This window comes from Salmo trutta, chromosome 2, assembly GCF_901001165.1.
Source record: "Salmo trutta chromosome 2, fSalTru1.1, whole genome shotgun sequence".
Lineage (NCBI taxonomy): Eukaryota > Metazoa > Chordata > Actinopteri > Salmoniformes > Salmonidae > Salmo > Salmo trutta.
Genome location: NC_042958.1, coordinates 53,554,489 through 53,626,577, shown reverse-complemented (window position 1 = coordinate 53,626,577; position 72,089 = coordinate 53,554,489). Strand labels below are relative to the sequence as shown.

At 42.1% G+C, this 72,089-nt stretch overlaps 1 protein-coding gene across 5 annotated transcripts; it reads right to left on the bottom strand.

Annotated features, from left to right (window-relative positions):
- Positions 1-18,055: 18,055 nt before the first annotated feature.
- On the bottom strand, positions 18,056-48,820 carry LOC115157277 (probable E3 ubiquitin-protein ligase HECTD2). Of its 5 annotated transcripts, XR_003868410.1 has the most exons (22): positions 48,182-48,820; positions 47,389-47,521; positions 45,458-45,608; positions 45,269-45,371; positions 42,095-42,184; positions 41,936-42,000; positions 41,725-41,773; positions 40,036-40,145; positions 39,616-39,764; positions 38,712-38,835; positions 38,307-38,403; positions 37,768-37,875; positions 35,792-35,924; positions 35,302-35,390; positions 32,250-32,408; positions 26,495-26,569; positions 26,282-26,369; positions 26,032-26,138; positions 20,003-20,118; positions 19,650-19,793; positions 19,304-19,480; positions 18,056-18,814 (listed from the first exon to the last, which is right to left on the bottom strand). XR_003868410.1 is itself a non-coding variant. In XM_029705398.1 (21 exons), the coding sequence occupies exons 1-21, from the start codon at positions 48,275-48,277 to the stop codon at positions 19,360-19,362; spliced, it is 2,307 nt and encodes a 768-aa protein (XP_029561258.1). In that variant the 5' UTR covers positions 48,278-48,820; the 3' UTR covers positions 18,056-19,359. The 5 variants fall into 5 exon arrangements, 4 of the variants coding, with proteins under 4 accessions (XP_029561258.1, XP_029561271.1, XP_029561279.1 ...); XM_029705398.1 differs by having other exon boundaries at positions 18,056-19,480; XM_029705411.1 differs by having other exon boundaries at positions 18,056-19,480; positions 41,725-41,770.
- Positions 48,821-72,089: the final 23,269 nt, after the last annotated feature.

Here is a 72,089-nt window from a genome sequence, read left to right as displayed (position 1 = left end):
GATGATATGGCATGTCATCCCTAAGTTTGCTTATCTTGCCAATGAAAAAGTAATTAAAGTAGTTTGCAATATCAGTGGGCTTTGTGAGGAATGAGACATCTGATTCAATGAATGAAGGAGCCAAGTTGGCATTTTTCCCCCCAAAATGTCATTTGAGGTGCCCCAAAGCTTTTTACTATCATTCTTTATATAATTTATCTTTGTTTCATAGTGTAGTTTATTTTTATTTTTATTTAGTTTAGTCACATGATTTCTTAATTTGCAGTACTTTTTCCAATCAGTTGGGGTGCCAGACTTAATTGCCATACCTTTTGCCTCATCCCTCTCAACCATACACTTTTTCAATTCCTCTGTCACATCCTGACCAGTATAAGAGTTATTTGTTATTGTAGTATGGTCAGGACGTGGCAGAGGGTATTTGTTTTATGTGGTTCGGGGTGGTGGTTTATTTAGTAGGGCGTTTGATTTATTATTTCCGGGTTTTGGTTTATGTTCTATGTTTTGTACTTCTATGTTCTTTCTGGGTTGGTGTATTTCTATGTGTAGGTTAATGGGGGTTGGACTCTCAATTGGAGGCAGGTGCTTTCTCGTTGACTCTGATTGAGAGTCCTATATATGGGTAATTGTTTGGTTTAGTGTTTGTGGGAGATTGTTTCTTGTTTTGCGTATGTGAGCCTGACAAGACTGTTTTGTTGTTTGTGAGTTCTTCTTTTGTTATTTTGGTGTTTTCTTGGTTTAAAATAAATACAAGATGAGCATCCACATTCCTGCTGCGTTTTGGTCCTCTATTCCCGACGCCAACCGTGACATCCTCATCAATCCAATGGGATTTAACAGTTTTTACAGTAATTTTCTTAATGGGTGCGTGCTTATTAGTAACTGGAATAAGTAGTTTCATAAATGCATCAAGTGCAGTGTCTGGTTGCTCCTCATTACACACCACAGACCAGCAAATATTCTTTACATCATCAACATATGAATCACTACAAAACTTATTGTATGACCTCTTATTCACTATATTAGGCCCAGCCTTTGGAACTTTGGTTTTCCTAGATATGGCTATTATATTGTGATCACTACATCCTATGGATTTGGATACTGCTTTAAAGCAAATATCTGCAGCGTTAGTAAAGATGTGATCAATACATGTTGATTTAATTCCTGTGCTGTTTTTAACTACCCTGGTAGGTTGACTGAAAACCTGATCCAGGTTGCAGGAACTGGTTACAGTTTGAAGTTTTTCCTGAGTGGGCAGCTTGATGATAGCCAGTCAATATTTAAATCACCCAGAAAATATACTTCTCTGTTGATATCACATACATTATCAAGCATTTCACACATATTATCCAGATACTGACTGTTAGTGTAACAGTGTAGGTTCCGTCCCTCTCTTCGCCCCAACCTGGGCTCGAACCAGGGACCCTTGCACACATCAACTGACACCCACCGAAGCATCGTTACCCATCGCGCCACAAAAGCCGCAGCCCTTGCAACGCAAGGGGAACAACCACTTCAGGTCTCAGAGCGAGTGACGTCACTGATAGAAACGCTATTAGCGCGTACCACCGCTAACTAACTAGCCATTTCACATCAGTTACATTAGCACTTGGTGGTCTATATCAGCTTCCCACAAGAATGGGCTTTAGATGAGGCAGATGAACCTGTAGCCATACTACTTCAACAGTACTTAACATTAGATCCTCTCTAAGCTTTACAGGAATGTGGTTCTGAATATTGACAGCAACACCGCCTCCGTTGGCGTTTCTGTGTTTTCGGTAGATGTTATAACCATGTATTGCTACCACTGTATAATCAAAGGTATTATCTAAGTGAGTTTCAGAGATAGTCAGAATATGAATGTCATCTGTTACAAGCAAGTTATTGACTCATGGACCTTGTTTCTTAGGCTACATATGCTAATAGGGGCTATTTTTAGCACTTTTCTGGGTTGCTTGATTGTGTTTAATTCTTTACTGGGAAGCTTATCAGAGGTAGACTCACTGATGTTATTTACATTGGAGCTGATAGTGCAGGGTGAGCTGCATAAAGTGGTCTTCCTACTATTGCACACCGCCTCAGTGCTAACAGTGTAACCCGTGTTTATAAGCTCATGATTACTGCTTACAATAGCTGTAGGATAAACAGATGTATTCGGTGCAATTAGGGGTACATAAATTAAATTACTTGCATTGTGTTTGCCAATGTCCATAAGATCATGTACATTTGATGCAGTATTATGATGACTCATTGTCACAATGGTAGGGATTAACTGCGCTGGTCTTGGATCATTTACCAGTCATTGTTTCAACGCAGCCTTGAAATGCGTGGACAGGGTTCAGGAGCCAAGATGATTTGGATGGAGTCCGTCATTCCTGTAGAGTATCTTCTGTTTCCAGAAGGTGTCAAAGTTATCAATAAAAGTGACTCCAGCAGAGCTACAGTAGCCCTTTAGCCAGATGTGTAATGCCAGCAGTCTGCTGAATCTTTCACACCCGCGGCCTAATGATGGTATTGGACCTGAAATTTTTGGATGTTTTTTGGAGTCTTTTAATGCTAAAATTAGTTATTTAAAATCAATTTTCAAATGTTCCGAGCTATCCCTCCTGATGTCATTTGACCCCATATGGACTACGACAGTGTCAGCTCCCGGCACCTGTGGTAGAACAGTCAGAAGCAGCCTTTTTATATCCTGTACTCGTGCTCCTGGGTAGCACAGGGTTTTTGCCTTGGGGACTGAGATGTTTCTCAACTGAGCGCTCTGGAGCAGGTCTCAATTAAGGATCTCTGTACTTTGCTCTGTTCATCATTCCCTCGATCCTGACTAGTCTACCAGTCCCTGCCCCTGAAAAACATCCACTCAGCATGATGCTACCACCACGCTTCACCATATATATATTTTTTTTACTAGGCAAGTCAGTTAAGAACAATTTCTTATTTACAATGACAGCCTACCTCAGCCAAACCCAGATGACGCTGGGCCAATTGTGCACCACCTTATGGGACTCCCAATCACTGCCAGTTGTGATTCAGCCTGGATTCAAACCAGGGACTGTAGTGACACTTCTTACACTGAGATGCAGTGCCTTAGACCGCTGCGCCACTCAGGAGCCCACCATAGTGATGGTACTGGTCAGGTGATGAATGGTGCCTGGTTTCATCCAAACGTGATGCTTGCCATTCAGTCCAAAGAGTTCAATATTGGCTTCATCAGACCAGAGAATCTTGTTCTCATGGTCTGAGAGTACTTTAGGTGCCTTTTGGAAAACTCCAAGTGGGCTGTCATGTGCATTTTCCCCAGGAGTGGCTTCCATCTGGCCACTCTACCATGAAGGCCTGATTGGTGGAGTGCTGCAGAGATGGTTGTCGTTCTGGAAGGTTCTTCTATCTCCACAGAGGAACTATGGAGCTCTGTCAGAGAGACCATCGGATTCTTGGTCACCTCCCTGACCAATTCCCTTCTCCCCTGATTGCTCAGTTTGGCCGGGTAGCCAGCTCCAGGAAGAGTCATGGTGATTCAAACTTCTTCCATTTAAGAATGATGGAGGTCACTGTGTTCTTGGGGACCTTAAATACTGCAGACATTTTTTGGTATCCTTCCTCAGATCTGTGCCTCGACACAATCCTGTCTCGGAGCGCTACGGACAATTCCTTCGACCTCATGGCTTTGTTTTTGCTCTGACATGTACTGTCAACTGTGGGACCTTATAACAGGTGTGTCTTTCCAATCATGTCCAATCATTTGAATTTACCACAGTTGGACTCCAATCAAGTTGTAGAAACATCTCAAGGATGATCCATGGAAATAGGATGCACCTGCGCTCAATTTCCAGTCTCATAGTAAATAAGGTATTTCTTATTTTTGTATTCTTTGCAAAAATGTGTAAAAAACTGTTTTCACTTTGGCATTATTGTGTATTGTGTGTAGATTCATGAGGAAAATTTTTTATTTAATACGTTTTAGAAGAAGACTGTAACGTAACAAAATTTGGAAAAAGTGAAGGGGTCTGAATACTTTCCGGATGCAATGTAAATATTTTGTCTTGCACATTCACCATCTGAATGGCACACATACACATTCCATGTCTAAATTGTCTCAAGGCTTAAAAATCCTTCTTTAACCTGTCTCCTCCTCTTCATCTACACTGATTGAAGAGGATTTAACAAGTTGCAACAATAAGGGCTCATAGCTTTTACCTGGATTCACCTGGTCAGTCTATGTCATGGAAAGAGCAGGTGTTGCTAATGTTTTGTACACTCAGTGTCCATCCCAACAATGGGATTTGCATAGACTTTTAGGGAACTCAAACACTTCTGTAAGTGTAGAGGATATGAGTCGGGCACGGTTGTCATGGTAATGTGATGAGGTAGCCCCACCTGCAAACTTCAAAACCAGTGTCTGCCCTCGGACTAAAACGTTGGTTGTTCCTGTGGGAGACTGGGTCATATCCCATGTCAGTGGAGGCTCCTCAGGGGAGGACCATCCTCCTCAGTGAATAGATAAAACTATACTAAATATATTAATGTCACTGTTTTGCAATGAAGGTCTACAGTAGCCTCAACAGCACTCTGTAGGGTAGCACCATGGTGTAGCCGGAGGACAGATCGTTTCTGTCCGTTCAATGCAAAAGTTAGAAGACTAGTGATTTTCACCCCCTTCCAGAGACTTACACAGTAATTATGACAACTTCCAGGTGACGTCCCCCAACCTATCAGAGCTCTTGCAGCATGAACTGACATGTTGTCCACCCAATCAAAGAATCAGAGAATGACTCTAGTACTGAAAGCATAAGATACAGCTAGCTAGCACTGCAGTACATAAAATGTGGTGAGAGAGCTATATTTTGTATTTTTTTTCACTTTCACTTTCTTAGCTAGCGAATACAGTAAGCTAATTTAGTCTCCTCAAACACCCGGCTCAAACAGAGTGGGACGCTATGTTAGCTAGCTGGCTATGGCTATCAAACACTGGTACTCTTCCAAGTCAAGGTGAGCTTTTGGTTTTATTAATTTATTGCCACCGGAGCTGGCCAGTGTAACTGCTAAACTCCTTGCTGACTGTAGCGGATTTACTAGCTCGTTAGTTCTAGTAGCTATGTTGACTATGACGTCATAATAGGGTGACAATGATGTAGGCTGTATGTAGCGGTTAGCGGTTATGATATGAAGGTTTGGCTAGTTTTTTTTTTTTTGCCTGGTCACAGACAGCTGATGTGTTGTGCACTGAAGTCCACAAGCGAAGGGGAAAGATGAGAGGTGGAGAGCGCATAGATGCGAGAAGAAATTATACAATGATCAAAGGGATCATTCTGTTCACTGCTATGAAAGTGAACTGTGTTTGTGTGTGATCAGGGAGTATTCATTGTTTCTTAAATGGAAGCAAATGGAATGAAACAATGATAAACATACCTGAATTTGCTTGTTTGCAACTGCTGGACTAATAATTACACCCTAAATCAGCTAGATGCAGGCCAGAGTGTGCAAGTCGGTATTGAATTTGTCAATGTCTGTCACCTTGATTACTCAAATTTCTCTCGACCTGTGCATCTAGTGTACATTGTAATCTTTCATTCATAGGCTAGGTTGTAGCAACCTCATGATTGGTATAGGGAAAATATGAGTATCGTGTAGTAGTCTAAACCTATCGATGTTAAATTGAGCTGAGTGAATGGAATATGAATGACAGTCATCCAAAAATACCGTCCGCCCTCATCTTAAATGGCACCGACAGCCACTGTCCCACGTGTTACATAAGGTGTATTGAAGTTACAAAAATGTCAATGTGCAACGTTAACATGTCATAACTATACAACAGAACTGATGAACAGGAATAACATTTACTCTCACAGGTGGACAAAAATAAATATCTAAAAGCCTAATAAGATATGCCTCCAGTCTTCTGATCTGACCCGCTGGGTCATATCTCAATAACCCAGCACCAATAACCCAGCATCAACAACCCAACCGTGCTCTTTTTAAAGAAAACAACCTAACTAAGTTACCCAACGCCTGCAACCAAACAACCCAGCATGTTGTAGTGTATTCACATCTAAAAGGCTTTGAGTAGGTGTTGGATATTGCTTATTTTTTTATTTAACCTTTATTTAACCAGGTAGGCTAGTTGAGAACAAGTTCTCATTTGCAACTGCGGCCAAGCCAACATAAAGCAAAGCAGTTCGACACATACAAAAACACAGAGTTACACATGGAATAAACAAACATACAATCAAAAATACAGTAGAAAAATCTATATACAGCATGTGCAAATGAGGTAGGATAAGAGAGATAAGGCAATAAATAGGCCATGGTGGCGAAGTAATTACAATATAGCAATTAAACACTGGAATGGTAGGATGTGCAGAAGATGAATGTGCAAGTAGAGATACTGGGGTGCAAAGGAGCAAGATAAATAAATAAATACAGTATGGGGATGCGATAGATTGGATTGGCTAATTACAGATGAGCTATATACAGGTGCAGTGATCTGTGAGCTGCTCTGACAGCTGGTGCTTAAAGATAGTGAGCGAGGTAAGAGTCTCCAGCTTCAGAGATCTTTGCAGTTCGTTCCAGTCATTGGCAGCAGAGAACTGGAAGGAGAGGCGGACAAAGGTGGAATTGGTTAAGTTTAAGGGCAGAGAAAGCTTGTTGGATACTAAGAAAGCTTTGTTGAAGAGAGTTTAACACAAAATCCGTGGAGGGGCCAGCTGAGTATAAGACTGTATCATCTGCATATAAATGGATGAGAGAGATTCCTACTGCCTGAGCTGTGTTGTTGATGTAAATTGAGAAGAGCGTGGGGCCTAGGATCGAGCCTTGGGGTACCCCCTTGGTGACAAGCAGTGGCTGAGACAGCAGATTGTCTGACTTTATACATAGCACTCTTTGAGAGAGGTAGTTAGCAAACCAGGCTAAAGACCCCTCAGAGAGACCAATACTCCTTAGCCGGCCCACAAGAATGGAATGGTCTACCGTATCAAAAGCTTTGGCCAAGTCAATAAAAATAGCAGCACAGCATTGCTTATAATCAAGGGCAATGGTGACATCATTGAGGTCCTTTAAGGTTGCAGTGACACATTCATAACCTGAGCAGAAACCAGATTGCATACCAGAGAGAATACTATAGACATCAAGAAAGTCAGTCAGTTGAATATTGACAAATATTGACACTTTTGATAAACAGGGCAAAATAGAAATAGGCCTATAACAGTTAGGATAATCTTGATCTCCCCTTTAAATAAAGGATACTCCGTGGCTGCCTTCCAAGCAATGGGAAGGTCAGAGATAGGCTTGGCGATGATAGGAGCAGCCACCTTAAAGAAGAAAGGGTCTAACCCATCTGACCCAGATGTTTTTTTGGGGTCAAGTTTAAACTTTGGGGTCAAGTTTAAACTTCCTGTCTGAATGACGTGCCCAAAGTAAACTGCCTGTAGCTCAGGCCCTGAAGCCAGAATATGCATATAATTGGTACCATTGGAAAGAAAACACTTTGACGTTTGTAGAAATGTTAAAATAATGTAGGAAAATATGACACAATAGATATGGTAGGAGAAAATTCAAAGAAAAAACAACCAGCATTTCTTTTGAGAGACCATCCTCTTAGAAATGCAAGAGAAAGGTCATATTGGAAATTAGCTCCCTGGATGCAATTCCTATGGCTTCCACAGGGTGTCAGCAGTCTATGTTCAAGGTTTCAGGCTTGTAACTCTAAAAAATAATAAGAAATATCAGTTTTAGTAGAAGGACACAGTCTTGGAAATCCGTGATTGGGCGCGCCATGAAGATATTACCCACCTGCTAAAATCGGTTTCATATTGAACTTAATTCTTTCCGAAAGAAATATTATAGTTTGATTACATTTTAGGGTATCTGAGGAGTAAATAGAAACGTATTTTGACTTGTTGAAACAAAGTTTAGGGGTAGATTTTCGGATTCTTTTCTCTGCAAGTTGAACGAGTGGATTACTCAAATCAACGGCACCAACTAAACTGACTTTTTGCGATATAATGAAGGATTTTATTAACAAAATGACACTACATGTTATAGCTGGGACCCTTTGGATGACAAATCAGAGGAAGATTTTCAAAAAGTAAGTGAATATTTAATCGTTATATGTGAATGTATGTGTCACGACTTCTGCCGAAGTTGATGCCCCTCCTTGCACGGGTGGTGCTCGGCGGTCGACGTCACCGGTCTTCTAGCCATCATTGATCAGTTTTTCATTTTCTATTGGTTTTGTCTTGTCTTCCATCACACCTGTTTCCAATCCCATTAATTACTTGTGTATTTAACCCTCTGTTTCCCCTCATGTCCTTGTCGGTGATTGTTTGTATGTTATGTTACGTGGGTTTGTGTATCGGTGTGCGACGGGTATCCTTTACCCATTTTATTTTGTACTTTGGTTTTGGAGTTTGTTTTTCATTTAATACTCCATATTAACCAACTTGGTTTCTCCTGCGCCTGACTTCCCTGCCACCTACATACACGAATATGACAGTATGAAACTGTGCCGGTGTAAAAATATTTTGATGTGGGGCACTGTCCTCAAACAATCGCATGACATATTTTCGCTGTAATAGCTACTGTAAATCGGACAGTGCAGTTAAATTAACAAGAATTTAATCTTTCAGCCGATATAAGACACTTATATGTACCTAAATGTTTAAAATCCATAAAATGTATGATTATTTATTTGAATTGCGCGCTGTCACATTCTGACCTGTAAAGGTGTTATTTGTTAGTGTTTAGTTTGGTCAGGACGTGGCAGGGGGTATTTGTTTTATGTGGTTCAGGGTGGTTGTGTGTATGTGTCCATGTAGAGGGGGGTATTTGATTTATTACTCCAGGGTTTTGGTTATTGTTCTATGTTAGTTTATTTCTATGTTCTGTCTAGTCATTTGTATTTCTATGTTTAGTTAATTGGTGTTGGGGCCTTCAGTTGGAGGCAGCTGTCTATCGTTGCCTCTGATTGAAGGTCCTATAATTAGGGGTGTGTTTGTATTGTGGTTTGTGGGTAGTTGTATTCTGTTTTGTGCTTGTCACCTGACAGAACTGTTAGTGTCGTTTCTGTTAATTGTATATGCGTTTATTTTGTTTCTCCTTCTTATATATTAAAAAAAGAGAAGATGAGTATACACTTCCCTGTTGCGTCTTGGTCCTCCACACACGACACTCGTTACACGCGCCCTCCAGTTTCACCTGATGTTGTCCCGCTAGCGGGACACCGAGCCTTAAGAAGTTTTTAAGGAGCTCCTTTAGCACCTCGGACTCACTGACCGCCTGCAGGGAGAAACTTTGTAGTGACACAGGGGAAAAAGAGGGAGGCGCATCGGGGGGCTACTTGCATTAGAAGGGGTGGAAGATGAGGAAATGTTGGACGGCAAGGAGGCATGGCTGAGTCAAATAAGAATCCTGACTTAATGAAGTGGTGATTAAAGAGCTCAGCCATGTGCTTCTTGTCAGTAACAACCACATCATCAACATTAAGGGACATAGGCAGCTGTGAGGAGGAGGGTTTATTCTCCAGGTCTTTAACCGTTTTCCAGAACTTCTTGGGGTTAGACCCACAGAGAGAGAACTGCTCCTTAAAGTAACTAACTTTGGCCTTCAGGATAGCCTGAGTGCACTTATTTCTCATTTGCCTGAACGAGAGCCAGTCAGCCTGAGTATGCGTGTGCTGAGCCTTTCGCCAAATCCAATTCTTGAGGTGGAGTAACTCTGCAAGATCATGGTGGAACCAGGGGCTGAACCTGTTTTTAATTCTCATTTTCTTTATGGGGGCGTGTTTGTTAACAATACCACTGAAAATATCAACAACAAAAAAAGGGCCAAGCGTCTTCAACAGAAGGGATAAAGCTGGTTCTATACCATTTTACAGAGGCCAATTCATGAAGGAAGGCTTGCTCATTAAAGTTTTTTAGAAAGCGTCTATGACAAATCAGGTCAGGTTGTTTCACTGAACAGCCAATTTGAACACAGGCTGTAAAACAGTGAACACGAAGGTCATTACAGAAACACCAGACTGATACCTATCAGGATTATTTGTGAGGATAACATTGAGGAGAGTAGCCTTTTCTGGGTGTTTGGGGTCATACCTTGTGGGATTGGTAATAATCTGAGAAAGATTTAGGGAGTCCCATTACTATAGGACTTGCTCAGGTGGTTTAAGCATGTCCCAGTTTAGGTTACCTAGCAGGACAAATTCAGACTTAGTGTAAGGGGCCAGGAGAGAGCTTAGGGCAGGTAGGGTACAGGCCCGTGCTGTTGGAGGACAATAGCACCCAGCAACAGTCAACAAAGAGCTATTTGAAAGTTGAATGCTTAGAACCAGCAAATCAAATTGTTTGGAGACAGACTTGATAGAGACAACCGAGCACTGAAGGTGATCCTTGGTAAAGATTGCCATTCCCCCACCTTTGGAAGATCTGTCTTTGTCACGTCCTGACCAGTATAAGGGGTTATTTGTTATTGTAGTTTGGTCAGGGCGTGGCAGGGGTGTGTTTGGTTTGTGTTGTTGGGATTTTGGGGGTTAGCTGTATGGTCCTTATTTGTATATTTCTACATTCCCTTCTAGCTGTTGTATTTCTTTGTTTTGGCCTGGTGTGGCTCTCAATCAGGGACAGCTGTACATCGTTGTCACTGATTGGGAGTCATACTTAGGTAGCCCTTTTTTCCACTGTGTTTGTGGGAAGATGATTTTGCATAGCTGTGTGTAGCCTGCAATACTGGTTCGTTTGTTGTGTTTTGTTTATTGTTTTGCTGGTTCACAATTAAATTATATGATGAACCCAACCCATGCTGCGCCTTGGTCTAATTCAGACGACGGACATTACAGTCTTGCAGAAAAAGGTTATAACCAGAAAGGTTAACATCAGTATTCAAAACACTCTTCCTTAACCACTTCTCAGTAATGACCAACACATCTAGATTGGAGCTGTGAACCCACACTTTCAATTGATCCATTTTAGATAATAATCTTAACATGCAGAAAACCAGGGCTTTTACAAGAGCAGATATCAGTGAAGCAGATATCAGAGCACAAGTCAGAATTGGTGATAGCAACAGTAGATGGGCCAGGGTGTACATGCACATTTCCAGATATCATCAGCAGTAATAGAATCAAGGCACGGCAGAGGACTGGGAGAGCTCTGCTGTATTGGCTTATGACATTTAAATGTGTATTAGATGGCAACAATATCATATTGTACAGCAATTTCATCAGGTAACATGAATACAACGATGGCGAGTGTCACGCTGGTATAAAGGATTTTGGAGACAGGCGCAGGAATGCGTAATGTTTTTTTTTGATTGCACCCAAATTACGGCGTGCTGTGTAAAGGCACGGGGAAGAAGACCAAACAAACACTATACAAAAACACAGGGTTGAAACCCAAACAAAAGAGCGAGGAGAACCTCGAATAAATAACACAGGCGCACAACGATTAACACACAGACAAGACCCGTAATCATCTGCGCAATCCACAATGGAACGAAAGCCAAAACACACAGCACAGGTACTCACAACCAATGGACATTGTAACAATAATCGACAAGACTATGGTGAACAAAGGGCACATATATACAAATACAATCAGTGGGATTAGGGGCCAGGTATGCGTAATGAAAGTTCCGGAGGGATCCGCGAGAGCGAGAGGTGGTTATAATAGGATGGGAGGCCAAAAGTGTTGTGTAGCCAAGAGAGAGTCAGAGTCTGAGTCAGAGTCTGTCCCACGGTTCGGTAAACAAGAAAGTTCATAGTCAACAAAGCATGCAGGAGTAAGGAGGCAAATAGCAAAAGAGCAAAATGCACAAGAAAAAAATATATATAACAGGTTAATGGATTGAGAAAAGAAGCTGCACAGTTTAAGTACTTAAATACATTAAATAATATATTATCATGTTTATTCATTTTACTTTTGATCTGTTTTACCATAATAAACTGATTTGTGCCCTATCATGCCCAGGATGCACGACTCAGCTACCTGTGAATCCACCACATGAAAACCCCTGATCACTCAGACATCACAATTCTAAATTAACGTCACTGTCCTTCAAAGGCGCATCAAAAGCGGGCAATGTCAAATACAATATATTACCAATATGTTTTAACGTTTCCATTACCTATTGATTCATATTACACAAATATGTGGACTGAATTCCACTTTTAAGTTAAGTATTTTCATCAAAATCCTTAGAATGACTGTGATGATGTAGTGAAAAAATAGAGTGAACAAATGTGAACGATGATGAAGGCCAGTGATGAAGATGAGTCTAGCAACTTTCAGACGCTGAGGTCCAGGGTGAGGACTCAATCCCGATTTATGGCATTGTCTGGATGGCAGACCATATGATGGATATCATAAAAGTTAAACACAACCTTATCCGTAGCTGTCTCAGAGGCGGGAGGTTCCCATAGAACCCTGGGAGCACGGACACCGCCGGGGGTGTGAAGACACATTAAAACTTGAGTCGACAAAATTAATGTTGCTGTGTGAATTAAATTGTCGTTTTTGGAATGTGTCAAGAGTTCATAAAGATTCGCACATTTTCTTAGGTCTGTGTTTTATTGTTTTTAAGTGCTATGGATGTATTTTTTAAGATTTACTGTGTTAATTAGTTCAAAGAGGGTGCACTCCTATCATTTAGATTAGAAAAGGTTCAAGAATGCATATGGTGTTTTTATGCCCTTTGTTTGTTTTGGCCAAGCAAAGTGATGAGAGATACTGATATTTGGCGCTCTGGGGAAAATAAAAGATGTGTGGAAACTTTTTTCATGGAGTTATTCTAAACCAATCTCCACGTGTAGCGTTACTAATGGTAAAAGTTATTCACACTACACCTAGCATATTTGCTCGGCCTCTAACTGGGCAGATCTGAGCTGAGGTTAACTCAATCATTTAATGCTGGGACATTGATCGCAAGATATTTAGCTCTTTGTCTCTCAGCCTGTTAATATTAGGGTTATCTTGGACACATGTAACTTATAGTATTCCGAGTGGTGACGCAAGTCTCTCTACCTTGACTTGAACCATCGGATTCGCTTATGGGCCTATAGCATTCACATGATAATGGAGTCAGATATTCAGTTTAATATTCATTGCAGTCTTATTACGGGTTCGAGTGTGAGGTACTGTATATAATATAGCCTATATGACAAATATCACTACACTACAATGGAATCTGTGAACGCCATGTACGCCATGAAACAACATTCAGAACCTTTTTTATTTAGATTATGGTTAACTGACAATACTAGAGCATCTAAAAGGTTCTGAATGTTGTTTCATGGCGTACAAGGCCATGAAGCAAAATAAGCAAAATTAACATGAGTGTCACCAATACTCTGTATAACCTTGACATTGACCCTGAAATGTTAACCTTGCACTACATTTTTTTAAATGTATTTTATTTAACCTTTATGTACAGTTGAAGTCGGAAATGTACATACACCTTAGCCAAATACATTTAAACTCAGTTTTTCACAATTCCTGACATTTAATCCAAGTAAAAATTCGCTGTCTTTGGTCAGTTAGGATCACCACTTTATTTTAAGAATGTGACATGTCAGAATAATAGTAGAGAAAATGATTTATTTCAGCTTTTATTTCTTTCATCAAATTCCCAGTTGGTCAGAAGTTTACATACACTCAATTAGTATTTGGTAACATTACCTTTAAATTGTTAACTTGGGTCAAACGTTTTGGGAAGCCTTCCACAAGCTTCCCACAATAAGTTGGGTGCATTTTGGCCCATTCCTCCTGACAGAGCTGGTGTAACTGAGTCAGGTTTGTAGGCCTCCTTGCTCGCACACACTTTTTCAGTTCTGCCCACAAATTTTCTATAGGATTTAGGTCAGGGCTTTGTGATGGCCACTCCAATACCTTGACTTTGTTGTCCTTAAGCCATTTTTCCACAACTTTGGAAGTATGCTTGGGGTCATTGTCCATTTGGAAGACCCATTTGTGACCAAGCTTTAACTTCCTGACTGATGTCTTGAGATGTTGCTTCCATATATCCACATACTTTTCCTTCCTCATGATGACATCTATTTTGTGAAGTGCACCAGTCCCTCCTGCAGCAAAGCACCCTCACAACATGATGCTGCCACCCCGTGCTTCACGGTTGGGATGGTGTTCTTCGCTTGCAAGCCTCCCCCTTTTCCCTCCAAACATAACGATGGTCATTATGGCCAAACAGTTCTATTTTTGTTTCATCAGACCAGAGGACATGTCTCCAAAAAGTACGATCTTTGTCCCCATATGTAGTTACAAACCGTAGTCTGGCTTTTTTTATGCCGGTTTTGGAGCAGTGGCTTCTTCCTTGCTGAGCAGCCTTTCAGGTTATGTCGATATAGGACTCATTTTACTGTGGATATAGATACTTTTGTACCTGTTTCCTCCAACATCTTCACAAGGTCCTTTGCTGTTGTTCTGGGATTGATTTGCACTTTTCACACCGAAGTACGTTCATTTCTAGGAGGCAGAACACGTCTCCTTCCTGAGCGGTATGACGGCTGCATGGTCCCATGGTGTTTATACTTGCGTACTATTGTTTGTACAGATGAACGTAGTACCTTCAGGCATTTGGAAATTGCTCCCAAGGAAGAACCAGACTTGTGGAGGTCTAAAATGTTTTTCTGAGGTCTTGGATGATTTCTTTTGATTTTCCCATGATGTCAAGCAAAGAGGCACTGAGTTTGAAGGTAGACCTTGAAATACATCCACAGGTACACCTCCAATTGACTCAAATTATGTCAATTAGCCTATCAGAAGCTAATAAAGCCATGACATAATTTTCTGGAGTTTTCCAAGCGATTTAAAGGCACAGTCAACTTAGTGTATGTAAACTTCTGACCCACTGGAATTGTGATACAGTGAATTATAAGTGAAATAATCTGTCTGTAAACAATTGTTGGAAAAATTACTTGTGTCATGCACAAATTAGATGTCCTAACCGACTTGCCAAAACTATAGTTTGTTAACAGGAAATTTGTGGAGTGGTTGAAAAACAAGTTTTAGTGCATGTAAACTTCCGACTGTATCTAGGTAAGTCAGTTAAGGACAAATTCTTATTTTCCAATGACAGGCTACCCCAGCCAAACCCTCTCCTAACCCGGTCAGCACTGGGCCAATTGTGCGCCGCCCTATGGGACTCCCGATCACGGCCGGTTGTGATACAGCCCGGGATCGAACCAGGGTCTGTAGTGACGCCTCTTCCACTGAGATGCAGTGCCTTAGTCCGCTGCACCACTTTGGAGGCAATAACCTTTGAATGAAAATTGAAAACATTCATAATTTCCCTCCAATTATGCTGGTAATAGGCTGGGGGAGTGTGACAACACGTTCACAGCCATGTTGTTAAATCAATAAAATGTAAAAGGGAAGAAGTTGGTATTGTCAAGAGCAGGCAATAAGGAATTAAAACAGACACTTGTGGATATGACTTAGAGTTATGAACTTGGTTTCATGATAAGTACATTTTTTGCATGATGTGGAGTGGTTTCAGTGAACTTCAGACATAAGGTTCTTATACTCTTCTCTACCTGAGAGCAATTAGTTAATCTACAATTCGTGGAACTTAACAACAGTGTAATGCTGTAGGTTTGTCAACCTGTGCTAGTCTCGTAAATCCCAGACCTGGAACATTGGTACATTGTGGGAGGTAACCCGTCTGTCTAGAGAGACTAAACCTGTGCCAGTAAAAAGTGGGTTATGACAGTGGTTTTTCGGTTACCTTTTTCGGTTAATGTACCACCAACTGAATTTTGCTCTGCCCGGAGTACCCCTGAAGTACCCCCTCATGTGCATTTTACCAGTAAGCCTATGATCTCATGAGTTTTCTGAAGTGGATAGGCCAAATACCTCCAGGGGTCCTAGTACCCCTGGTTGGGAACCACTGGGTAATGAGAGCCAAGGAGTCACAGCTGAGGTATTCGGACAGCTGTCATGAGTGGACATACCTAGGCCCTATTGTGACCTCGCTTGCAAGTACTGGTACTCTACAGATGTAGGATCTTAATTAGATCACTCTTTTGTTGCTATGAATTTCCCTGCACCGCAGGAAATGCTGATGAGCTTCATCAGTTACATAAATTCACCGAAAACACGCACTAGCACACAATTATATTAACAGTATTCCGCTTTTCATGTAGCCTCATTTTGACCAGATATCCAGCCTAACCACAGCTCAAGCAACATTATGGACAAAAAGTTTGGAATAATTTTGCTGCGACACTACAGGTGAAATTAAAATCCTATGCCTGTATGTGTTTTCAACCAGTCCACACTCAGGTACATTGGGGTTATATCAATATTACATTCAGTTCTCAGAGTACAGCAAAGGCACACAAAAATGGGAGCACCTTTTTACTCTGCTTGTCGACACCCTACCGTTCTAAGTCGAACCCCCTGCTGTGGCAACCCAACCTGTCCAACCCTGTTCGTCAATCAGCACTGGTCTGGCATGCCTCTAAGGCATTCTGAATGCGATAACTGGCTTTTTTCCAGTTGCAATCCAAACTATGAATGTACACATTGTCACTTCAGAAACCGGGCGGTTGGTGATCTGATGAATGGCGGTGACCTTTATAAAGTGTTTTTAACACGCCTCCGATGACATGTGGTGAGGTGTTATATGGCCTTGATCAGACAGATATGAAGGTGGCCCCTGGCTATTGAGTTCTCTGGTCTACGTTTGGCCTGATTCTTGACCTGGACCCACCTTGAGGTGTGAGACAGAGGAGGGCTGTCAGTCACTCGGGGCCAAACTGGACGCACATAGCTGTCTGATTGTAGGAAGGTCAAATAGATTACTGAGAGACTCAACCTTCTGATCAGCCATGTGATGTGATTGCGTCATCTACAGTCTCTATGGTTTATCATGTGAGTATGGTTGCTGACTGACTGGCTCTCTGATAACCTTTATGATAGGAGTCCATTCTCAGCTGGCTACAGTACAACATTGTACATAGACTAGAGAAAGACTACAGAGACTGTCTATACATAGATGCTTTTAGAGGTTCCTAGCAGCAGCTGGGTCCATTTAGACTACAAGAGAGCAACCCAGATTTAAATGGAAGGCTAGTAGTCATTTTATTTCTGCTGGGGGACCCCTCCTGTGATTGGGGGACTGGTCTATATTTTCACAAGCTTGGCTACTGCTTAACACTTTGCCCATTTAAAGCATTAGCTCATCACGTCAACTATGCTAAAAGGCTTCTCCGGAAGAACATAGTGCACATGTTTAAAATCAGCAACAGGCCACATGATTAGTAGGTTTTCTAGAATGCAGGATAACTTACAGTGCATTCAGAAAGTATTCAGACCCCTTGACTTTTTCCAGTTTGTTACGTTACAGCCTTATTCTGAAATGGATAAAATAATTCAATCTACACTCAATACCCCATAATGACAAAGCAAAAACAGTTTTTTGTACATTTTTGCAAATGTATTTCAAAAAATATAAAATAATATCACATTTACATAAGTATTCAGACCCTTTCGTATGTTTTCTAGAGTGCAGGATAACTTAACCACAGGAGGTTGATGGCACCTTAATTGGGGAGGATGGGCTCCTGGTAATGGCTGGAGAGGAATAAGTGGAATGGTATCAAATACATCAAACACATGGTTTCCATGTGTTTGATGCCATTCCATGCGCTCCATTCCAGCCATTATTGTGAGCCATCCTCCCCTCAGCAGCCTCTACTGAACTTAACTGTGACTAAATCCCCATGTCCAACATATACATTCAATGATGAGATGTAAATAGTTATCTATGCAGTATACTTTAAATAACTTCCATTACATCAGTTGGTGGTATGCATTGCAACTTCACTTCCTCACTGTTGGGGCGAACTATAAACAGTTGACCTGGGCTCATAAATCAAAACAACCGATTGCTCCTGTAAGAGAAGCACAGGCAGTCGTTCTTTAGTGTAAGTGTCCATTACCTGAGGAGACAGAGTGATGAGGGAGGACTCAATGTAAGGCAAGATCGTCTAAGCCTGGTAACCTTTGGTTAATTGGACACCACATGCAACAGGAGCGACACATACAACGGATCTGTTTCAACAAAGACCTTATTTTTATTATCAAGATCATTTTAGAAGAATCATACAGTCCATGAAATGTGGACATCCTGAGCGAGCTAACTACCACACAAGTGTCAGCACTTTACAAAAAATATCCCTATACAACAGCATTAAATCACATGACATAGTTCCCGATACTGTACATTTCATGAATCCGTCTCATCGTTTTAACCTGCAGGTGTGTGAGGTCCACCAAACTCATACTTGCCTTGATATCAATTGTGATCTCATTGGTGTTTTGTAACTATTTCATACCTCTCCATACAATATGCCCATTGTACCAAGAGATGTAATCTGTACCGAGAGGCATCACCGACAATGTGGGAGTAAGCAAACAAGGTACACAGTAAGTCCCCACATCAATAAAAGCCATATACCAGCACAATTACTGTATTTATTTATGTATTATTTATTTAACTAGACAAGTCAGTTAAGAACAAATTCTTATTTACAATGACGGCCTAGGAACAGTGGGTTAACTGCCTTGTTCATGGGCAGAATGACAGATTGTTACCTTGTCAGGTCAGGGATTCAATCTAGCAACCTTTCGGTTACTGGACCAACACTCTAACCACTAGGCTACCTGCCACCCCAACATGATAAACCTTACCGAAGCTTGATTCCCTTTCATGCTCTACATGAAAACATCCAGAAAGGGTCGTCTAAAAACTCTGCTCACGAACAACATAACAGAAACGTCTTCCAAATGTTCCAAAACTTCTGAGACCTCTGAAAACAAAATATATTAGTATAAATACCAACAAGATAATATCTGTGTTCATAATTTACCATCAGACTCGGAATGATTTAAATCTTAGGCCTGAAAAGGCCTTTGTCAAAGAGAGGTGGTACAGGAACTCTGTTCAGGAGGAGAGATGGGCTCTGTCACTTTAAGAGCTGACACCACAGTACTGGCAGACTGTTTGTCTAACTATTTTATCACAGACCAACCCAGCCCTGCTCTGACCTACATTCAACCTCTTACTTTAATAAACAACTCCATTGTTAATGGACTGGGCAGAACATTTTCCATGTCCATTTTGATATCCAAAAGGCAAAGGTATTTATAGCACAAACGGGAGAGCTTTGAAGGCTATACTTGTAATGTAACTTTTCACTCAATATTCTACAGAAACAGATTTGTTAAGTATATTGTTAAGAAATACTGAGGCTGAGAGATTACTGGTAGCATGTCTGAACATGTTCAAATATACACACCCTACTGACCACGAACCAAAGATAAATGGCAGTTTAACCATTGTCGTTATCTGAGTTCACTCCAGTCCAAATCCCTCCGCATTTGAAATGGCAATAGTTAACTTCTGCTTCAGTTCTTTTTTGTTTTTGTATGGTGGCAGGCAGATCTGGTTGAAACATGTGTGAGATATAGGCAACCTGGAAGGAAGAAAAGGTCAACGATAAATTCACGTTTGTTCACAGTTGCTGTTCTGTATAAATCAAATGCGACTATAGCAACTGAATAAAGGAGGTCGGCTTTTAGTACTTTCCAACATGTTTACAATGAAAAAGAAAGAACACAGTGAGGACATCTGCAGTATCTCACCAGTCGGTGGAGGCATCAATCTTGGAGATCTTGAAGTTGAGGTCGGCCATTCCTCCCACGGGGACGCGGTCACTTCCTGTTGAGAAGTGGAGCAGCCTCTTCTGGAACTTCAGAGGGAAGCCCAGCACCACGTCCCAGAACGCCCTGACCACGTAGACGGAGCAACACATTAGATGATTTACTTTAAGGTTAGGGTTAGGCACAATCATTATGACCTACTTTAATTAAATGCACCATCTGGGATATTTCCTGCTGTTCAATGGTCATTTAGAAACTCAGGATTGTGGCTTTAATATCTATGAGACATCAGGCCTTTTTACACAATGACTGATTTGATGATGGGTTTACAGTACCTGATGGTGGGGTCAGTCTTGCTGTAGCCCTCGTACTGGGCTGCCTTCTGCAGAGAGCTCATGTCCAGGTTGGGACTGCCACACACCAGGATCTCCACCTCCTCGGGCCTCAGTAACTACAACGAGAGGGACAAGACACAGAGTCACTATCGCAATAGTCTGACAAATGTCCCTGAGTCTGACAAATGTCCTAAAACTGCAGGATATGAAACTACAGAACACAATGGGATTCCAGTGAAACTACAGGATTTCACAAGACAACCAGTGTTGTACCATGGGAGTTTGTCCATTAAAACCTGCCTACTGCATGACACAAGGCAAGGAGTTACTACCATGTTGGTCTGAATCATGAATCCCTGTTCATTGACCCAATATTGCACTAAAATTTGCACTTAAACAGAGCAGTGTATGACTATGGTAGTGTCATGCATGGACTGTTGTGTCACACACTGTCTAAAGTATTAATCAGACACATTATGCAAGCATTATCAAGTTGCAAACTTGATACATTTTGCCTCATTTTGCAAACCCTAATAGACATAGTTGAATATTTTCTCTGTATTACTCTGTCCTTGACCACTTTTCAGTCCCATGCACTCTTCCCAGCTAGCACATTTGGTTCCTTGGATGTTGTGGGAATGTACGTTTTTGGTTTTCCTTTGGTTCTGGGAACGAAGCCATAAGTGTCCTGACCGGTAAAGCTGAGGTTCTGAGAACTTTTACTATGGTTCCCTGGATGTTTTCCTGGGAGGATTTATTTAAGTAAAGAAATAACATTCTGAGAACATGTTTCAATAACACTGCTAGCTAGCATTAACTGTTTTGAACTCTAAGCACAGATAGGACACATGGAAATTAATTAGCATTAATCATGCAAACACATACACCTTTTTATTGTGGCATGGTATCTGTGAGATTTGAACCTATGACCTTCTGTTTACTTATTATGGAATAGTCCACTGCACCACCAGGATGTTGCGAGAATGCCATGTTTTCTTTTACTCATACAAAGCTATTAATTTTAGTCTATTCAAACAGACCCCATTTTAAAGGAAACAATCCCTAATTAAGATCAAGATCAGGCGTGGCCAACACACCTGAACACACTTAACATTGCTCTACTTTCTTGATAACTCAGTCAACCAGACAGGTCCTACAGGCCCTAGTTTTGTGGCACCTGGACCACTGTCCAGTTGTGTGGTCAGGTGCGGCAAAGAAGCACATAGGCAAATTGCAGTTGGTCCAAAACAGAGCAGCACGTATTTCACTTAGATGTACACAGAGGGCAAATATCAATGACATGCACGTCAATCTCTCCTGGCTCCAAGTTGACGAGAGATTGACTGTATCACTATTGGTCTTTGTGCGAAGTGTTGATGTGTAGAAGGTACCGAACTGTCTGTTCAAGCAGTTGGCACACATTTCAGATATTCATCAGTACCACACGAGACATGCAACCAGAGTCCAGTCCCCAGGTCCAGAATAGAGGCTGGGAAGAACACAGTATTAAATAGAGCCATGGCTAAATGAAACTCTCTGCCACCCCAGGTAACTCAAACTAGCAATAAAAACAGATTAAAAAAACAGATAAAAGAACACCTTACAACACGACGAGGACTGTGATGAGACACAGACCATTTTTGTGCATTTTGTATTGTATTATGTATTGTATTATGCATTGTATTATGTATGTGATACGTGGTTGGGATACGATAGTGATATGTGGTTGTCTCGCCAGGCTATCTTAAGATGAATGCATTAGCTGAGGGTCGCTTTGGATGGGAAATTCTGCTGAAAGTCTAAATTGTAATGTAAATGTAGTGCTATGTATATTTATGTATATTATGTACTTTACTTGTTGTGTTGTTTCCTGTTTGAATCTCAGGAACAGTAGCCGCTGCCTCGAATCCGAATAAATACTAAAAGATAGAGGATAGCGAGAGTATGGAAAGTTTTCTTAATGTTCAGAGAACATTAATTAAAATAGAACCTGCAGAAAACGTTATGCTGAAGTACTGAAATTCCGACAGAAAAATATTGTTTCAATGTTCTCTGAACGTTCTGAGAACATGACTTTAAATAGAACCATGAGGAAACCTGTAGAAAACGTAGCACTAAAATTCCCACCGAAGAAACATGGTTCTCAGAACGTTATGTGCTAGCTGGGTATCCTGCATCATTCCCAGAACATTGTGGCAAGGTTATATGCCAAATAACCATAGGACAACCACGCTCTCACCAAGCGTAAAGAAACATATGGTTCTCAGAAAGTTGTGTGGTAGCTGGGTTATCACATCATGACTCCACTTTATCCAAACACACCCAGACAGCAGTGTCAGGCAGTGCACGCTCTGCAAGACTGCCTCACAGCAGCACAGTTTCACCTTGTTCATGAAGTACAAACAGAAATGCAACCCGATGACTAGCTAGAGCAAGCCAAGCCAATGGCAAGATCCAGCCGAGGTATAGAGTTACTGAAGAATTTGGGACAGACCAAACTGTGGTCTGCCACACCCCCTTTCACTCTCTTCCCCATCTTTCCTCTCTCCCCTCACCCCACTAGACAGCCAGTGAGTTATTGCTGTCACAGCAGTATTGCATAATTAATGCAAGCGTAGACAACCATTGCGTAACTGTATCAAGGAGCTGGTTTGAAAGCCGATTGCATTCACTGGCGTGGGGCCATGTGGGGGCTAAAGCTGACTTTTCCTACATGTACAGTACATGTTTCCGTCCCACTTTCACTGACCAGCATGAAAATACATGTACAATATGAGCCTGTTCATATGAGCATGCACTGCCTTGGAAAGCTAAGAGGAAAAATCTCCTGAGAGAACTAATAGATTGTACTAACAGAACTAAAAATAGAAGCAGTACTGCATATATCTAACTACTGGCAAGTTCTATGTTGGTGCTGGTGCAACAAGACCATATTAAGTAGCAAGTCCTACCAAGATTGAAAGAGGGATTTTTGTTTTAGTCTCAGTGCAAAAACAAAAAGCTCAGGGACATTTGTCATTTGAGACCCTGTCAAGTTTAGTCATTGCGACAAATGACATACCGGTAGTATTACTGATTCTGATATTGCACGGCATTGTATTCTGTTGAAAATTATATTCCTGTTACATTCTGATGGGTTCTTAGTTCTAAATTGAAAATATGAAGTATCCTTATTCATGTCACTGAGGGAGAGAGGGAAATTTAGACCTTTTACATTCTGTCAGAATATGTTATTGTTGGACATCAGGGATCCTATGGGGAGGAGAGAGGAATTTGGGACCGAGGTCAGGTCAGATGAAGTAAGGAAGACAATATATCACTAAGGTTCTATTAGCAATAGAGATGTATTGGCTGTTCAGATGTGTAGGAGACTCAGCATAGGAGAAAGGGTTAAATACCAATACTCGTGTGAATATGTTTTTGGTCTTATGCAGATGTATGACCCAGCGGGTGAATAAACTTGGTTTGAGCTTTACTAAGCGTCCGTGAGTTTTTTACTCGGTTAATTTAGAACCCAACAATGCATATTAGATTCCTATTTTTGTGTTTCTTTTCAATCTACATTATCCAAAATGGATAGACTCAGCATGCATGCTAAAATTGCTGCACCGGGAAAATAATTGAATGAATGTTTAACTGTGGTTTGTGGTCGGTTCAGCTGTGGCATAAATACCAACTCTGGCATTCAGTGACACGTTCAGCAAACAGATAATTGAACAGTCAAATATTTGTTTTTGCAAGTACAGCAGAGTCCTTGCCCAGACAGATACCAATGACCGCAACAAAACAATGAGGGAAATTTCCATCGCTGTCAGCTCATCTGAAAGTTCACTACATACAGTTAATTGCAGTACTCCAGTTTGTTTTAATCATGTCAATTTTAATTGATTCTAATTGATTGATTACTTGGTGTAGTCCAGGGGTACTCAAATACTATTTGAAAAGGTCCAGTCACACAAATGTCCTAGGTGGAAAAGGTTGATATTGTCATTTATCAGTGTAGTAACAAACTCCAACCCCAACACAAGCACTGTCCAAGACACACACTGATTACACTGTTCTTGTTGTTAGAGAGAAAATGTTGTAGTTTTAAAGCTTATTTCCTGCTATTCTACACATTTTGCCATTTCTTAATGTGTTCATATGTTATCTGAGTGACTCAAACATTACAACAAAATCGTATTTTTTGTTGGGGACCCGTGGTCCCGGTTTCTGTCAGCAGGTCAGCAAGGAAACAGTTAATTAACTAATGGGAAAGCAATTGATAACGACCAGAGAGAGCCAGATCTCGCATGTCAAACCATGCAAATCTAACCATAAAGCTGGCCTGGTTCTGCATGAATACAGAAGCTTTGTGGTCTGTCTGATTTATATTCATGGAAGGACGTCACTCTCGTCATTTATTGTGGTTCCCACGTACACTTTCTATAGGCCACTCATACGAGCCTCCCCCTTATGGCCCAAAGAGCCCTGGTTACAGGGTGGAGACAGAGCACACAAAAATCCCTGTTAGGAGGCCTATGTCAAGAGAGGGGGAGGGGAGCTCTGTGAACACATTTAGCAGGCAGCGAGGAACAGTACACTCACTCACACACCCTCATGTACACACAGCCTAGCCCCAACTCCTCATTGCCTCTCTGTAAAATGCAAATGCAAAATAGACCTCACGTTTCTCCCTATGCTGCCTAATCAGGAACTTTCTACATGAGTTGAACACTATTGACACTTCACACAGGACCAGCTGGCACTGAAATGCAGCACAACAAATTATGTCCTTTCACTTTCAGTGATACACACTAAAAAATAATGGTTCTAAATAGTACCAGATAGGGGTTCTTTGGCTTTTAACCCTAGCAGAACCCTTTTTTGAAGGTTCTATAAAGAACCATACTCATAAGGTTCTAAATGGAACCTGTAAGCTGTTATAAATAACTCTTTCCTAAGGTTCTATAAAGAACCATTAAAAAAGTTATATATAGCACCAAAAAAGTGTTCCGCTATGGTTATAACCCTCTTTTGTCACACCCTGATTTGTTTCACCTGTCTTTGTGATTGTCTCCACCCCCCTACAGGTGTTGCCCATCTTCTCCATTATCCCCTGTGTATTTATACCTGTGTTCTCTGGTTGTCTGTTGCTAGTTCGTTTTGTTTCGTCAAGCCTACCAGCGGTTTTCCCTCTGTTCCTGTCGCTCGATTGTTCCTGTTTTCTAGTTTTCCCGGTTTTGACCTTTTCTGCCTGCCCTGACCCTGCTTGCCGTCCTGTACCTTTGCCCCACTTATCTGAATTACTGACCTCTGCCTACCCTGACCGCCGTCCTGTACCTTTGCCCTACCTATCTGGATTACTGACCCCTGCCCGCCCTTGACCTGTCTTTTGCCTGCCCCTGTTGGATTAATAAACTGTTGTTAATTCGACGTTGTCTGCATCTGGGTCTTACCTCAAACGTGATATTTTTGGGGCTATCTAGAACACTTTTTTATGGTTCTTGGTTCCACACAGTTTGTCACACCAATTAGGATTCATTTATTAATTCATTTTGACATTAAAAATCTTGACATTCTCTTTTTGTAAAAACATTTTCTACCCCTATTTTGTGATATCCAATTGGTAGTTACAGTCTTGTCCCATCGCTGCAACTCCCATAAGTACTTGGGAGAGGCGAAGGTCAAGAGCCATGCATCCTCTGAAACATGACCCTGCCAAGCCACACTGCTCACTAAACCCAGAAGCCAGCTGCACCAATGTGTCGGAGGAAACACTGTACAACTGGAAACCGTGTCAGCGTGCATGCACCCGGCCCGCCACAGGAGTTGTTATAGCACAATGGGACAAGGACATCCTGGCCGGCCAAACCCTCCCCTACCACGGACGACGCTGGGCCAACTGTGCGCCACCTCATGGGTCTCTCGGTCGCAGCTGGCTGCAACACAGCCTGGGTTCGAACCCTGTAGTGACACCTCTAGCACTTGGATGCAGTGCCTTAGACCACTGTGCCACTCGGGAAGCCCAAAAGTCTTGACATTCTTACCATCAAAGCGTCGGAGGCGCACACACTGTGGAAGCCATAGTAGAAGGTAGTAAACTGCCTGTAAATGGACTTATTCAGCAGGAAATCTACGTACAGCTGGACATACTCTGCAAAGACAAGAATAATCAAACAATCAACTATGAGAGAACAAACAATTGCCACATAGTCTAAAAGGCGGTGTACTGTTAGATATCCCAAGCTACTGCAGGACAGTGGTCTTTTCTCTGGCATCTGTCTACTCCTCACTTACCCTTCCTGTTCTGGTTGGTGACAGGAATCTTATCTCCTCCCGGTTTCAGATTGTAGGACTTGATCACACCTAGTTCTTCCTGCGACACCTAAAATTACATTCATCACATTAGTGGAGCGCTTCCCTTGTGCTGTAACAGTATGTATTATGGTGATGTCAAATATATTATGTTTCATAAGTGTTATTGTGTATAAGAATTTGTGTTTTCCCCACCTGAAAAGTAGTACAGAAGTCCTCCTCCACGTTGCCTTCATAGCTGAGAAGTTCTGCCAGCCCATGAGAAAGATCCTGAAACACAAGATCAAATCTATAAGCATTGCTTTTTATATAGATTGCAACCAATCTTTATGAAGCATATATAACTTCTTCTTCTTCTAAATCTGTAAAGAGGAAAAAAGAAACATCTTGCCATTTGAAAGTGCCACGGTGGAAACTTCTGCCTCATACAGCACAGAACACTATGTTCATAGAATGTTTTATGGAGGAAAATCTGACTTCATTTCATTATTGATACTTCTAATGACTGACTTCACTTTTGCGTGACATTGTAAGAACAAACAACAAGAGCACCATGTAAAGCCTTTGCCACTACACAATCTAGAACACATATTGAGGAAACAAAATAACCATTATATGGTGTATGCATGGTACATGATTTGTTGTTGTTGATTTTATTGGGATCCACATTAGAGCCACAAAGAGGAACTTGGGAAAATGACAACTGGTCCAGAACAAGGCAGCACAGTTGGCTCTTAAATGTACACATAGTGCTAATATTAATCATTTGCATGTCAATCTCTCATGGCTCAAAGTAGAGGAGTGATCGACCTCATCACTACATGTTTTTGTAAGAAGTTTTGACATGTTGAATGCACCGAGGTGTCTGTTTAAACTACTAGCACACAGCTCAGACACCCATGCATACCCCACAAGACATGCCACCAGAGGTCTCTTCACAAGTCCAGAACAGACCATGGGAGCCGCACAGTACTATATAGAGCCATGACTACATGGAACTCTATTCCACATCAAGTAACATAGCAAGCAGTAGAATCAGATTTGAAAAGCAGATAAAAAATATACCTTATGGAACAGCGGGGACTGTGAAGAGACACAAACACAGGCACAGACACACGATAACACATGGAATTTGTATTGTAGATATGTGGTAGTAGAGTAGTGGCCTGAGGGCACACACTTAATGTGTTGTGAAATCTGTTGTGAATGTATTGTAATGGTTTTAAAATTGTATAACTACCTTAATTTTGCTGGACCCCAGGAAGAGTACATGAGAGTACAGCTAATGGGGATCCATAAAAAACACAAATACAAATCTAAATTAGCCAACGCCAATGGCGACAGGTAGTCTTACTGGGGTCTGACTCTTAACGACAAGACATCTAGCAATTACACATACATTATATATATAAAAGTATGTGGACACCCCTTCAAATGAGTGGATTCGGTTATTTCAGCCACACCCGTTGGAGACAGGTTTATACATTCTTTGCACACAGGCATGCAATCTCCATAGACAAACATTGTCAGTAGAATGGCCTGACTGAAGAGCTCAGTGACTTTCAACGTGGCACCGTCATAGGATGCCACCTTTCACAAAAACCTAAAATCACCATGCACAGTGCCAAGCGTCGGCGTAAAGCTCGCAGCCATTGGACTCTGGAGCAGTGGAAACAAGTTCTCTGGAGTGATGAATCACGCATCACCATCTAGCAGTCCGACGGACGAATCTGGGTTTGGCGAATGCCAGGAGAACGATACTTGTCCGAATGCATAGTGCCAACTATAAAGTTTGGTGGAGGAGGAATAATGGTCTGAGGCTGTTTTTCATGGTTCGGGCTAGGCCCCTTAGTTCCAGTGAAGGGAAATCTTAACACTACAGCATACAATGACATTGTAGACGATTCTGTGCTTCCAACTTTGTGGCAACAGTTTGGGGAAGGCCCTTTCCTGTTTTAGCATGACAATGCCCCCATGCACAAAGCGAGGTCAATATAGAAATGGTTTGTCGGGATCGGTGTGGAAGAACTGGACTGGCCTGCACAGCGTCCTGACCTCAACTCCATTCAACACCTTTGGGATGAATTGGAATGCAGACTGCGAGCCAGGCCTAATTGCCCAACATCAGTGCCCGACCTCAGTAATACTCTTGTCGCTGAATGGAAGCAAGTCCCTGTAGCAATGTTCCAACATCTATTGGAAAGCCTTCCCAGAAGAGTGGTTGCTGTTATAGCAGAAAAAGGAGGACCAACTCCATATTAATGCCCACGATTTTGGAATGAGATGTTCGACAAGCACGTGCCCACATACTTTTGGTCATGTAGTTTACACGTCAGTATATGCACACAAAAAGTAGGCGTTGTGCCGTGCGTGAGGTGTTGCTTTAATTGTTTTTTGAAACCAAGTTTGCTGTTCACTTGTGAAATATGAGATGGGAGTTCCATGGCTCTGTATAATACTGTACATTTCCTTGAATTTGTTCTGGACTTTTGGGGAATGTGAAAAGACCCCATGTCTGGTGGGGTAAGTGTGTGTGTCAGTGCTGTGTTTAAGTTGACTATGCAAACAATTTGGAATTTCGAACACATGAATGTTTTTTATAAAAATAAAGACCAATGCAGTGAGTCTTTCCTCAACTCTTAGCCAAGAGACACTGGCATGCCTAGTATTAATATTTTCCCTCTGATTACAATGAAGAGTAAGACATGCCACTCTGTTCTGGGCAAGCTGCAGCTTAACTACTGTAGGTCCTTCTTTGCAGCACTTGATCATATCTTTTTTATTTAACTAGGCAAGTCAGTTAAGAACAAATTCTTATTTACAATGACAGCCTAGGAACAGTGGGTAAACAAGGCAGAACGACATATTTTTCCCTTGTGGGCTCGGGGATTCAATCCAGCAACACTTTCGGTTACTGGCCCAATGCTCTAACCACTAGGCTACCTGCCGCCCCATATGACTGGACAATATCAAGATAAGATACAATTAGAGCCTGCAGGACTTGCTTTGTGGAGTGTGGTGTCTCTTTATCACAGACAGACCTCTCAACATCTTTACAAACAGTGATCAAAATATTTTGACAATGACAGTTTACAATCTAAGGTAACACCAAGTAATTTAGTCTCCTCAACTTGTTCAACAGCCACACCATTCATTACCAGATTCAGCTGAGGTCTAGAACATAGGGAATGATTTGTACCAAATACAATGACATCACTGTGATTATGCTATTCCATTCCATACCTTAGAACATAGTCACACAAAATACATTTTACAATGCAAAAGCAATCATTCGAAGAACAATGACGTGTTTGACGTCAGTGCTGGGCAGTCTTTTTAAAGAACTTGCGGTAGCTTTTTCCCTGTCCTCCTCCAATTTAGTAAAAAGTATTCAACAGAGGCCATTATGTAAGCTAAGACAAGGCCGGTTGTGATACAGCCTGGAATCGAACCAGGGTCTGTAGTGACACCTCTAAAGCTGAGATGCAGTCATTTAGACAGCTGCGCCACTCGGGAGCCCAATGAGATGAGATGCATACTGAATAGAAAGCTACACAATTACACCAAACGCAGTTTAATACTAGTCTTAGTGACAGTAATGTATTGTGTGCATACAAGATAACAGTATATGATTAACATAGATTTAGTTTGTTTTGAGTTTGTGGAGATTGCAAGTGGCGATGTGCAAAAGTTAGGTTTGAGAGCCCTCTGCTGGTGGATATTGGAAAATGTCAATACTTCAATCACTTTCACTACCAACTCAAAAATCGACATATTAAGTGAAACTACATGATTATATAAGGAAATATTATGTCAACAAAGCATAACATTGATGGCAATTGCAGAACATGTCATGCCACGTGAAGTGTATCTCTTCTCCCTAATCCTCCTCCCTAACTACAGCTGGCATCATTCAACCCCCGATCAATAAAAAACGCTGCCATCACCAGGAGAGCTTCATCAGCAGTGTTAGACTGCTAGGTGTGACATCTGTGGGTAGGAATCTATCACTGGTGTGTCTGAGGTGATGGTGGGAGTCCAGCCTGGCACCACTGAGACCTAGCCAAATCACTCCCATCTCACCTTGGCAGCAGCCACACTGTTATGAGACTGGTGGCAGGGTGAGACTGGGACCGTATGGAGTGTGAACCTGGTTGATTATCTCACACTCCTGTGGCGCACGGCAAAAACACTTCGACACCACGCGTCAACAAATAGCACAATATATGACTCACTAAACTACAAGCACATTACTGACGTTATGATGCCTTTATTCCTTCACATATTGTTCAGCTATAAGTAGGAACAGGGGCATATTGGAGTTAATTTTAGCCCGCTCTATATAACTTCTTAGTCTAGCAACCATACTTACAGTTAAAGTCTGAAGTTTACATACACCATATCAAAATACATTTAAAGTCAGCTTTTCTCAATTCCTGACATTTAATTCCAGTAAAGATTCCCTGTCTTAGGTCAGTTAGGATCACCACTTATTTTAAGAATGTGAAATGTCAGAATAATAGTAGAGAGAATGATTTATTTCAGATTTTATTTATTTCATCACATTCCCAGTGGGTCAGAAGTCTACATACACTCAATTAGTATTTGGTAGCATTGCATTTAAATTATTTAACTTGGGTCAAACGTTTCGGGTAGCCTTCCACAAGCTTCCCACAATAAGTTGGGTGAATTTTGGCCCATTCCTCCTGACAGAGCTGGTGTAACTGAGTCAGGTTTGTAGGCCTCCTTGCTCGCACACGCTTTTTCAGTTCTGCCCACAAATTATCTATAGGATTTAGGTCAGGGCTTTGTGATGGCCACTCCAATACATTGACTTTGCTGTCCTTAAGCCATTTTGCCACAACTTTGGAAGTATGCTTGGGGTCATTGTCCATTTGGAAGACCCATTTGCGACCAAGCTTTAACTTCCTGACTGATTTCTTGAGATGTTGCTTCAATATATCCACATCATTTTCCTTCCTCACGATGCCATCTATTTTGTGAAGTGCACCAGTCCCTCCTGCAGCAAAGCACCCCCACAACATGGTGCTGCCAACCCCGTGCCTCACGGTTGGGATGGTGTTCTTCGCTTGCAAGCCTCCCCCTTTTTCCTCCAAACATAACGATGGTCATTATGGCCAAACAGTTCTATTTTTGTTTCATCAGACCGGAGGACATTTCTCCAAAAAGTACAATCTTTGTCCCCATGTGCAGTTGCAAACCGTAGTCTGGCTTTTTTTTATGGCGGTTTTGGAGCAGTGGCTTCTTACTTACTGAGCGGCCTTTCAGGTTATGTCGATATAGGTCTCGTTTTACTGTGGATATAGATACTTTTGTACCTGTTTCCACCAGCATCTTCACAAGGTCCTTTTCTGTTGTTCTGGGATTGATTTGCACTTTTCGCACCAAGTACGTTCATCTCTAGGAGACATAACGTGTTTCCTTCCTGAGCGAAATTCAACTTAGTGTATGTAAACTTCTGACCCACTGGAATTGTGATACAGTGAATTATAAGTGAAATAATCTGTCTATAAACAATTGTTGGAAAATGACTTGTGTCATGCACGAAGTAGATGTTCTAACCGACTTGCCAAAACTATAGTTTGTTAACAAGAAATTTGTGGAGTGGTTGAAAAACAAGTTTTAATGACTCCAACCTAAGTGTATGTAAACTTCCGACTTCAGCTGTACATCCATATTCATATACTGTACAAATCAACACTTTACCATTCAGAGAAAATCTTATTCTAAAATGGTCCTCTCATAAGCATCACGTCCATTCATTTGATTATAGAAATAATTATCCTTAAAAAGAGGAGTACTTTGCAAGTATAGAAATGTTTCTTTGACCACTGCAATCATTATTCTTGTACTTGTGATCGTTATGAGAAGAGTGCAGTGTAAGGGGAAAGAATGCCAGTGAAAGTCACAGCTTGTGTTGTGTACATACAGGCATGACCTGCTGCAGGTCGTCCAGTGTGAGGGTCGCCATGCCAACGGGGGGATCGAGGTCACACGGCACCACGGGCGGAGTCAGCAGCTTCTTGTAGACACAGGGGGGGAAGCTGATGTCCAGGGTGATGCTGTTGTAGACGGCCAGTCCCATGAGCTGACACATATCAAGTTGAGGTTGTATCAAAGTCTATTGTAAGGCGGTAATCACAGATCCTTTGCAATAGAAAGCAATTACCTTCCAACACCAAATGACTCAAGGTTATCATTACGATAACTCATATACACCACTAGAAGAACAGATTAAAATGTGGTTAGTTATATCCTTTAATGTAGCATAGCAGTATTGTGCTCCTAAGTTCTTCATACTTTGTAACAATGACAGCATTTTATACTAGCTTCAGACCCTGCAGCGTGTGGTAATGATCATAATTATCACTTGATTAACACAGTATTTTGCCATGTATATTGGCTAGTAGCAGACCTGAAGAGCGAATATAAACAGCAGGTGTATTATGCATTTACAATAAAATTGGACGGAGCCTGAACTCCTAAAGCGGTTCCAGCTGCTTCTGGCAGATCTCACTTCATGTGTCGTCCATATGGAACTTCTGTGGGAGAGGCTAAGCTGCAGAGCTCCCTAGCTTGCTAAATAGATGAATAGAGTTTGGGAAAATGCTTCAACTTATATTGGCGCAGACTTGGGGAAAATTCCATGGGAACTGAGAGGCGGAGAATGAAAATCAGACCGCTCCAGCCAGACTTGCAGCCCACAAAATAAGACAAAACAGAACCTTTCCGTTTTTATCACTATCTCTCTCTCTCTTTCTCTCTATTCTCTGTTGTGACATGGCATTTTTCATCACCCCGCCCTCCCTGTGGTGTTGGTTGCACAGTTTCAGACAGAGACACATAGCCACTTCAGTGTCGGTCAGTGTGCAGTAATTCTAACCGAGTGGCAGACAGACTGGTGAGGTGGAAGGGGTGCAGGGGTATGTGGGTGGACTAGCTCAGGCTGGCTGAACATGCCTCAGGCAAGGAGGGGACAGCAGACAATGGAGAGAGGTAAGGCCAGGACACGGCCCTGGCTCCTGGCTACTGGCTGCCTCTGTGTCTGCCTCATCACTTGTGATTGTGCAACTTGGCGAGATTCGAGTCAGCCGTAACCAAGGGGAGAGCCACGTGCGCACAAGCTGCGACTCCCAACGCACACTGACTGTCGTCTCTGTAGAACACCCAGAAAGTGCTGAATACATGGTAGTGTCATTCCACCAATAGAGGGCCCTTTGGGTAGTGTTATTCTGTAAACCTTTTTAAATATATACAGTAGCAGTCAAAGTTTGGACACACCTACTCATTCACAGGTTTTTCTTTATTTTTATGGACTTGGTCTTTTACCAAATAGGGCTATCTTCTGTATACCACACCTACCTTGTCACAAAACAACTGATTGGCTCAAACTCATTAAGAAGGAAATAAATTCTACAAATTAACTTTTATGAAGGCACACCTGTTCATTGAAATGCATTCCAGGTGACTACCTAATGAAGCTGGTTGAGAGAATGCCAAGAGTGTGCATAGCTGTCATCAAGGCAAAGAGTGGCTACTTTGAATATATTTTGATTTGTTTAACACTTTTTTGGTTACTACATGATTCCATATGTGTTATTTCAAAGTTTTGATGTCTTCACTATTATTCTACAATATAGAAAATAGTAAAAAATAAAGAAAAACCCTTGAATGAATAGGTGTGTCCAAACTTTTGACTGGTACTGTATTTCATCTAATTTTAAAAGTAAACTTAGCGATATAACGTAGATGCAGAAAGTAAACAGCATAGTTGGTCAACTTCCGCAACAACTAAGAGTGTGGAAACATGGCTACCACACTGTGAACAGCGTGAAGTGAACAGATACTGTGTGTGACTGTGTGAGAGCGAAGTTGTGCATCTCACTCATCTCAATATTTGCGGTGGTGCTCGTGGCACCTTTAGCATTCTGTCATAAAGAGCCCATGGCCAACGTCACAACAAACATATTTTCCCATCTACATAGGTTCAACGAATAAAAATGACTATAAAAGGTGACAATTAAAGTAACAGGGTTGACTGTAACAGGGTTGACAAGGTCATCTTAAATCAGCCATAAATCGTCCTTGTGACAGGGGGAATGGAAGCTTGTAGTGTACAAGAGCGAGGGGCAATTGAATGCCACACACAATTGAATGCCCCCCCCCCACACACACACACAGTGTACTTGTTAAAACATCTATGGGTAACAGGGTTTTCCACCACAAAACACCAGAAAATGGCCAAAAAGAGTAGAAACAGCTCACCTGCTTTTAAACTATGATTTAACTATTAGATGTTCAATGTTTCTTTTGAAAAAATAATTTTAAAAGGAATAGTTTTACCATACTAAAAAGAATTCATTTCACAACTAGGGCTTTACAATTATGGTGAAAACCTGGGAAAATGTGGGTCTTAAGTGGGCTCAACTAATTGATTTGAATGAAAACAAACTACAATTGAAATGTTAACATGATTTAGTTTAGTTAGAGTGTAGGTGTATATGATCTAGCTCTTACATTTAGTTTTTGATCTAAATAAACACTATGTCACAAGGATATAAAAGACACGCACTCTATTCGTGGAACGACCCGGTAACTTAACACATTCATATTCTGCATGCTTTAGTTATTCTATTAGATTACATCAGATTGCAATGTGCCAAATATAAAAGCACTGCAGAGTCTCCTCAGTTTAGAAGATGACAAACTGAAGAATTCCCACAAAATTATAGTTCTAAAACTAAAGCTATCATCTGCAAAGCAGCAATTAACCTGGCATAGGGAGAGTGGAGAACCTCGGAGTATCTATGGTAAATGTGCAAAGATTCCCAGGAGTTCTTCCTCACTACGTGACCTGACTAAAACTCCAGACGCCAGTTACAGGGTACAACATGAGGACTCCAGCTGTACGTTGAGAATTTGTTTACAGTTCGCGAAGGGCTACACGGTACCGTAAATCACGGTATGGTACAAAAGGATACGACTCCGACCAATCGGAACTCGGAGTAGTTGTCACACTTCCAGCTGCTGAACCAGTGACAGTGGGAATCCTTGAAGAACGTAAACATGCCTGCAGAGAGGAGACACAAATACACTCTGCTTAAACACAACTCCACCCAGACATGACATAGAGAGAACACAGGTCTCCGGTCAAAGACAGATAACAAATGTTCTGAATAGAGTACATGGGAATTTCGTTTTTTGGACTGCTAGGTCCCAAACCAAATGGGAGTTACTGTAAATAGAATCTGTCTCAGAACATGAAGATCATACATTTTAGTTTTTTTCTTAATTAACAGGTCAGCATTCTTAGTCTGGATACTGGTTGAGACTGTAGGATGAAGAATAGAAAGCCAGGGCTAAAGGAGAAATACATCTCCTGAACGTATACTGTTATCTATAGAGAAAATAGCAATGTTGCAAACAAAACAGCTGTAACATCTGTATCTATGTTTGTCCCATATGTCTCACCGTGGTCTGTGTGAAAGATCTGTCGGATGAGAAGGAGAAACCACTCCTTGGTCAGACCACCCATGTCTAAACCAGCCTCCCCCACAAATGACACTTTCAGCTTCTTCTTCAAGTCTGCTCGATTTCTAGTCAGCTAAAAGCAGGAGAGCAAGTTAAGCTGTGGCCAACTTTCTTGAATTTATCAGAACAAGGCATGCCGCATGTCTGAATTTATACAGTTGAAGTTTAAACTTGTTTTTCAACCACTCCACAAATTTCTTGTTAACAAACTATAGTTTTGGCAAGTCGGTTAGGACATCTACTTTGTGTCATTTTTCCAACAATTGTTTACAGTCAGATTATTTCACCTATAATTCACTGTATCACAATTCCTGTGGGTCAGAAGTTTACATACACTACGTTGATTGTGCCTTTAAACAGCTTGGAACATTTCAGAAAATGATGTTATGGCTTTAGAAGCTTCTGACAGGCTAATTGACATAATTTGAGTCAATTGGAGGTGTACCTGTGGATGTATTTCAAGGCCTACCTTCAAACTCAGTGCCTCTTTGCTTGACATCATGGGAAAATCAAAAGAAATTAGCCAAGACCTCCACAAGTCTGGTTCATCCTTGGGAGCAATTTCCAAACACCTGAAGGTACCATGTTCATCTGTACAAACAATAGTACGCAAGTATAAACACCATGGGACCACGCAGCTGTCATACCGCTCAGGAAGGAGATGCGTTCTGTCTCCTGGAGATGAACGTACTTTGGTGAGAAAAACGCAAATCAATCCCAGAATAACAGCAAAGGACCTTGTGAAGATGCTGGAGGAAACAGGTACAAAAGTATCTATATCCACAGTAAAACGAGTCCTATATCGACATAACCTGAAAGGCCGCTCGGCAAGGAAGAAGCCACTGCTCCAAAACCGCCAATAAAAAAAGCCAGGCTACGGTTTGCAACTGCACATGGGGACAAAGATCGTACTTTTTGGAGAAATGTCCTCTGGTCTGATGAAACAAAAATAGAACTGTTTGGCCATAATGACCATCGTTATGTTTGGAGGAAAAAGGGGGAGGCTTGCAAGCTGAAGAACACCAAACCAACCGTGAAGCACGGGGGTGGCAGCATCATGTTGTGGGGGTGATTTGCTGCAGGAGTGACTGGTGCACTTCACAAAATAGATGGCATCGTGAGGAAGGAAAATTATGTGGATATATTGAAGCAACATCTCAAGAAATCAGTCAGGAAGTTAAAGCTTGGTCGCAAATGGGTCTTCCAAATGGACAATGACCCCAAGCATACTTCCAAAGTTGTGGCAAAATGGCTTAAGGACAACAAAGTCAAGGTATTAGAGTGGCCATCACAAAGCCCTGGCCTCAATCCTATAGATAATTTGTGGGCAGAACTGAAAAAGCATGTGCGAGCAAGGAGGCCTACAAACCTGACTCAGTTACACCAGCTCTGTCAGGAGGAAGGGGCCAAAATTCACCCAACATATTGTGGGAAGCTTGTTGAAGGCTACTCGAAACGTTTGACCCAAGTTAAACAATTTAAAGGCAATGCTACCAAATACTAATTGAGTGTATGTAAACTTCTGACCCACTGGGAATGTGATGAAAGAAATAAAATCTGAAATAAATCATTCTCTCTACTATTATTCTGACATTTCACATTCTTAAAATAAGTGGTTAAAATCCTAACTGACCTAAGACAAGGAATTTTTACTAGGATTAAATGTCAGGAATTGTGAAAACTGAGTTTAAATGTATTTGGCTAAGGTGTTTGTAAACTTCCGACTTCAACTGTACATACCTTGGATATTTCAGTTTTGAAATGCACTGCATGGAAAGCAGTGAGATAACTGAATTTACATCAAATTAATTGGCTCTTACATTATTGCATAACAGAAATAGTAATCAAGCATCTCTTCCAGGGCTGTCTTCTTAAATAATGTTTTTGTGTGTCTGTTAGATGGGAAATGGTATTACCTCATCCATTGAGTCACTGACCAGCTGCAGCCGTCGAACTTTGATGTTGAGAAAGAGCAAGCTCATGTCCACTCGCTGTCTGCGAGACACTTTGTCCACCAGGCTTTGCTGAAATAAATAACAAGAGCCACTCCTTACGTTGTTACCACAGTACATGATGTTTAAATTGGACCACTGCTGTCTGAGAGGGAGAGCGTATGTTTTCAATCTGATTTAGTGAGATATACACTGTAAATATTGTAAACTTATTGTTCTTGGTTTTTCCTGACTAGATAATGGACCGGGAAAAACTTGAGGACCTATACAGTATACACTCCACCATACATAAATTATTTTTATAAAAATTAAATATATATATATACAAAATAATATATATGCATTCTCTGTACATTAACTCTAGGAAGTCAATATGCCAATATGAAGAATGGTAAGAGTTAGTCTGAGAATGTGATGCATTGTCTGTGTTTTGACAGTGCAATACAATGACACTGTCAAAGATGGATGACAAGGACTCATGTGGGCAGTGACCTCTGTCTCACCCTGGCCATGCTGATCATCTGCTGTTCAGAGTCCTTCTGGATAACGGCCTTCTTCACCACCGTGGACAGAATGAAGGCGAACTGGCAGAATGTAAACCTGGGGACGGAGAGGAACAGGAAGGAACGGGAATATTTGGTTATCATAAGGAAATAATGTTTTGGTTTCATCAGGGATTGTGTGATTTTGGTGTATGATACTCATTGAAGATAGCTGCTGGATATATTTCATGTTGCAATCTGATATCATAAACAAATAACCTGTTGTGCTAATGCTGAAAGCTGACACAAGAGGGAGCTCCATTTATTTACAGGGAAACACAGGAACCATAACAGCAAGGGCTGTGGGGAGAATTGAAGAGCACTGGTCAACATAAGCTTTGCTCTGATAATATTGTCCTGTCACACCTGGTAGAGTTTCCCTGAGTCTGCCACATTCGATAGTCTTCCATGAAGTCAGTGTGGTCCAGTGTGGGGTTGTAGAAGTCAACAAAGGGCAGGATAGGAGTGCTAGAAATGATATTTGCTGCATCTACAAAGGAGAAAAAACAGAAACAGTATCGAGTTCTCTTGGAGACTGATATATTGTCATGAACTTTGACACCTCTTCTGACCCTCAAACAACGTCTACCCCAGACACATATGGGTAGGAGAACCAGACAAATATGGGTAGATAACCAGACAAATATGATAAAAATAACCAGGCAAATATGGTTAGGATAACCAGACAAATATGGTTAGGAGACGCAGACAAATATGGTTAGGAGAACCAGACAAATATGGGTAGATAACCAGACAAATATGGTTAGGAAAACCAGACAAATATGGGTAAATAACCAGACAAATATGATTCAAAGAACCAGACAAATATGGTTAGGAAAACCAGACAAATATGGGTAAATAACCAGACAAATATGATTCAAAGAACCAGACAAATATGGTTAGGAAAACCAGACAAATATGGGTAAATAACCAGACAAATATGGGTAGGAGAACCAGATATATATGGGTGGATAACCAGACAAATATGGTTAGGAAAACCAGATAAATATGGGTAGATAACCAGACAAATATGGGTAGATAACCAGACAAATATGGTTAGGAGAACCAGACAAATATGGGTAGGAGAACCAAACAAATATGGACAAGAGAATTCAATCTCTGTAGAAAGTGCAGTTTATTCCATTACAAGGGATAGACCAACCCCCCTTTTCCCTAAATCTCCACACTACTACACTAACATCCCCCTGCCCTGACCATTGCCCCAGTCTCATATCTCTGTGGGGGTGGAGATAGAAGACATCCTACTCACTGAGGAGGGAGAGGACCTTGGTTGCGGAGGGGATCCACCAGGAGCACTTGGCCATGGGGGGCAGCTCCTCGGGCTTGACTGGGAACAGACGGGTGGAGATGAAGAGGTGCAGCCGCTCCACCAGCTGTTTGAACCGCTTCTGGGACAACCTGGGTTAGATAATCATCATCGAGGCATTATCACCATGGCGAGGAATACATTTTAACTTTCAAAACAGATTGTCTTTGCTTGAAAACTATGACTGCTCAATTCCTACCAACTGCTACTAAAACAATTTGGAAAACGTCATTTATTTAACTTTCCTGGATAAAGAATAACAACATGGTTTCTTTCTGAGGACTGTGTTTACTTTGTGGATAACAACTACAGCCTGGAAAAGCATGGGACTGCATAAGACAGAGGAACAATTCCGACTCTTACTTCTTAAACCAGTGCATCAGGAAATAGTGGTCTGCTTCCGCCAGCGCGGCTATTTGCCTCAGTAAGTGTGCATAGATGACATATGTGGCTGGGCTGGTGCACTGAGGGTTCTGCAACAAAGAGAAGCTTTTTCAGCAGTGGCACTGCACTTCAAAAAGGAAATAAAGCTTAACAACAGAAGAAGTCTGGCTTCTAATAAAGACTGGCATTACAGAGGAAACCAGACTATTTTACTTCAAACATGACCTCATCCGTTCCCTCGGCAGACAGAGAGAGAGAGCGGGAAGAGAGAGAGAGAGCAAGAGAGAAGAGAGAGGAGAATAATATCACTGGTATTATAAGGGTCTGACTGACATCAACCAAGCCAATCAGACACATTTACCAAGGCTGCTTCCCACATGGCACCATATTGCTTATATAGTGCACAACTTGATCAGAGGTGCTATGGGCCCTGGTCAAATGTAGTACACTACTCTATGGGCCCTGGTCAAATGTATTGCACTACTCTATGGGCCCTGGTCAAATGTAGTACACTACTCTATGGGCCCTGGTCAAATGTAGTACACTACTCCATGGGCCCTGGTCAAATGTATTGTGCTACTCTATGGGCCCTGGTCAAATGTAGTACACTACTATATGGGCCCTGGTCTAATGTAGTACACTACTCTATGGGCCCTGGTCAAATGTAGTATACTACTCTATGGGCCCTAGTCAAATGTAGTACACTACTATATGGGCCCTGGTCTAATGTAGTACACTACTATATGGGCCCTGGTCTAATGTAGTACACTACTCTATGGGTCCTGGTCAAATGTAGTATACTACTCTATGGGCCCTGGTCAAATGTAGAGCACCATTTAGGAAATAGGGTGTTAATTGTGATACAAACCCTATAATTAATTAATTAATTAATTAATAATTGTCTTGTCCCTTTCAATTTCATAGGATCTGTCAGAGAGCCTATCAACAGCCCAAAGACAAATCACACTAAATGTAGATGAGAGAACTGGAGAGACTCAATGACCACAAAACGTTGTTGGCAAGAAAGGGATGGAAGACGTGCTTTATAATTTACGGTCCTATAAACCCCATAAAACGCCTGAAACAATAATTAAACCATGAATGGGATAGAGACAAGAGTCTCCAACCAAAGTCTCAATTTTTAGCAGACAGAAATCGTCCCAGTTCAACTCAGCCATTTCCCAGTCTGCCTACCGAGTCTCTCCCAGGCTGTTTGTGTCCATATTTGGCCGGTGCCAAGCCTACCTCTAGTCTGTTGGTCATGTGTAAAGTAAACACTCTGCTCTCATTATATCCAGAGCCTGACTGAGACGGACTGCTTGGGCTATGACTGGAGTCAATGGGCCATGTGGTGAGGGAGTGCATCAAGAGTTTCCTGTGTTTGCCTTTAGACTGAGGGCTGAGGGGGGCATGTGGTGAGGGAGCGCATCAAGAGTTTCCTGTGTTTGCCTTTAGACTGAGGGCTGGGGGGGTAATGCGTATATTTGAATGCAGAAACGGCCTCACTTCTAATGAGGAAATTGCCGTTATTACTGTTACATAATGAAAGGAGTTTGTTATTTATAGCGTGGAATTAAGTATCAGCGGTCAAAAGAGCACATTAGCCAAATCTGTGTGTCATTTGTACCAGTAGTGTGTACATATACAGCATGTGATGCATGACGTTACCTGAACTAGAATGAAATACGCCCTCAGGTCATCCTTCGTCCGTCGACTGCTAAACAAAGCAGACAATATTAAGTTAATTTCATTTCTCATCCAGTATGTAACATTTACATCAATATTCAAGTCACAAAGTATAGAGCTTTACTATGTAGAGAGGAATCCTTTGATTTGAGTGTCAAATAAAAGAGCACTACACTATAAGAATGCCACACACCCCTTCCATTCTCTCAACAAGCTGTTAATGATCCCCTTCAGCACTGCTCTCTGGGCATCAGGAGGCTGTTGAATCAATGTTAGATCAAAGTTAGTGAGAGGTTTTCATTTCAACAAATAATATAAACATGGCTATTCGTTGCTCTATCATTCTACATACCGTGAGCGATAATGCGTCATAGACAGCATTGACAAATTTGGTATTGATTCCTGAGTCTTCAATCGTGTTGAACAGTGGGCTTGCATCTTTCTGGAAAGAGAAATAAGAGCACATTTAGATTAGGACTAACACATAGGTTAGTTTAGTCTACAGTCGTGGCCAAAAGCTTTGAGAATGACACAAATATAAATTTTCACAAAGTCTGCTGCCTCAGTGTCTTTCGATATTTTTGTCAGATGTTACTATGGAATACTGAAGTATAATTACAAGCATTTCATAAGTGTCAAAGGCTTTTATTGACAATTACATGAAGTTGATGCAAAGAGTCAATATTTGCAGTGTTGACACTTCTTTTTCAAGACCTCTGCAATCCACCCTGGCATGCTGTCAATGAACTTCTGGGCCACATCCTGACTGATGGCAGCCCATTCTTGCATAATCAATGCTTGGAGTTTGTCAGAATTTGTTGGTTTGTGTTTGTCCATCCACCTCTTGAGGATTGACCACAAGTTCTCAATGGGAGTAAAGTCTGGGGAGTTTCCTGGCCATGGACCCAAAATATCGATGTTTTGTTCCCCGAGCCACTTAGTTATCATTTTGCCTTATGGCAAGGTGCCCCATCATGCTGGAAAAGGCATTGTTTGTCACCAAACTGTTCCTGGATGGTTGGGAGAAGTTGCTCTCGAAGGATGTGTTGGCACCATTCTTTATTCATGGCTGTGTTCTTAGGCAAAATTGTGAGTGAGCCCACTCCCTTGGCTGAGAAGCAACCCCACACATGAATGGTCTCAGGATGCTTTACTGTTGGCATGACACAGGACTGATGGTAGCGCTCACCTTGTCTTCTCCGGACAAGCTTTTTTCCGGATGCCCCAAACAATCGGAAAGGGGATTCATCAGAGAAAATGACTTTACCCCAGTCCTCAGCAGTCCAATCCCTGTACCTTTTGCAGAATATCAGTCTGTCCCTGATGTTTTTCCAGGAGAGAAGTGGCTTCTTTGCTGCACTTCTTGACACCAGGCCATCCTCCAAAAGTCTTCGCCTCACTGTGCGTGCAGATGCACTCACACCTGCCTGCTGCCATTCCTGAGCAAGCTCTGTACTGGTGGTGCCCCGATCCCGCAGCTGAATCAACTTTAGGAGACGGTCCTGGCGCTTGCTGGACTTTCTTGGGCGCCCTGAAGCCTTCTTCACAACAATTGAACCGCTCTCCTTGAAGTTCTTGATGATGCGATAAATGGTTGATTTAGGTGCTATCTTACTGGCAGCAATATCCTTGCCTGTGAAGCCCTTTTTGTGCAAAACAATGGCGACGGCACGTGTTTCCTTGCAGGTAACCATGGTTGACAGAGGAAGAACAATGATTCCAAACACCACCCTCCTTTTGAAGCTTCTAGTCTGTTATTCGAACTCAATCAGCATGACAGAGTGATCTCCAGCCTTGTCCTCGTCAACAACACCTGTGTTAACGAGAGAATCACTGATATGATGTCAGCTGGTCCTTTTGTGGCAGGGCTGAAATGCAGTGGAAATGTTTTTGGGGGATTCAGTTCATTTGCATGGCAAAGAGGGACTTTGCAATTAATTGCAATTCATCTGATCACTCTTCATAACATTCTGGAGTATATGCAAATTGCCATCATACAAACTGAGGCATCAGACTTTGTGAAAATTAATATTTGTGTCATTAGAAAAACTTTTGGCCACGGCTGTACACTTATTGGTGACTCGCTCAGTTCAAGTCTGGTTCCCTCTGGGGGAAGGCTAATATTCTATATTATACACTGGGTGGCTTGAGCCATGAATGCTGATTGGCTGACAGCCGTGGTATATCAGACCGTATACCACGGGTATGACAAAACATTTATTTTTACTGTTCTAATTACATTGGTAACCAGTTTAAGCAATAGGGCACCTTGAGGGTTCATAGTATATTGACAATATACCACAGCTAAGGGCTGTATCCAGGCACGTGTTGCGTCGTACCTAAGAACAGCCCTTAGCCGTGGTGTATTGGCCATATTGTCACGCCCTGACCTTAGAGAGCCTTTCTATTTCTCTATTTGGTCAGGTCAGGGTGTGATTTGGATGGGCAATCTAGTTTTTTTATTTCTTTGTTTGGCCGGGTATGGTTCCCAATCAGAGGCAGCTGTCTATCATTGTCTCTGATTGGGAATCATACTTAGGCAGCCTTTTCCCCACTTGTGTTTGTGGGTAATTATTATTTCTGTGAGTGTTTTGTGTGCGCCACGGTTGCATCACGTTCTGTTTCTGTTTTTCCTGTTTGTTTGTGTAAGGTTCACTTCGATTAAAGGATGTGGAATTACAGGCACGCTGCGCCTTGGCTTATTTATGATAGGGAGTTTAAGACAGTGAACGTGACACATATACCACACCTTCTCTGGCCTTATTGCTTAATTATAAACTGGGTGGTTCGTACCCAGAATGCTGATTGGCTAACAGCCGTGGTATATCAAACCGTATGACAAAATATTTATTTTTACTGCTCTAATTATGTTGGTAACCAGTTTATAATAGCAATAAGGCACATCGGGGGTTTGTGATATAAGGCCAATATACCACGGACTGTATCCAGGCACTCTGTGTTGCGTTGTAAATAAGAACTTAGTCATGGTATGTTGGCCATATACAACACCCCCCTGGGCCTTATTGCTTAATTATACTTTGTTATGACATATTTATCCTAGACCCTCTAGGAAGCAATGCAAACCGACCATGACACATGCTAAACATTTATCCAACTGTTGTGAATATGATCATACGTTCTCTTATAGGTCCTGCTCTTATGAATAACCCTCTCTATGGAAACCAGGCACAGGTGCTTTTCTTCCCGACTCTCTAAATGACTTCATTAATTTACAGACTCAAAAACAACTCTCCAAATTCCCCTTTACCTGGCTCCCAGAAATACTTTATTCACCGACTTTTAATACCAAAACAATGATCACCTTTAATTTGCGTTGATCAGTCACATTTCAAAATTATCACGGTTGCTTTAGCAATTTTACCATCACACTTATCTATACAAATGAATTGACATAGTAGTGCAATAAGTCCTTATAAATCATGCTGTATAAATAGCACTGGCTTGACTGACAATACAAATACGAAACCTCAGAATTGAACATGGCACAGACATGGGGATTACCCACCTTAAAGGCAGCATTCAGTTCTAAAAAGGAGCCGAACGTGGTCAAGTAGAAATCGTGGACGTGTTTCCAATCGCCTGAGACTGTTGCCCTCTCAATGTCCTCCCTAGTAAACATTAGACAAATATTAAAAGTAATTTCTGAATGATAATAAGGATGTGTGTGTGTGTGTGTGTGTGTGTGTGTACTTACTGAAACTCTTTGACAGTCTTGGTGCGGAGGGGCATGACTGGGTCAGAGGCAAAGCGCGCCCTAACCTCAGGAGGCAGATTGTCAACAGTGATGCGATGTTGATGTTGATGCTTCAGTCTGACATTAGGACAGATGGGGGGAAGCTCTCTACCTGCAGGCGGAGTAACAACACACATATATAAAAAAAACACACAAACACTCTCATCCAAATGTATCATCCCTGAAAATAAAAAAATAAATATTAAAGATGCAATATGCAACTTTTTGGGTGACCCGACCGAATTCACATAGAAATGTGAGTTACAGCCTCCCGAGTGCCGCAGCGGTCTAAGGCACTGCAGTGCTTGAGGCATCACTACAGATCCGGGCTCGATCCAGACCGGGAGACCCATGAGGCGTCGTCCGGGTTAGGGGAGGGTTTGGTTGGCATGTCCTTGTCCCATCGCGCTCTAGCGACTCCTGTGTGCACCCTGATACGGTCTCCAGTTGTACTGCGTTTCCTCCGACACATTGGTACAGCTGGCTTCCGGATTAAGCGAGCAGTGTGTCAAGAAGCATTGTGCCTCTCAACCTGTGCCTCTCCCAAGTCCATACGGGAGTTGCAGCGTTGAGACAAGACTGTAACTACCAATTGGATATCACGAAATTGGTGAGAAAAAGGGGTAAAAGTACAACAAAAATAAATAAATAATAAAAATAAAATAAAATGCATGTGAGATATAGATCTGTCATTCTCATTGAAAGCAAGTCTAAGAAGCGGTAGATCTGTTCTATGTGCAGCACTTCTATGCTTCATATTCTTATGTTTCGTTTTTGCATCTTTTACTTTTGGTTTTGTACACCAGCTTCAAACAGCTGAAAATAAAATATTTTGGGTTATGGAAAATATATTTCACAGCTGTTTAGATGGTAGGATGATTCTCTACTCTATACTTGCTTGTTTTGTAACAAATTAGGCAAACTATTAGAATTTTAGCAACCAGGAAATGGTTGCTCGATTTTTGCATAGTGCATCTTTAACTAATTCCTAATGAAAATGAAGGCGGTAACCATTATGATCAACTCTACTTGCTGGTAATGAGAGCCCAGGTACCAGTGTATAAGACAGGTGCCTTTATCCACATTATAGTTTAACAATCTCAATGAACTGTATATAACAAGATGAAACCTGCATAAATGTTTTTTTCTTCTCATATCACAACAATGAGCAGCGTAGGGCAATGAACTCTCCATATTTTCAAGTATAAGTGACAGCAATATATTAACATCTTTTGAAAACTTCCGTCGCCAGCCCACACAACGGTCGTGGTCATTACACCCAGAACAAGTTCTCCCTATAAAGGAACAGCAGTTCTGAATGGGCCTTTGTCTCCCTCATCTGCATCAAGTATTGATGCTCAAGTCTCCTCTAACATCTTTGATCTCAATAATAGGAAGCCACGACAACACATCTGCCTGGAGCATCACTCATTAATTCAAAACAGCCTGTATGGGTCACTTTGAAATTGAAACTAGCCTTTCTTTTGGGAGCGCTGTGTGAAAATTATTTAATTTTAAGCCTCTTAGTGTTATTATTAAGTCTCAAAGTGTACCCTGTACCTGAAGGTAACAATATAAAAAATGTGTTAGGTAGCCATATTGATAGCACATGATAGATAATACTTGAGTAAATGCTTCTTGCTGGCACTTTGATATTGGTTCACTATGGCTGCGTTTACACAGGCAGCCCAATTCTGATATTTTTCTTCACTAATTTATGTTTTGACCAATCGGCTCAGATCTTTTCACATTAGAGCAATTCATGAAAAAAATAATTGCGCTGCCTGTGTAATTGGGCTGCCTGTGAGCTTCAGAAATCTCCGTTCACAAAAGACTGTTGCTTTCTTATTCAAGTTGACTCTTGAATGAGGTAATGTGAACATTAGGGTTACCATGACGGACCATACCATGCCGTATGCCAGGAAGGATAAACTGGGAGGAGAGGCTGTGGCTACCATCCTCCTTTCTGTGGTTTGAGATGAAGTTGAGAGATGGATATGGCAGCTTTGGTCCACGATCAAGTCCCTATGATAAAAATCACAATTCATTTGACAGACATCATGGTCTGCGTTTAGACAGGTGGCCCAATTCTGATCTTTTTTCCACAAATTGGTTTTTTGACAAATCACAAAAGATCTTTTCACATCAGATATTTTTCAGAGCTGATCTGATTGAATAAAAGAACAGAATAGGCTGCCTGTCTAAACACTGCCATGAGTCTTGGATGTCCAAAAAATTGACATCAGGTCCTGGAATTTTAACAGTATCGATTAGAACTATAACAGTATAGAATACTATTCATTCACAGCAAGTACTGTAGCACATAGGCCACCAAAATAAAAGTCTGATACATAAACAAAATGTACAGTATAATGTTTGGGCTTTGTTACAGTGATAATGTGGTATATTACTCACAAAGCCGCTATGCTGTTTTATAACATAAATGGGCTAGGAAGAGCTGGCCAAAAGGTCCCACCCTTAGTTTTAACATCAACACATTTCCAAAAGGATAAGCTCTGAGGTCATTGAAATGGTTAAGTTATCATTATGCAATGAAATAAATTGACATTGTATGACTTCATTGTTACATTGATCCCACATGAAAACTGTTACTTTATTTCTTAATTGGACATGAAAACACATTTAAAGAATATGAAAAATATATTTTTTAAACTTCATACTAACAGAGCTGGAATGACTGGAAATTGGAGGGAGTCTATCTCTCTCCCTTTCCGCCTGATGCAGTGGTGTGTGGTTTTCTCTTGTAATGTTGAGCAGCATTTCTTCATCAGTTGAAAAGTCTCGTTTAGGTCGCAGTCACATTTCTCTTTTCTTAACTAAAACAAGTTAAAAGAACTCACAATACCCTCACACACGGTACCCGCAGTAACAAAACATCGAATCATTTGAAACTAACTCTAAAAGAACATGCAGGACCTGAAACGCTCTCTCGTCTTCATTGTAAGCAGGTGAGCTCGCGCAAAGTTGTCAGCGCGCGGAGACCAGAGTCTGATGCTGTGGTCAAAGTGAACAGGCACGAGCGTCCGCATTCGATAGGTAATGTCGCCGAAGTCTAGTTTAGGTGCTACACTTATGTAAGCATAAGTTAATTATTTTCCATCTAACTGGATGTATCGTCTATATTTGCAGTGCAGCTGTACACATGCGCCATGTTGTCTAAGAGGAGGTTCATAGTTACGAGCTTGGATACCATGGATGTCCTTACGTAAGTGTGCGGTGTTGCTGTGACTGATTTACTTCGCCCAGGCAGGGTCTGTTTAGACTTCGAGGAAACGGCTCGAGAAATTAATTTATCACCAGGTACTGCTAGACTCTATTTGAGATGTCTTTCTGTAGTGATAATGTATCCTACTACCCTGCCCTACTTATAGACAACACGATTTTATAACTGTGTTATTACACATGATGACTTGACCTTGCATCACCTTGCTTTTGCCTTTTCTAATAAATACAGTACTGCAAAGTTGATTGTGAAGATAGAGGCACTTTCAGCAGTAGTAGGCTACTGGTAAGTTCCACTGGTGAGATCAGAGGAGCCTCCTCCACCCTTTTACCACAACCTTCTCATTAAGGCCATCACAAACTTTAGATGAGCGCCAGTCACATCATGAACATGTACCAAGCCTTAAATCATCTGGCAGATGAGTAGTGAGGAGGATAATGACAGCCTCTTCATCACTGTAGCGTGGGATTATTGTTGCTGATGCAAGCAAATTGCTGTTATGTTATGGAACTTCTCGCTGACAGAGAGGGATCCTCACAGCTTCATCACTGGAAACTGAGTCAGAGTCGTACAGTATATGCTATAGCCATTCCCCCATCCACTTGTTCAAGCCCACATGTTAGAGATGATTGAGTGTTTTTTTTTAGCAGGTTGGCATTTATTGAGATGACTCATGTACTGGATGGAGAAAGCTATGCAGAGTGGTCACTATCTGGCACAGCCACAAAGTAAAAAAAAAACAGTTTTTAAACCTAACTTTAACCCTAAACTTAACCACACTGCTAACTCTAATACCTAACCCTAAGTTAATAGCAAAAAAGCACATTTTAGTTTTTATGATTTTTTACAATATAGACAATTTTGACTTTGCAGCTGGTCCATCTTCACAGAAATCGAGCAACTCTGCCTCCAGGGCAAGATTCATGACAGTAAACGTCAACCTGCGTTTTCCTACACAGCCAGAGTGGGGCCAGAGCCTGAGTATAGCCACTAGACTAGACTACTGATTAGCACCACTCTGTGGTTGAAGAGCATGGACGCTGGACAAAGCAAGATTACATTACTGATGCATATTGTACTAGATTCTCCACAGGCCAATTTGATTTACTATATGAGTATTGTGGGTTATTATTCCGTTTTCTCTTCAGGATGCTGAATGACAAAATAGGTGAAGACACAGCAATTTGTTTTATAATTTCTAATTAAGATAGTTGATCAGTCAAATAATATATTACACAAATGTACAGAATACAATTGCACTGTAGGGCCACATGCCACGCATGTGATGGTGTGAGTGTCTGATACAACCAGTAGGTGGTGGAAGCGAACTATTTAAAACAGTTTCACGCCCTACTCAAATAAAATAAAATAAAATTGTATTCGTCACATGAGCCGCATACAACAGGTGTAGACCTTACCGTGAAATGCTTACTTACAAGCCCTTAACCAACAATGCTGTTCAAGAAATAGAGGTAATAAAATATTTACTAAATAAACTAAATAACTAAACACAACGCCACAGATGTCTAAAGTTTTGAGGGAGCATGCAATCAGCATGCTGACTGCAGGAATGTCCACCAGAGCTGTTGCCAGATAATTTAATGTTAATTTCTCTACCATTAGTCGCCGCCAACATTGTTTGAGAGAATTCGGCAGTACGTCCAACCGGCCTCACAACCGCAGTCTACATGTAACCACGCCAGCCCAGGACCTCCACATCTGGTTTCTTTCGGACAGCTGATGAAACAGGAGTATTCCTGTCGGTAATAAAGCTCTTTTGTGGGGAAAAACTCATTCTGATTAGCTGGGCCTGGCTCCTCAAGTGGGTGGGCCTATGCTCTCCCAGGCCCAGCCATGGCTGCATCCCTGCCCAGTCATGTGAAATCCATAGATTTGGGCCTAATGAATTTATTTCAATTGAATGATTTCCTTACATGAGCATGTTGCGTTATATTTTTGTTCAGTGTAGTTTCTCCTCTTACTGTATTTGGTTTAATGGATGGCTTTGCATGTAGACCCGACTCCTCCAGATGTGTCTTCTCATTCTAAGAGCGCCAAAGGCAACGAAATGCAATCATTGTCCAGCCAAGAGATTAATCACTCTCAGTTGACCCCTCTACTAAAATACAGCATGGAAAACCTGGCTGTTCTTCCGTAACATTACACATTAAAGTGCAAGACCAGGTTTCCATCTGTGAAATCTATTTGAATAATCTAGGAAATCTATGATGTCACTCAGTCATTACAAACAAAGTAGTCAATGTTTGTTTACTGGGTAAAATACATAACCTCACATTATCCATCTCCTAATTGTTGTCAAATAATTTGCTGTGAATAACACACAAACTTCAGTTTACAATAATTGTTATAAATATTATATCTAATATTTTAAGCATATAATAGTTTCTGCCTATTTTTCAAACAAACCCACCGCACATTGACTCAGTACCAGTACCCCCTGTATTTAGCCTTGTTATTGTTATTTTATTGTGTTACTTTTTATTACATTTTTTACTTCAGTTTATTTAGTAAATATTTTCTTAACTCTATTTCTTGAACTGCATTGTTGGTTAAGGGCTTGTAAGTAAGTATTTAAACGGTAAGGACTACACCTGTTGTATTCGCCACATGTGACAAATAAAATTGTATTTAATTTGATATGAGTTATACAAATGCCATTTTTTTGTTGTAAGGTATACTTATATTTAACACGACCACTAAGCCACGCCTCCTATAATTTCCCAGTGTACCTTGGCTTTTTGATTGAATTGTTACCACCTATGACTGTACTTGTTAGTGACAGAGACATGGTTGTTGAATTGGTTCATTAGCACTCCTGTGGTTTTCACCAAGTGAGTTCCTAGGCAAATATTATCATTAATATAGAACCATTACATATATCATAAGGCCTTATACAGTGGCCTGAAACTCATAGTTTACAGGCCACATCAAGCCTGTGAGTAAGATTGAAAAATTCCACAAACTTTCCCCATTTTGTCCCCCAGTAATTGTAAAAAAACATGATTTCTGGAAAACCTGGAATATTTACCAGAATTTTGCAACTTCAACTTTAAATCACATTATGCTGGCTTGCAAAGTTGCAATTTCTATTGGAATATAGCCAGTGTTAGGCTAACCAACAGTTGAAATTTGTATTCACCCGCAACCTGCATTCATAATGACTACCAGGGTTAAGAACAGTGGGAGGACATTAAACTGGAACAACCATTTCATTAACGAAAATGAAAAAATTCAATGATTGGTTGTAATAAAATATTTATCTTTGTGTAGCATAACATTTGATCAATCAATCACTCAATGTACATGCAAAAACACATATGAAAAACAACTTCCCCAAAAAATCTACCTGCCGTAGAGCATTCTGAGAAAAAAGTACATTTGTTACCATACTGTATCTTTAAAAAAAATGTGTTGGTGTGACTTCTCATTTAGTTTGGAGTCAGTACTACATAAACATTTGAAGTATTAATTACTTTTCATTGACTTTGAGTACAATTTACTATAATTATTTGAGTTAAAAAGGACTTGGAGTTTACAGTGTACACCAAGGCTTTGCAGAATGACTCACACATCCGTAATGAAGAGGTGATGTCATATGTTCCTCGTAAAGACGTAAATCACACGAGATGTTCCCGCATGCCTCGACTGATACCTAAGTCAGGTTCAGGGAGCTACTGTAAAGTTTAAGCTGTACAGAGTGCTCCATGTGTGCACCTACCCCCGTTCAACCCTGCCCAATACACATTACGGCCCACCTGTCAGAGAGACATATCCAACCGTAACATGATCGTGTGTCTACACGGCCAAGACCCTGGGTGCTCTCTGACGTTGCTGCTCTGGCTCCAGGGGAACATGGCTCGGATGACACTGTCACCTTTTCGCAGTGGGATACAAATCCCTTTGGAATGACTCTCCGCTGTCACCATGACTTAGACCTATCTGTATGGTCCTAACACGGTGGGCAACTTCACGGTTTGATATGTTTATGGCTTCAGATTACCACGTTTTAAAACCTTGCTCTTCTCATCAGTGAGACCCTAAAACTGGATCATTCCATTTTAATTAACAAGACAGGCTTTATTGGTGTTTTCCACAAAGACACCTGAGAGGCGGGCACTGGAGGACCATGTTAGGTAACATATTTTTGTTTAGAGCCTGTTTTAATGGGGCTAAATACACTTGCCGCCATTGATTGGACTCAGTCAACATGTCCTGCTTTTTTACAAGGCAGAGCGAGGCCTCAATGTTCTTGGCAGAGCTGAAATTCTAATGAAGTCCTAGCAGCAGGGTTGACGAGGTTGGCTTTTGTGAGAGACTGACTATTCAGTCAATGTGGGAAAGATGCTTGCGACTCACCTCAAGCAATTCTGAGATTGGTAATCTAAAGCCCTTTCAATCTGTGTTGGCTAAACCTTACGAGGTGTACAGAAAATATGACAACTTATATTAGTGACAACACCAAAGTAACATCAATGTGGTTGAATGGTTTTACCATTACCTCTTTCCTGAGTTGTTGAGTTGGCCTAAGACTGGACTGAAATCCACATCGGATGAGGAATGTGCCATCACTGCACAAAAGTTTAAACAATTTCCAGGACAAAGAAAAAATAGTTGTCCCCACTGAGGCATGTTGAAATTTCAACATAGCTTTTGTTCTTCACATTCCAAATAAGCATTTTCAAGCCTTCTCTCCCACTCCCACCAAGCCCCTCTAAAGCTTATAAATAACTTAACCTGTCCCAAAATGGGGAACTGAAAGCTGAAGCTGTAGTCTCATAGCAACGGGACGTCTGCTTATTGCATATTATAATTTCCTGTTTTATAAATCTGTGGTTGAATAGTGTATGGATGTCTTGAAGGCCTAATAAGGAGTTTTACAAAAGTGTGATCAGACCAGGAAAAACTCTGAGTCATAGTTTTAGACCCAGGGGGTTTCCTAGAGGGTTAGGACCTGACCTGATGTTTCATATTACTTTACAATGCCTTCAGAAAGTATTCACACCCCTTTGTTATGGCAAGTATGGACTCACTATGTGTGCAATAATAATGAATATATTTGTTAATGAATACCTAATCTCTGTACCCCGCAAATACAATTATCTGTAAGGTCCCTCAATTGAGCAGTGCATTTCAAACACATATTCAACCACAAGACCAGAGAGGTTTTCCAATGCCTCACAAAGAAGGGCACCTATAGATGTGTAAATTTTTTTTTTTTTAAAAGCAGACATTGAATATCCCTTTGAGCATGGTGAAGTTATTAAATACACTTTAGATAGTATATCAATACACCCAGTCACTAGAAAGATACACGTGTCTTCCTAACTCAGTTGCCGGAGAGGAAGGAAACTGCTCAGGCATTTCACCATGAGGCCAATGGTGACTTTAAAACAGTTGCTGTTTAATCGCTGTGATAGGAGAAAACTGAAGATGGATCAACAACATTGTCGTTACTCCACAATACTAACCTAATTGACAGAGTGAAAAAAAGGAAGCTTGTACAGAAAAATATTCCAAAACATGCATCCTGTTTGCAACAACACAATTAAGTAATACTGCAAAAAATGTGCCAAAGCAATTAGCTTTTTGTCCTAAATACAAAGTGTTATGTTTGGGGCAAATCCAATAGAACACATTACTGAGTACCACTCTCCATATTTTCAAGCATAGTGGTGGCTGCATCATGTTATAGGTGTGCTTGTAATTGATAAGCTAAGCACGGGCAAAACCCTAGAGAAAAACCTGGTTCAGTCTGCTTTCCAACAGATACTGGGAGATGAATTCTCCTTTCAGCAGGACAATAACCTAAAACACAAGGCCAAATATACACAGGACTTGCTTACCAAGAAGACAGTGAATGTTCCTGAGTGGCCGAGTTACAGTTTTGACTTAAACCCTACTTGGAAATCTATGGCAAGACCTGAAAATGGTTGTCTAACAACCAATTTGACAGAGCTTGAATTCTTTTTTAAAGAATAATAGGTTGCACAATCCAGGTGTGGAAAGCTCTTAGAGACTTACCCAGAAAGACTCACAGCAGTAACTGATTCCAAAGGAGCTTCTACAAAGTATTGACTTAGGGGTGTGAATACTTATGCAATTAGATATTTCTGTATTTCAATAAATGTGCACACCTTTCTAAAAACATGTTTTCACTTTGTCATTATGGGGTATTATGTGTAGATGACAAATAAATATATTTCATCAATTTTGAATTCAGGCTGTAACTCAACTAAATGTGGAATAAGTCAAGGGGTATGACTACTTTCTGAAGGCACTTTAGATACTGTAAAACAGTACATTAGCTGGACATGGTGACATATCAAGTTCCACAGTACCAGTCAACATTTTGGACACACCTACTCATTCCAGTGTTTTTTAAAATTATTTTGTACATTGTAGAATAATAGTGAAGACAAACTGTGAAATAGCACATATGGAATCTTAGTTATTATAGGGATACCAGAAAGTCATTAAAAGGGATCCCTTCTTCAGCTTGGTTTGATTACATTTCTGTTCTGCCTCCTGTTCACACTCACATCCTTGATGCTTAGCAACGTCTGTGGAACACCACATGACGTATGAATCATTGTCATCGTCTCCAAGAGGTGTGTGGTAATATCTCGTCCTGTACCTGGCAGCACTGTGCTTCCACATATTTGTCTGTCTGTTTGTTTTTTACTCAGTGCTGTACTCTGTAGTTTCTCTAACAGAGCTACCGCTCTAACTATTGGACTTCTGTTACATTTGATCAATATGTTCTAGCTTTAGCCAGCCAGCCTGTAATAGTTGTCTGCACTACTGTATCCATTACTTAAAGCTAGAAAACCTGGGAATCTCAGACATCTAGTCACAGTGTCACTCACCCGCCATCAGTGTTTAATAATGGGAAGGACCTTGTCAGCTTCATAGGCTAGCATCCTCTCTGGTGTTGGTCATATCTGGGAACTACTGAACCTTTGCATGGCTCACAACTGACCCAAATCACCTTGTCCAGCGGTGCACCTGTTTTGCCACATCTAGTGTCACATACCGTTAACATGACACAATAGTTACAGTGTCACTCATGCACCATCAGTGTTAAGGACTTTGTTAGCCTCACAGGCATCCTCTCTGGTGGCGGTCATGCCTTTGGCGTGTTTTACCAGGTCTGCCAGACATAGGCTGCAGTACAGTTGGTCCAACCCATCTATATTAGGCTACATTTTGGGTGCTATTCCCAAACAGTGAGCGTTGTATGGCTGAACGTGGACGGCTTTCAAAGAAATGACATTCTGTGACCGAGCGGTGCTGACTGAACGCTAATTTTAGACCTCCCGACTGCGATGCCGTCATGGTTTCGTAATGAGATCTGTTCGTCAGAATTTGCTCTTAAGGCTTTGCTGATTTACCATTGCAGTAGAACGGTGAGACTGCATGTACGTGCATTAGCACCAGATTCTTAGACTAATGCTAACATTTGGGAGGAGTGATGCCCTACAGCCTTAACTACAAGGCTTTCTGATTATTGTTGATTTTGACACACTCCCTGACATGTGGATGGCTTGCTTTCAAAGCCTTTTGCTATGTCTGACTTGGGATAAGAAAACCTCACATATATGTATACTCTCATGGAGAACAAATATAGCCTAATTTTAGTATCAAGTTCTTAAATCTCTATTTAATATTGAGTACAGACAAAAAAAATCCCTCAGCTCTTCATTTTTGACAGAATGTTTGTTTATCTTTGTTGCAACATAAAGAGCCCTTTGAAGGACTTCCCCAGTCAGCCCAGTTATTGCCAGACTTGTGTGTTTATGTGTGTGTGCATATGAGTGTGTGTGCATATGAGTGTGTGTATGTGTTTGCATTATCATAGGGAGAGAGAAAGAGAGTGTGTGAGTGTGTGTGAATGTGTGTGTGTGTATGTGCGTGGGAGACCTTCCTAGGCACCTTTTGACTGGTACTGTGTGTGTGTGTGTGTGTGTGTGTGTGTGTGTGTGTATGTGTGTGTGTGTGTGTGTGTGTGTGCGTGTGTGTGTGTGTGTGTGCGTGTGTGTGTGTGAGAGAGAGAGAGAGAGAGCCCAGGCACAAAGCTTTTATTTTACTTGGCTGGCTCTCACACTGCTGAGAGCAGCTGAAAGGGAGGCAGAACAGAAGTCTTTGGCCAGTGGTATGGCCCGGCCCAACGCCTTCATTTATGCCCTTTCCGTTTTTCTACCTTGTTCTTGAACAAGGCTGATTGTGACAAAGTTTCGCAGACTGGCCTCAATCCTGTTAGTGACACTAGTATGAAGACTGAAAAGGTCACAAGCACCTTTTTTTTTAATCCTATAATGGATTTTACTACGACTTCCCACCAATATTACAGCCCAGCGCATCAAAGTGAAGGACAAATGATGACCCCCGCATTATGTTTGAAAAAAGTTAAATCACAATGTCGTCAGTACTGTGTGGGGATAGGTGGGGACTGCATTGCATTGCCCAGACCTCAATCAATCAATGCTAGGTATCATAAGCTCCATCATGATCTACAACAGACAGTCAAGATTGATCACCTCTCATACCCTGGAAGCAATGGCGGATTTAGGTATGGGCGACATGGGCAGCCTCCCAGGGCGGCATCTTGCCGGGGTCGGCACGGGGCGCCCGCACCCAAAAATTTGGAATGGTAACATTTGCGCGATCGGTTTTCTATCGCTCATTTGTACGTCACGTCAATGATATCATGTCACCGTGTGGGAATGTGGGTAAATTAACCTTGTCGGAGTGGGCGCCCTGATTATAGTTTGTGAGCTAGACAGGCTACTGCTTGGGAAGGTCTCCCACTCAGAAGTACGAGATGGGGAGAGGGGCGGGGGTAGGTTGACCTCAGGTCTCCCCACTGGAAGCCCGAGGTAGGGGGAGAGGGGGGATTTATCAAATAGCGCACCTCTAACTTTGTACAGTACTAATGCAATTAGTAAAATCAGTCACTATGAAATGCTACCAAATAAACCACAATTCATTCATAATACTGTGAATAAATGAACTCAGCAAAAAAAGAAACGTCCCTTTTTCAGGACCCTGTCTTTCAAAGATATTTTGTAAAAATCCAAATAACTTCACAGATCTTCATTGTAAAGGGTTTAAACACTGTTTTCCATGTTTTATTTATTTATTTATTTTACTTCACCTTTATTTATCCAGGTAGGCAAGTTGAGAACAAGCTCTCATTTACAATTGCGACCTGGCCAAGATAAAGCAAAGCAGTTCGACACATACAACAACACAGAGTTAAACATGGAGTAAAACAAACATACAGTCAATAATACAGTAGAAAAATAAGTCTATATACAATGTGAGCAAATGAGGTGAGATAAGGGAGGTAAAGGCAAAAAACGGCCATGGTGGCAAAGTAAATACAATATAGCAAGTAAAACACTGGAATGGTAGATTTGCAGTGGAAGAAAGTGCAAAGGAGAAATAGAAATAATGGGGTGCAAAGGAGCAAAATAAATAAATAAATAAATACAGTAGGGGAAGAGGTAGTTGTTTGGGCTAAATTATAGATGGGCTATGTACAGGTACAGTGATCTATGAGCTGCTCTGACAGCTGGTGCTTATAGCTAGTGAGGGAGGTAAGTGTTTCCAGTTTCAGAGATTTTTGTTGTTCGTTCCAGTCATTGGCAGCAGAGAACTGGAAGGAGAGGCGGCCAAAGGAGGAATTGGCTTTGGGGGTGACCAGAGAGATATACCTGCTGGAGCGCGTGCTACAGGTGGGTGCTGCTATGGTGACCAGTGAGCTGAGATAAGGGGGGACTTTACCTAGCAGGGTCTTGTAGATGACCTGGAGCCAGTGGGTTTGGCGACGAGTATGAAGCGAGGGCCAGCCAACGGGAGCGTACAGGTCGCAGTGGTGGGTAGTATATGGGGCTTTGGTGACAAAACGGATGGCAATGTGATAGACTACATCCAATTTATTGAGTAGGGTATTGGAGGAGTATTTTGTAAATGACATCGCCGAAGTCGAGGATCGGTAGGATGGTCAGTTTTACGAGGGTATGTTTGGCAGCATGAGTGAAGGATGCTTTGTTGCAAAATAGGAAGCCAATTCTAGATTTAACTTTGGATTGGAGATGTTTGATGTGAGTCTGGAAGAAGAGTTTACAGTCTAACCAGATACCTAGGTATTTGTAGTTGTCCACATATTCTAAGTCAGAACCGTCCAGAGTAGTGATGCTGGACGGGCGGACAGGTGCAGGCAGCGATCGGTTGAAGAGCATGCATTTACTTTTACTTGTATTTAAGAGCAGTTGGAGGCCACGGAAAGAGAGTTGTATGGCATTGAAGCTCGTCTGGAGGGTTGTTAACACAGTGTCCAAAGAAGGGCCGGAAGTATACAGAATGGTGTCGTCTGCGTAGAGGTGGATCAGAGACTCACCAGCAGCAAGAGTGACATCATTGATGTATACAGAGAAAAGAGTTGGCCCAAGAATTGAACCCTGTGGCACCCCCATAGAGACTGCCAGAGGCCCGGACAACAGTCCCTCCGATTTGACACATTGAACTCTATCAGAGAAGTAGTTGGTGAACCAGGCGAGGCAATCATTTGAGAAACCAAGGCTATTGAGTCTGCCGATGAGGATGTGGTGATTGACAGAGTCGAAAGCCTTGGCCATGTCAATGAATACGGCTGCACAGTATTGTTTCTTATCGATGGCGGTTACGATATCGTTTAGGACCTTGAGCGTGGCTGAGGTGCACCCATGACCAGCTCTGAAACCAGATTGCATAGCGGAGAAGGTGCGGTGGGATTCGAAATGGTCGGTAATCTGTTTGTTGACTTGGCTTTCGAAGACCTTAGAAAGGCAGGATAGATATAGGTCTGTAGCAGTTTGGGTCAAGAGTGTCCCCCCCTTTGAAGAGGGGGATGACCGCAGCTGCTTTCCAATCTTTGGGAATCTCAGACGACACGAAAGAGGTTGAACAGGCTAGTAATAGGGGTTGCAACAATTTCGGCAGATAATTTTAGAAAGAAAGGGTCCAGATTGTCTAGCCCGGCTGATTTGTAGGGGTCCAGATTTTGCAGATCTTTCAGAATATCAGCTGACTGGATTTGGGAGAAGGTGAAATGGGGAAGGCTTGGGCGAGTAGCTGTGGGGGATGCAGTGCTGTTGACCGCGGTAGGGGTAGCCAGGTGGAAAGCATGGCCAGCCGTAGAAAACTGCTTATTGAATTTCTCAATTACAGTGGATTTATCGGTGGTGACAGAGTTTCCTATCCTCAGTGCAGTGGGCAGCTGGGAGGAGGTGTTCTTATTCTCCATGGACTTTACAGTGACCCAGAACATTTTTGAGTTTGAGTTGCAGGAAGCAAATTTCTGCTTGAAAAATCTAGCCTTGGCTTTTCTAACTGCCTGTGTATATTGGTTTCTAACTTCCCTGAAAAGTTGCATAACACGGGGGCTGTTCGATGCTAATGCAGAACTGCAATGTCCATACTGTGAGATGCCTAAGACAGCGCTGCAGGGAGACAGGATGGACAGCTGATCGTCCTCGCAGTGGCAGACCACATCTAACAGCACCTGTACAGGATCCAAACATCACACCTGCGGGATAGGTACAGGATGGCAACAACAACTGCCCGAGTTACACCAGGAATACACAATCCCTCCATCAGTGCTCAGACTGTTCGCAATAGGTTGAGAGAGGCTGGACTGAGGGCTTGTAGGCCTGTTGTAAGGCAGGTCCTCACCAGACATCACCGGCAACAATGCACAAATGGACACAGCCCCACCGTCGCCGGACCAGACAGGACTGGCAAAAAGTGCTCTTCACCGACGAGTCGCGGTTTTGTCTCACCAGGGGTGATGGTCGGATTCGCGTTTATCGTCGAAGGAATGAGCGTTACACCGAGGCCTGTACTCTGGAGCGGGATCGATTTGAAGGTGGAGGGTCCGTCATGGTCTGGGGTGGTGTGTCACAGCATCATCGGACTGAGCTTGTTGTCATTGTTGGCAATCTCAATGCTGTGCGTTACAGGGAAGACATCCTCCTCCCTCACATGGTATCCTTCCTGCAGGCTCATCCTGACATGACCCTCCAGCATGACAATGCCACCAGCCATACTGCTCGTTCTGTGCATGATTTCCTGCAAGACAGGAACATCAGTGTTCTGCCATGGCTAGCAAAGAGCCTGGATCTCAATCCCATTGAGCAAGTCTGGGACCTGTTGGATTGGAGGGTGAGGGCTAGGGCCATTTCCCCCAGAAATGTCTGGGAACTTGTAGGTGCATTGGTGGAAGAGTGGGGTAACATCTCACAGCAAGAACTGGCAAATTTGGTGCAGTCCATGAAGAGGAGATGCACTGCAGTACTTAATGCAGCTGGTGGCCACACCAGATACTGACTGTTACTTTTGATTTTGACTCCCCCTTTGTTCAGGGACACATTATTCCATTTCTGTTTGCCACATGTCTGTGGAACATGTCAGTTTATGTCTCAGTTGTTGAATCTTGTTATGTTCATACAAATATTTACACATGTTAAGTTTGCTTAAATAAATGCAGTTGACAGTGAGAGGTCGTTTCTTTTTTTGCTGAGTTTAAAACCAGTCTGCACACCACCAAGGTGAATTGGTTTAGTCTTGACTCTTAGTTGACAGTGTTGGGGGATGGGTAATGTACTGATGCTCCAGTGCCAAATCAACACAAATTGATAAGAAAATGTCTAAGCAATCAGGTGCCCAGTTTAGGAAAAAAGGAAAGAAGAAGAGGAGAAACTGGCAAAGATAAAGGTATGCAGCTATGTCATCTCTTTATGAGTATAATATTATGCATGTAATGAAATAGGCTAGTATAAGACTTATGTTTGTTAGCCTGTGTTGCTTGCTATGCTATTACACATAGGGCGACAATATTCCGTTTTCTGTCCAACTAGCTTACATAACATTGGATATAATTTCACACAGTTTCATCATGATAATGTGTGTAGCCTGCAGCAAAACGATTACAACCTAACTAGCACATTATTGATTTGGTTAACTTTCATTGAGGTGACATCATAAAGGTTTTCTGTGATTGTATTGACTAGGTCCTGAACTCAGTAAGGGGAATTTCCAATGCTGTAGGCTAACTTAAAAGACTATGCTGATATTTTGTATCTTTTGTGATATATTGAGTCTTTTGGGGTGCCTTATGCCTAGAAATAGCCAAGGAGGTTGTATGGTTAATTTGGTTCCTATTCTGAAAGTTTGATACATTGTGCATAATGACATGTATATTTAATTGTGAAACTAATGTATTTAGGGTGTCAGACTCAATGCAAATACAGGGGCACTTCTGAAATATTTTGGAGCACCCTCTGGCACTGGCCAGGATGAGGAGCCATCTACCTCCTTTATTTCTATGTTGGTGCTAATATTGTTCCCAATTAGAGGCAGCTGTTTATCGTTGCCTCTGATTGGGGATCATATTTAGATAGTTATTTCCCCACCTGTGTTTTGTGGGATATTGATTGATTGTTAGTGTGTTTGGGCACTACGTCCTCACGGTCTTTGTAAGTTTTGTTATTTTGTTAGTTTCACTTAAATAAATATGTTGAACTATACTCACGCTGCACCTTGGTCTGATCATTTTCAAGAACGTGAGATGAAGACCCATTTCCTTCCACTTCTCACCAATAGGATTCTTCAGGTGTGTTTCTGCGCATGCACACATTTGTGTGGGTACACACACATGTGTTTATGTGTACATCCCTGCATAACATAAACAAAATAAACAATTTCCCTTTTGTAAAGTTTTAAGTTTCCATATTGTAGGTAACAATGATGATTTTATTATTACTGGGTAGGTATGTGGGATGTTCCACCACTATAAATGCTGTGAATAACGTGTGTAAACTAATGCCTATGTGCTCTCCATTAGAAATGCCTGTAGCAGCATTCCCACCACATCCTGCTGGTGAGGATGAACCACTGTCTACAGACCCTGCTGACTGGTCTTCAGTTCTGACTGACAGAATTCAGACACAACTAGTTTGCAGAGGACCAAGTGAGGTACCACCTAACTTTGTTTTCCCAAGGAATGAGAGTGATGGAAGCAGTTGCCACCAACAGTATTTCAGGAAAACCTTGGTGAGTGGAGAAAAAATCCCTAAAAGTAGTTTATTTTCGCGATATTTGTAACTTATTTTGTACATAATGTTTCTGCAACCGTATCTTACGGGAAAAAAGAGCTTCTTGATATCAGGACAGCGATCACTCACCTCAGATTAGACGAAGATTTTTTCTTCAACAAACAAGACGCACAAGACATTCTCCAAACACCCGGCAGGGCCGACATCCACGTTATTTGCAAGAGGAAGCGACGCAGGTACAGAGGACAAAGAGCCGGATGCCTGGTCAGGACCCGAAAAAGGCGAGTGGGAAAGCTGCCGTTACCATCAATACTATTCGCCAACGTGCAATCATTGGACAATAAACTAGACGAGGTACGATCATGAATATCCTACCAACGAGACATGAAAAACTGTAATATGCTATGTTTCACGGAATCGTGGCTGAATGACGACATGGATATTCAGCTAGCGGAATAGACACGCTGCACCGGCAAGATAGAACAGCACACTCCGGTAAGGCGAGGGGGGGGGGGTCGGTCTGTGCATATTTGTAAACAACAGCTGGTGCACGAAATCTAAGGAAGTCTCTAGATTTTGCTCACCTGAAGTAGAGTATATTGTGATAAATTGCAGGCCACACTACTTGCCAAGAGACTTTTCAGCTATACTTTTCGTGGCTGTTTATTTACCACCACAGACAGATGCTGGCACTAAGACCGCACTCAGTCAGCTGTATAAGGAAATAAGCAAAAAAGAAACCACTCACCCAGAGGCGGCGATCCTAGTGGCCGGAGACTTTAATGCAGGGAAACTTAAATCAGTTCTGCCAAATTTCTATCAACATGTTAAATGTGCAACCAGAGGGAAAAAAATTCTAGATCACCTGTACTCCACACACAGAGACGCGTACAAAGCTCTCCCTCGCCCTCCATTTGGTAAATCAGACCACAACTCTATCCTCCTGATTCCTGCTTACAAGCAAAAATTAAAGCAGGAAGCAACAGTGACTCGGTCTATAAAACAGTGGTCAGATGAAGAAGATGCTAAACTACAGGACTGTTTTGCTATCACAGACGAACATGTTCCGGGATTCTTCCGATGGCATTGAGGAGTACACCACATCAGTCACTGGCTTTATCAATAAGTGCATCGAGGACGTCGTTCCCAACAGTGACTGTACGTACATACCCCAACCAGAAGCCATGGATTACAGGCAACATTCGCACTGAGCTAAAGGGTAGAGCTGCCGCTTTCAAGGTGCGGGACTCTAACCTGGAAGCTTACAAGAAATCCTGCTATGCCCTGCGACGAACCATCAAACAGGCAAAGCATCAATACAGGGCTAAGATTGAATCATACTACACTGGCTCTGACGCTCGTCTTATGTGGCAGGGCTTGCAAACTATTACAGACTACAAAGGGAAGCACAGCCACGAGCTGCCCAGTGACATGAGCCTACCAGACGAACTAAATCACTTCTATGCTCGCTTCGAGGCAAGCAACACTGAGGCATGCATGAGAGCATCAGCTGTTCCAGGCGAGTGTGTGATCACGCTCTCCATAGCCGATGTGAGTAAGACCTTTAAACAGGTCAACATACACAAGGCTGTGGGGCCAGACGGATTACCAGGACGTGTGCTCCGGGCATGTGCTGACTAACTGACAGCATTTTCAACATGTCCCTGATTAAGTCTGTAATACCAACATGTTTCAAGCAGACCACCTTAGTCCCTGTGCCCAAGAACACAAAGGCAACCTGCCTGAATGACTACAGACCCGTAGCACTCACGTCCGTAGCCATGAAGTGCTTTGAAAGGTTGGTAATGGCTCACATCAACACCATTATCCCAGAAACCCTAGACCCACTCCAATTTGCATACCGCTCAAACAGATCCACAGATGATGCAATCTCTATTGCACTCCACACTGCCCTTTCCCACCTGGACAAAAGGAACACTTATGTGAGAATGCTATTCATTGACTACAGCTCAGCGTTCAACACCATAGTACCCTCAAAGCTCATCACTAAGCTAAGGATCCTGGGACTAAACACCTCCCTCTGCAACTGGATCCTGGACTTCCTGACGTGCCGCCCCCAGGTGGTGAGGGTAGGTAGCAACACATCTGCCACGCTGATCCTCAACACTGGAGCTCCCCAGGGGTACGTGCTCAGTCCCCTCCTGTACTCCCTGTTCACCCATGACTGCATGGCCAGGCACGACTCCAACACCATCATTAAGTTTGCAGACAACACAATATTGGTAGGCCTGATCACCGACAACAACGAGACAGCCTATAGGGAGGAAGTCAGAGACCTGGCCGGGTGGTGCCAGAATAACAACCTATCCCTCAACGTAACCAAGACTAAGGAGATGATTGTGGACTACAGGAAAAGGAGGACCGAGCACGCCCCCATTCTCATCAACGGGGCTGTAGTGGAGCAGGTTGAGAGCTTCAAGTTCCTTGGTGTCCACATCACCAACGAACTAGAATGGTCCAAACACACCAAGACAGTCGTGAAGAGGGCACGACAAAGCCTATTCCCCCTCAGGAAACTAAAAAGATTTGTCATGTGTCCTGAGATCCTCAAAAGGTTCTACAGCTGCAACATCAAGAGCATCCTGACTGGTTGCATCACTGCCTGGTACGGCAACTGCTCGGCCTCTGACCGCAAGGCACTACAGAGGGTAGTGCGCACGGCCCAGTACATCACTGGGGCTAAGCTGCCTGCCATCCAGGACCTCTACACCAGGCGGTGTCAGAGGAAGGCCCTAAAAATTGTCAAAGACCCTAGCCACCCCAGTCATAGACTGTTCTCTCTACTACCGCATGGCAAGCGGTACTGGAGTGCCAAGTCTAGGACAAAAAGGCTTCTCAACAGTTTTTATCCCCAAGCCATAAGACTCCTGAACAGATAATCAAATATCTACCCAGACTATTTCCATTGTGTGCCCCCCCAACCCCTCTTTGTGTGCCCCCCCAACCCCCCCAACCCCAACCCCGCTGCTGCTACTCTCTGTTTATCATATATGCATAGTCACTTTAACTATACATTCATGTACATACTACCTTAATTGGGCCGACCAACCAGTGCTCCCGCAGAGTGGCTAAACAGGCTATCTGCATTGTGTCCCACCCGCCAACCCCTCTTTTACGCTACTGCTACTCTCTGTTCATCATATTTGCATAGTCACTTTAACTATATCTACATGCACATACTACCTCAATCAGCCTTACTAACCGGTGTCTGTATGTAGCATCGCTACTTTTATAGCCTCGCTACTGTATATAGCCTGTCTTTTTACTGTTGTTTTATTTCTTTACCTACCTATTGTTCACCTAATACCTTTTTTTGCACTATTGGTTAGAGCCTGTAAGTAAGCATTTCACTGTAAGGTCTACACCTGAAACAACAGCCTCTTCTGCTTCTGCTGCAAACTCTTTTTTAAGAAGAACATTAATTTAGCAAACTAAGGACTGACATCACATCACCAGCTACCTTGGCCACCAAATACAGAATGAACTCATTGATTTGTTGAGCAGCAAGGTAATTTTAATAATGGTGAGTGACATCAAGCTGGCAAAATTCTTCTCTATCATTCTAGATTTTATGGGGTTATTGGAGGCAGAAGAGTCTACGGGCCAACATTTGGCATCACTGATTCTCAAAAATGATTTAGAGGACTGCAGGGGACAGTCTTATGATAATGGGGCCAACATGAGAGGCAAAAACAAAGGTGTTCAAGCCAGACTCCTGGAAATGAATCCAAGAGCTCTATTTGTGCCATGTGGGGCTCACACATTGAACCTGGTTGTGGCTGATGCTGCTAAACATTCTGTCGATGCCACAGGTTACTTTGGCATCTTACACAAACTGTACACCTTGTTCTCAGCCTCCACACACTGATGGGCCATCCTGAAAAAACATGTTGACATCACTTTGAAGATGTGGACTGAGACAAGGTGGGAGAGTAAAGTTAAGTGTTGAGCCACTGATTGAGGTGAGGGATCAAACCAAAGACCCTGTGATAAAGATTGAGGCCCAGTCCTTGTCAGAGGAGGTGGGATCATACCGCTTCAGCATCTGTACAGTGGTGTAGTATTACATCTGGAGCCAGATCCAACATGTGAGCAAGCTGATGCAGTCTCCCAGTATGCATGTGGATGTTGCAGTCAGTCTTCTCAGAAAGACAGAGAGAGGTCTCAGCAACTACATGGCAACAGGCTTCATGACTGCACAAACGTCAGCCAAGGATATTTGTAAGGGTATGAATGTAGAGGCCTGTCTACAACAAAAAAGTCTGAGGTCCACAAAGCGGCACTTTCATACAGATCATTTGATGAGCCTTTGAGTGATGCCCTGAAGAAGCTGGAGGTGACATTTTTCAATGTTGCTGTTGAGCCCTTCAAGAAAGATTTTCCACATTGGAAAATGTGGGAGAGAAGTTTGGAGTTCTGTCAACCTTCCAAAGTCTCTCAAATGAGGAGTTGACAGAACACTGAGGCCCTTAGTATGCCATTCCACTATAAAGAACACTCTGACTTGGATGGCAGAGAGCTTGCACAGGGACAGAAGAACTTGCCTGACTTGTCATCGAAGACCATGACCCTGCTTGAGCGGCTGATATTTATACACGAAAGGGAGCTCTCAGAAATGAATTCCAAATTTGTGGACTGCTCTCAGAAATGTGTCTTACTCTTCTAGTGATTGTAGCTGAAGCAGAGAAGAGCTTTTCAAAGCTGAAGCTCATCAAATCCTACCTGAGGTCCACCATGTCACAGGAACGCCTTAGTGGCCTTGCTGTCATCAGTATTAACCATACAATTGCTGGGAAGATTTCTTATGATGATGTAATTGATGACTTTGCATCACAGAAGGCAAGAAAGTCAGGGTTTAGATGGCAGTTGTGCAATTTAGTTAGTTTGTTTCTTGTTTGATGTGCAATATTGTAATAATCAGGTTCTCTTCTTTATAAGTGTGTTATTCTTTCAGCGAGACTTAAATCTCTCTGCAGGCTATGAATGTGTGATTAATCTGGCAGTAGTCAACACAGTCCGTGTTTCAGCTGAATACTATATAAAGTGTTAAAATGGCGCGTTTCTATGTTCTGCTGTAACACTTATCTTCCTCTATATTCCCGTAAATTCAATGTGCGGATCACAGGACTGGTGTGGAAGCAGGCAACCCAACTTCCTTCATGAGCAATCTTTTCTATGAAGTGTTTGGGCAGGAGAATCTGGGTTGTTCACCTCGCAGCGGAAACGGGGGCCCTGACCTATGTAGAGAAGAGGATCAGCATCTACCCAGATCTGAGTGCCAAATTGGTGAATCAGAGGGCGACCTACAACGAGGTGAGATCCCATTTACACAAGCTAAACCTGAGATGCGTCTTCATCTATGGTGTCAAATCTGATTCAAAAGTTGAACAGGCGCAAGATGGCACGCACGAGCCTACATGAGCGATGTAGCCCATCATTGCAAATAAGAATTTGTTCTAAACTGTCTTGCCCAGTTAAATAAAGGTTAAATTAAAAAAAATATATATATATATATATATGAAACATCATAGCACAAGCAAACACTTGAGTTGAGCTAGCAGAGGAGGGGTACCGCAAGCGCAGGCCAGTGTGACTTTGAGCGCACAGGACCGGATTTTCTGCACACAGTAAATTAATTTGAGAGCAGAGATTTTTGTTCACCTGAAGAAATATTTACTACATGTCAAGACCTACTGCACTCTCACAAAATGTCTCCACACAGATGTCTTTTCTCCGACTCACATCAATTTCTTGCTCTTCAAAATCAATTTCTCGCAACTGCTAACTATAATTTTATAACGGGAAATTCTAGCCAATCAACATAGCCTGTAGCAGTCTATTGAAATGCAATTGGTCAGGTTTTTTGGACCAGTCATGGCTTGACTGCTCTCTAGACATATTTTTTACCTTAGAAATGAAAGGGGACGGTGAAAGGTGAACGATGGCTGACAATAATATTTTTGTTTGATAGTTCTTCAGTAGACAAGCTGGGTAACCAGCTAGCTAACTAATCAATTATGATTTCAATGTTGAAGTAAGTAGTTATTAGGTATTCTGTTATTAAAGATGAGGCATGCTGACGGAGATGGCAGCATCGCGACTAGCTCTTAGGAAACTGCAGTATTTTGTTTGTTTATGTACGATTTTTTACGTTATTAGCTCAGGAATTGTTTTGTGTCATTACATACAGCCGGGAGGAACTATTGGATATTAGAGCAACGGTAACTCACCAGAACTTCCAGCATTACGACCAGGATTACAAGCAGATCCTTTGTTTGCTGTCCCCAGAGCAATTGAACTTATTCCAGAGGCTGACCCAAAACAACGGCGGCGGAGGAGAGGTACTCAGGGCGGTCTTCTGGTCCGACTTAAGAAGCGTGCACACCACCCACCGCTCCCGAGTATTTTACTCGCTAATGTACCATGTCTTGATAATAAAGTTGATGAGCTCAAGGCGAGAGTTGCTTTTCAGAGAGACACCAGGGATTGTAACATACTCTGCTTCACGGAAACATGGCTCTCTCGAGATATACTGTCTGACTCTGTAAAGCCAGTAGGGTTCTCAGTACATCTCGCCGACATGAACAAACATCTCTCCGGGAAGCAGAGGGGTGGAGGTATACGTTTTATGATTAACGACTTATGGTGTAACTGTGATAACATACAGGAACTCAAGTCCTTCTGTTCACCCGACCTAGAATATCTCACAATCAAATGCCGACCGTTCTATCTCCCGAGAGAATTGTCATCAATAATAACCACAGCGGTCTATTTCCCCCCTCAAGCCGATACCACGACGGCCCTCAAAGAACTTCACTGGACTTTATGCAAACTGGAAACAACATATCCTGAGGCTGCATTTATTGTAGCTGGGGATTTTAACAAAGTACATTTGAGGAAAAGGCTCCCAATATTCTATGAACATATATAGATTTTTGTACTCACGCTGCTAAAACTCTCAACCATTGTTATACTACCTCCCAGAAAGCATATAAGGGCCTTTTCCACCCTCCATTCGGCAAATCAGACCACGATTCCATCTTGCTCCTACCATAGGCAGAAACTCAAACAGGAAGCACCCATGGTAAGGACTATTCAATGCTGGTCTGACCAATCGGAATCCACTCTTCAAGATTGTTTTGAGGACGTGGACTGGGATATGATGCGTTGTGCAGACCGCACTACCCTCTGGAGAGCCTTGCTGTTGAGGGCGGTGCAATTGCCGTACCAGGCGGTGATACAGCCCGACAGGATGCTCTCGATTGCGCATCTGTAAAAGATTTTGAGTGTTTTAGATGACAAGCAACATTTCTTCAGCCTCCTGAGGTTGAAGAGGCGCTGTTGCGCCTTCTTCACCACGCTGTCTGTGTGGGTGGACCATTTCAGTTTGTCCGTGATGTGTACGCCGAGGAACTTAAAACTTTCCACCTTCTCCACTACTGTCCCATCGATGTGGATAGGTGGGTGCTCCCTCTGCTGTTTCCTGTATTCCACGATCATCTCCTTTATTTTGTTGACGTTGAGTGAGAGGTTATTTTCCTGACACCACACTCCGAGGGCCCTCACCTCCTCCCTGTAGGCCGTCTCGTTGTTGTTGGTAATCAGGCCTACCACTGTAGTGTCGTCTGCAAACTTGATTATTGAGTTGGAAGCGTGCATGGCCATGCAATCTAAGGGTGAACAGGGAGTACAGGAGAGGGATGAGAACGCACCTTTTCCATTTACGTAACATTGCAAAAATCTGAAATGTTCTGTCCAAAAATGATGCAGAAAAATTAATCCATGCTTTTGTTACTTCTAGGTTAGACTACTGCAATAAAGCACTAAATAAACTTCAGTTAGTGCTAAATACGGCTGCTAGAATCCTGACTAGAACCAAAAAATGTGGTCATATTACTCCAGTGCTAGCCTCCCTACACTGGCTTCCTGTTAAGGCAATGGCTGATTTCAAGGTTTTACTGCTAACCTACAAAGCATTACATGGGCTTGCTCCTACCTATCTTTCCGATTTGGTCCTGCCGTACATACCTACACGTACGCTATGGTTACAAGACGTAGGCCTCCTAATTGTCCCCAGAATTTCTAAGCAAACAGCTGGAGGCAGGGCTTTCTTCTATAGAGCTCCATTTTTATGGAATGGTCTGCCTACCCATGTGAGAGACGCAGACTCTGTCTCAACCTTTAAGTCTTTATTGAAGACTCATCTCTTCAGTAGGTCCTATGATTGAGTGTAGTCTGGCCCAGGAGTGTGAAGGTGAACGGAAAGGCACTGGAGCAACAAACCGCCCTTGCTGTCTCTGCCTGGCCGGTTCCCCTCTCTCCACTGGGATTCTCTGCCTCTAACCCTATTACAGGGGCTGAGTCACTGGCTTACTGGTGCTCTTCCATGCTGTCCCTAGGAGGGGTGCGTCACTTGAGTGGGTTGAGTCACTGACGTGGTCTTCCTGTCAGGGTTGGTGCCCCCCCTTGGGTTGTGCCGTGGCGGAGGTCTTTGTGGGGTATACTCATCCTTGTCTCAGGATGATAAGTTGGTGGTTGAAGGTATCCGTCTAGTGGTGTGGGGGCTGTGCTTTGGCAAAGTGGGTGGGGTTATATCCTGCCTGTTAGGCCCTGTCCGGGGGTATCATCGGATGGGGCCACAGTGTCTCCTGACCCCTCCTGTCTCAGCCTCCAGTATTTATGCTGCAGTAGTTTATGTGTCGGGGGGCTAGGGTCAGTCTGTTATATCTGGAGTATTTCCCCTGTCTTATCCGGTGTCCTGTGTGAATTTAAGTATGCTCTCTCTAATTCTCTCTTTCTTTCTTTCTTTCTTTCTCTCTCTCGGAGGACCTGAGCCCTAGGACTATGCCTCATGACTACCTGGCATGATGACTCCTTGTTGTCCCCAGTCCACCTGGCCACTGCTGCAGTTTCAACTGTTCTGCCTGCAGCTATGGAACCCTGACCTGTTCACTGTGATTACTATTATTTGACCATTCTGGTCATTTATGAACATTTGAACATCTTGGCCATGTTCTGTTATAATCTCCACCCGGCACAGCCAGAAGAGGACTGGACACCCCTCAGAGCCTGGTTCCTCTCTAGGTTTCTTCCTAGGTTTTGGCCTTTCTAGAGAGTTTTTCCTAACCACTGTGCTACACCTGCATTGCTTGCTGTTTGGGGTTTTAGGCTGGGTTTCTGTACAGCACTTTGATATATCAGCTGATGTAAG

Excerpts from the sequence above, each read along its gene's own strand:
- LOC115157277 (XM_029705398.1), bottom strand. The coding sequence starts at position 48,277 with ATGCTGCTCAACATTACAAGAGAAAACCACACACCACTGCATCAGGCG. Across the intron at positions 42,185-45,268 it reads AACTGAATGCTGCCTTTAAG|AAAGATGCAAGCCCACTGTT; the intron begins GTGGGTAATCCC and ends TTCTCTTTCCAG. Across the intron at positions 26,570-32,249 it reads ACCTGCAGCAGGTCATGCCT|GATCTTTCTCATGGGCTGGC; the intron begins GTATGTACACAA and ends CTTGTGTTTCAG.